This window comes from Lolium rigidum, chromosome 6 (genome assembly GCF_022539505.1).
Source record: "Lolium rigidum isolate FL_2022 chromosome 6, APGP_CSIRO_Lrig_0.1, whole genome shotgun sequence".
Classification (NCBI taxonomy): Eukaryota; Viridiplantae; Streptophyta; class Magnoliopsida; order Poales; family Poaceae; genus Lolium; species Lolium rigidum.
The window spans coordinates 151,170,827-151,229,178 of record NC_061513.1 but is presented as its reverse complement, the minus strand read 5'-3'; the positions used below and the strand labels follow the sequence as shown (position 1 = coordinate 151,229,178).

At 46.4% G+C, this 58,352-nt stretch overlaps 1 protein-coding gene and 1 non-coding gene across 2 annotated transcripts; one reads left to right on the top strand and one right to left on the bottom strand.

Moving 5' to 3' along the window:
• Positions 1 to 28,606: 28,606 nt before the first annotated feature.
• Positions 28,607 to 36,380, bottom strand: LOC124666883 (golgin-84-like). Its single transcript, XM_047204213.1, has 21 exons — positions 36,335 to 36,380; positions 35,944 to 36,024; positions 35,803 to 35,852; positions 35,058 to 35,702; positions 34,909 to 34,971; positions 34,733 to 34,810; positions 34,415 to 34,618; positions 33,401 to 33,457; positions 33,240 to 33,314; positions 33,078 to 33,149; positions 31,689 to 31,751; positions 31,510 to 31,608; positions 30,584 to 30,661; positions 30,319 to 30,387; positions 30,162 to 30,209; positions 29,976 to 30,071; positions 29,795 to 29,871; positions 29,564 to 29,609; positions 29,371 to 29,469; positions 29,235 to 29,279; positions 28,607 to 29,073 (listed from the first exon to the last, which is right to left on the bottom strand). Exons 1-21 carry the CDS (start codon positions 36,360 to 36,362, stop codon positions 29,008 to 29,010), a joined length of 2,139 nt encoding a protein of 712 aa, XP_047060169.1. The 5' UTR covers positions 36,363 to 36,380; the 3' UTR covers positions 28,607 to 29,007.
• Positions 36,381 to 36,595: 215 nt separating this feature from the next.
• TRNAK-CUU lies at positions 36,596 to 36,668 on the top strand. Its single transcript has one exon. It is a non-coding gene; the product is annotated as a tRNA-Lys (tRNA).
• The last annotated feature ends 21,684 nt before the right edge of the window (positions 36,669 to 58,352 follow it).

Sequence of the window (58,352 nt, the reverse complement as noted above, 5' to 3'; positions counted from 1 at the left end):
TATTAAACTAATCCCTGGCAGATGCAGTGGAGCAACTATAACGGATCGGATCTACTAAGCATGATCAAGCAAGATGCCGCCTTACGTCTAGATCGACGTAAGGGCAGCAAGGTGTCTAGGGACGGCATTGCCACGCAGATATGCACGTGAAAGAACCAATGCGAGCTCCTAAACACCTAAGGATAAATAGTACCGCTCGCCATCAACAAGGCTTCAGCACGCAGCAGTACAAGGATGACGAACAAACTTACGCTGATCTAGGCAGCATGGTGTTTACCCGGGAGAAACCCTCAAGAGAAGGTATGCGCGCCGTATTTTGTGTTTGTTTGAACGATGATTGTCCTCCTTTCTCGATAACCCTAGATACATATTTATAGTCCAAGGACTTCTAATTGAGGCGTGCACCCAACCGGTGCACGCCGACTCTACTCTCTTAATCTAAATTACAAAGCGATCTAATATATTACGTATCATGGGCCACTTAGCCCAAACTATCAGCCGCAAGGCCGCTTCAAGATGCTCCACGTGTACGTCCTTCAAGCCCATCTTCACTTACGGCCCACCTCCCGATTTGGCCAAAATCGGGTGGTAACAATAAGGCTCGAACTATGCGTATATTAAACCATCCTCCTGTGGCAAGGGAGCAACTATAACGGATCGGATCTACTAAGTTACTTAACGAGTAAGATGCTGCCCTTACGCCTGGATAGACGAGAGGGCAGCTAGGTGCCTAGGGACGGCATTGCCAGCTGCAGATATGCACGCGAAAGCATCAATGCAGCGCCTTCTAAACACCTAAGGATAAATAGTACTGCTCGCCATCAACAAGGCTTCAGCACGAGAGAGTACAAGGTTGACGATAATGTAGTGCCGCCTAGATCGCTAGATGCGATCTAGGGCATGGTGCTTACCCGGAGAAACCCTCAAGAGAAGGGGTGGCGATGCGCCTGATTTGTGCTGGTTGAACGATGATTGTCCTCCTTTCCGATAACCCTAGATACATACTTATAGTCCAGGGACTTCTAGACTGAGGCGGCACCTAATCCGTGCACGGCTGCGACTCTATCTCTCTAATCTAAATTACAATATGATCTACTACTTTGCAGTATACACGTGGGCAACTTAGCCCAAACCTTCAGCGCAAGGCCGCTTCAAGATGTCACCCACGTGTACGCCCTCCAGTGCCCATCTTTCACTTATTACGGCCCGTATCCCCATTTGGCTTCAATAAAATCGGGTGGTAACACATGCCCCCTGGCCTTGATAATGGCAATTGCAAAACCATCTCGCTTTTCCGGCAAGGGTCAGTGTCGCGGCAGTAACCGTCGCAGCTTTTCTTCTATGATGACGCCTTGCCTCCCGCCTTCTCTTCCTCGCACGACTTGACATGGTTCTGGCACCACGTCCCTGGAACTCGCTAGGGCATTAAACCACATATTCCCTCTTTATTCGCCGCTTCCCTGGATGTTCCTCTCCCTCATCCTCCTTGGGCACTAGCATTTCCAAAACCTCTCCCCGCGCTCACCATGCCCTCTCCTCTTCATCGGATCTTTCGCGCAGCCCTCTCCCCTTCTCCGCGAGTCGACGCCGGAGTGGGAACCGGAGGAAGCCCATGCGGCCAACATCCGTCACGCGCCATCGAGGCCGGGACGAACCAAGCCATGATTTCCTCTATCTCGGGTCGAGACACCAGTCCCTGACCTGGGACGGGGAGAGGGATCTCCGCTTCCTCGCCAATGAGGAAGCGGTGGGAGGAAAGCGACGACGACCACCTTCCCCGGGACGGGCGCCTCCTCCGAGGGGAGGAGGAGAAGGGAGGAGGAGGAAGAAGATGACAGCCCCTCCGACGCAGCCGCCGCCACGCGCCTACTGCCCTTGGCCCGGGAACCGCGGGGCCGACTTTCGGACGATGGATGACGACGACACCGACGGGCGAGGACGAAGACAACGAGGGTCCCGCCGGTGGTCGCTTACAAAGAGCGGCGACGATTTAGCCGGCCGGGAGCAAAGGCTTGGGATTTACGGCGCATGATAATGACGCAGTTACGACGAGGGCAGCAATGGCCCCTAGATAGGACCCAGCCGCAGCAGTAGACGGGGCAAATGTATCCCCTAGGATCTCCTTTGAGAGCAATCAGCTCTTTATGTAAGAAATCTAGTTCATGAAGAATTTCCCAACTCGATTTTGTCGACCTTCTTCATAGTAATTTCAGCCGATTGCCCCTTCAGATACTCGAGCCCGCCGGGATCGTCAATTTGGTCGGTGCTTATTGAGCCGATGGCAGCGCATCGGACTCCCTCTATGACTAATTCGGTGGTATCCATCCGACCTCCACCCTCCCGGACGCAGCCAAGCATCCAGTGCAAATCCCAGGATCCTCGGAAATGGCATATCCAATCGAACGGAATGTTGGACTTGAGCGGCATCCTCGCCTTCCAGACATCTTGCACTGTCAGAGGTCTTAGGACCGCTGCGCAGAACAACTCCGCTATTGAAGCAACACTTTCTTTGCGGAACATGCATTATTCGGGCCCACAACCTGCCCTTGTAATGCTTCACTTTGCAGCCTGAAAGAATCGGTCCAGAGCCCATCAACGATCAGCCGTTCCTCCCATCAACTCCAAAGCAATTCCCTTTCGCAACAACTCACCCTCTCTCGACGAGTTGTGACTGTAGCATAAGCCGATTTCAACCAAATCGGCTCCATAGAACAAGGAACCTTAAGGGGGCGAGCTGCCCCCGAGCCGGGCCAAGGCGGTAGGACAGAAGTGGACCAGACCGGATTGGGCCACCATTGGCTCTCCTAACCGTAGTGGCTGCTGTGTTAGCCGAATTCCACAGTAATCGAGCCTCCTGTGATCATCGATGTTTCAGTAGCAGGGCTGTCCCCCGAGCGCTACTCCAGCTTTTCTTTCATTAAAACAAGGCAAGAACGCTTACGCTCAAGGAGCCAACGACCGAAAGGTTTTGGAAAAGATCAAAGAGTTCCTCCTTGAACTCAGAGAAACTCAATGTAGTGGCCTTTCAAACCCTCCTGTGTCCCATTCCTGCGCCTCTGTCGCTTTGATTGGCTCATCATCTTGTAGCAAATCCGATGCAGCCTTTCCGGTGAGAATGGTCCAGCTCCGTGGAGATCACTTCCGGATGATCACTCATGCCTGCTCTCATGATCCTAACCTCGAATCCGTAGGCTTGCGCAGCACCGCCGATCCGGTGATGACCGCTCCATAAGGCTTCCGCTTGTAACCACCGTATCCCTTGAGTCGATGGCCATGCGTGGCGCTGGCCCCATGAGACACCCTCAAACAGGATCATGACTTTACGCACCAACCCGCTGGTCAAGCAATCCGGTTTTGGGCATGTGTCTACAATAGAGCCCTGGGCTTGTCACTCAATTGACTTGTATGCGGAAACTGATAGTTTCGCCACATCAGCACCATTCCTCGACAAGTCGTGATGCGGGCCAGCCGATTCCGAAAATCGGCTTCCTATAGCGAAGGATCCTTCAGGGCAAACCCCCCGAGCTTCTTCCGTTCAAGTCCCGCGCCTTGCCGATCATATTGGCTCATCATCTTTGGGCGTGCTGATGCAGCTCCCGAGTGAGGACGCATTTCCCGATGCTCTCCCCCACTTTGGCCGCATTGCATGCCGAGCCGATCAGCTTCATCATCGACTCATCCTCCTGGTCTCCGGTATGAGAACATGCCCTTCGTCGGGCTCACCCCTTAACTCCGAATCGCGATGCTTAGTGCTGCTCCCCGCTATTGATCAGGGCCGCGATCCCTCAAACTTACCTACCCCACCCGATCTTGCCAACACATGATCCGCTTGGGGTTTCATAACGGGAGCCACTCAACAACCCTACCGAGGAGAGCCGCCGGCATGCTTGCCCTCGCAGGCTCCCGCGCAAATGCCGCATCCCTTAAGCCGATGGCCGTGCATCGGCTTTTTAATTCTTAAGTCGCTGATCTACGCATCGGTTGTGCTCAAAAAATTTTGGATTTGGATTTTTCCATTTTTTACACTCTTGAGCCAGCCAAGACTCGGCATGCATCCTCAGCTTCAGTATCCTCCCGTCTCATCCATCTATGTAGCCCCCCTGAGCCGATTCTGCCGGGCAATTGATGGTACGGGCTCTTCAGTGCATCTCGTTGGGATCACCACGGCATCACGTACAAGGTATTTTGAGGACAATTTTGGCCGATTGCGGGAATCGGCCTCCTTTTCGCTGCGTGGCCTTGGCGACGATGATTTGCAACTTCTCGGGCTTCCACTATAGCCACGTGGCATGCTGGAGATGAGATCTTCTACTTTTCATTTTTTGAGGGCCGATCTCGGGATCGGCCCCCGCCACCGTATGTCCAACGTCTTAGACCTGCTACCTCGTTAGGCCTGAGTGGATAAAACCAGCCTTGGCCCCATTTTTCGAGGCTTCGATACGCTCACAACCTCTAAACTGATTCCGCAGAGCGGCTCGGTCATCCTGCCTCATTAATGCTTCGCGGCAGCTAATGATATTTCGATTGGAGTCATCCGCCCGAACGACTTCCACCTCATCTCCATCCCACCGTATGATGCATTGGTGCACGTAGATCAGATGCAACAGTTTACATGAATCCACCCCTTCCTAACAGGACTACGTAGCTGCTTTTGGCTGGCCAACGATGAAGAACGCAGAGGTATGGTCTTCCGGCCTACAGTAAGTTCTACATTCGTACGACCTTTCGGCTTCCGACGCCCGGCCGTTGAAGTCGCTTAATGTGATGTTGGTCTTGATCGATTGTCGCTGGAATGTCCCAAACGACGTAGCATGGAAATACGGCATTATGTTGAAAACTGTTACTACTGATAAACTCTTGCGAGCAAGTCTGTTTCTAGGTGCAGCTGAATTGACAACTCCGCTGTTAAGGCTTACAAGTATTCTTTGTCTCCCCTTGTGTCGAATCAATAAATTGGGTAATACTTCCCTCGAAGACTGTTGCGATCCCCTATACTTGTGGGTCATCAGTACCGTCTGTCATCATCTTGGGGCCGGTCGCATGGAACGACCTCTTCTTTATCTTTGCCACGAGAGTGGCTACTCTCTGCTTTGTCCGCGCTGTGGCAGTTCACCAGCCTGGCCATGTTGACATTAAAGGAGAACCCTGGCTCCCTTATGGAGTGGCTGAGATCTACCGTGTTGACGCCATGCGACGGACACGTGTTTCCTTTGAGCTTGATGTTGTGAGAACGGGTTATCTCAAAGGAGCCGATGAGTCCGGCTTCACGGATGGCCTTCAGCTCATCGTATTTCTTCTTGTGCTCCGCAGGGAGATCCTTGTAGGTGATTTGCCCTTCTGCCATCTCGGATGTCGACGTTGACGTGGATGTTGCAGAAGATGGTCCCACCGGGCGTGCCAGAATGTGTTACCCTCCAAAACCCCCCAACGGGCGTTGGTTAAGCAACACGAAGATCCGGGAAGCTCCCAGGGCCGCTTAGTGGATCCCTGGCACCTCGCGTCGTCCCGCAAATCTTCTGGCCAACGTCCTGGCGGTTGCTAGGGCGTGCCACCTGACCTAGACCCGATCAGGAAGGTGTTAGTGCTTCGATTGTTCCTGCATGGTAGACACGTAAACATTAAATACGAGCCCTATCGGCTCTCGGGTTTCCATCGTGGATCGGCTCAAGGAGCCGATCGCCCCATGTTTCACGTTGGATTTACAATGGCATGGGGATCCTGCTTGATCGAGGACAAAGCTAAAACGATCCACGACAGCTTTAGGGTTTTCACCGCATAATCGGAACGTCCTAAGTGCGATCGGGCCTAGCAGCTACGAGAGACGATGCAAACTACCCCTACGAGAGGCCTAAAAACCAACATAACGTTGATCCCGGAACATCCCTCGCAGGGACGGTAAACAGCATCTAACGCACCACCGGATCCTCCGACCCCAACATAAGGCCTAACTATGCAGATATTAAACTAATCCTTGCGGGGCAAGGAGCAACTATAACGGATCGGATCTACTAAGTTACGAACAAGCAAGATGCTGCCCTTACGTCTGGATAGACGTAAGGGCAGCTAGGTGCCTAGGGACGGCACTGCCACGCAGATATGCACGTGAAAGCATCAATGCAAGCCCCTAAACACCTAAGGATAAATAGTACTGCTCGCCATCAACAAGGCTTCGGCACGAGCGGTACAAGGTTGACGAATAAACGTGTGCTTGCCTAGATCGCTAGATGCGATCTAGGCAGCATGGTGCTTACCGGGAGAAACCCTCGAAGAGAAGGGGTGGCGATGCGCCTGATTTGTGTTGGTTGAACGATGATTGTCCTCCTTTTCCGATAACCCTAGATACATATTTATAGTCCAAGGGACTTTCTAATTGAGGCGTGCACCTAACCGTGCACGGGCCAGACTCTATCTCTTTAATCTAAATACAACACGATCTACTAATTTACAGATACATGGGCAACTTAGCCCAAACTCTCAGCGCAAGGCCGCTTCGAAGATGCTCCACGTGTACGTCCTTCAAGCCCATCTTCACTTACGGCCCATCTCCTGATTTGGCCAAAATCGGGTGGTAACACAGTCAAAGGTTCGGCAGTTGATGATGCAGAAGACATAGAAAACAGCAAGACGCTGGCAGTCACTGCTCAAACCCCTGGTGAAATCAACAACGCCGCGGCTACTCCTAACATGGTGAAGAAGCCAGAGGAAGAAAAGAACCCCTCCCTTGCTTAAGCAGTTTATCAGCATATATTTTTGTTTTTCCTTTAGTATAAACAGGGCTTTCCCTTTCGCCCTCCAGCATTGTGCTTACCTTATCAATAAGAACTTAATCTTCAATTTTTTGTTAAGCATTGCAGTGATCACAAACTTCTAAGCCCCATCACTATACAAACATAGTACAGGGCGGAAGATCCAGCTCCAGAAAGCGTCTACGAGCGCTGGAAAGACGTTCACCCTTCCCTCTGCTATAGATGCCTCTACGAGTGTCGTAAATAGCAAGAGTTTGGAAATACACACAAACAACAACCCACGTTCGATATTTCACTTATGGAAATATCAAGGAACAACGGGCTCATCGGCAGAATCACTACACCCGAAATATTTGGGAGTGCCTCGTCGAAATTTAAAACGGTTGAAAGCAAAGTTGCGCATACAACAGGTTTAGCAAGACCTGCAACACGAGCTGATCACTCACATGATTTGCTAAAACAGCCAATATACATACATTTAAAAACGAGCAACCAAGATTCGCTCCAAATTGAAACTTGCCAACGGCAATAACGTGGTAAAAGTACATACGCATGTATCTACCGAATGAAAAGGCGTCATCCACACACTTCGATGAAGTTGTCAAACTATTTACAAACAGTTATTAAAACCCTGAGATCACCCTTGCGAAGTTTCTTTTTCTTCAGGTACCTTTGAATCTTTCTCGAGCCTGTCGACAATTATGTTCGCAGGCAACAACACCTTCGGATACAGCGCTTCCAAGTCTCCAGTAACGTTGGCAATCGAGAGTAAACCTGCTGAAGGATAACGGGCAAGTACAAGAGCAAGCGTAAACATGGCTCCTGCAAAAACTTGCGCGCGCACCAAGTCCCGGATCTTCCTGGCGTTACCAAACTCCGACATTAACGCAAGAAGCGTGGGGAAGCTGCGTTCAAAGGAAACATCGTCTTCCAAACCACCCTCATGGCTCTATAGCACTTGTCGAAGAAATGGTGGACCTGTTGGACTCGATCCTGAAACCGTGCGACAGCCGATGCCTTCGAGTGCTCTCGCCAGAAAATTTCCTCGGCTGAGGATAACTCGACCAAGGCATTCACACGCTCGTGAATCCATTTGCTCTCTTCCGCACAATTCAGAGCTATGACTGATAAAGAAGCAGAAGAGGATCAGAGAAAACGCTATCAACCAAAGGGTAAAGAGATCAAAGGACTCACAGTTCAAACTCTCGGTAGCCTTATGCAGCTCAGTAAGAGCATACCGCTCCACGTCGGCTGCAGTCTCGCTCTTCTTGTTGATAATCGCGGCCAGGGCATAAGTGCTGCGCAGGTCTTTCTCCATCTGGGTGATCCGATCCTTCATCCGTTGGATCCGATCATTTTCGGGAACAACACCAGAGGAGTCATCAACAAACGAGGGCACTGGGAAAACCTGCAGGCAACAGTGTTAAAGAGGATAATATGGTCAAATTAGACATTCAGCAAAACTCCCATCGGGAGAGGTATAAGCAATCCCTATCAGGAGAAGCACAAGTGAAGATATTACGTTAAAAACATGCTGGCAACATTGCCGGCATAATATTCATTACAAACTTAAAGTTCTTGCAGCAGAATAATGTTTCATGCTAGCCCAAGGGTGAAAATGTTACAACAATCAAGGACCTGAGTTTGGGTCGACAGGCTAGGGCCAACCGATGTTTTTCTTGAGACTAAATCAAGGAGCTGGCGAGCACAAGTACGGGCAGACGCCGTAAAAGTGCTCAGATCAATAGATCGCCCATCTTTTCCTTTCGGCAGCTCCTTAGTCATTTCTTCAATGTCAGCCTTAAAGCCGTAACCCATCATAAGTTGGAAGGCAAGTAGGGCGCCATAGGTACGCGAGGTACGCTTGAATACCTCAATGACCTCCTTGGTGTCGACTGCGAAAGCATCAATTAGCTGCCCCAGAGTCTTCTCCTGCGTGGCCTTGGGGAATATCATCGAATGCATCTGCGCCAGAGCACCCTTTCCCTTGTCAAGGAGCCCCCGGGTGAGTTGGTCAGCGGCGAGAACCGTCGACACACCGTTTGCCGGGGAGTTGCTCGGAATTTTATCCAAGGCAGTAGCAGGGATGTCGGCAGCTTCTGCAAGTGGTCAAAAGAAATCGTTGACGAAGAAGCAGATCCATAAAAAAAAGTAATAATCTACGTGGGACGTAGGAACTTACCAAGCAAGGCCAAGGCAGATTGGCGGAGGAGTTCATCTTTTTCTGCCGTCCGAGCTTCCTCCTCCTTCAGCCGCTCCTTTAGCTTGTTTAGCTCTTCTTTCAGGGAGTCGACCTCCTGGCGAGCTATGGCGGCCTTTTTGATGGCACCTTCCAACTTTGAAGAGGAAGACTTAGCCTCCTCCTGCAGCCGAATCTTGTCCGCCTCTAGAGAGGTGAATTGAGAGGCGAAGGCCTCTAAAGAGGATATCACACCTCGCAGATCCTTGAAAAAAGGAAATGTTTGACAAGGATCGTTAAGCAAAGACATGTTTTGAAAGGTTCTTGTTAGATTCAGCAAAGACTTACAGAAGGAGGAGCTGCAGCAGCAGCAGGAGCATCTTTCCCTTTGGAAAGGGAGGAGGCTGTCGATGCTTGCATCACGGGAGCCGCTTTAAGAGCCGAAGCTTCGGAAGCTGCGGCATCTGGTGAAACAGCATCAGATCTGGCCTTCTTGGGCGGAGGCTCAATGAAAGTATCATCACTGCAAGGAAGATTCGATTAATCAAGATTATCAGAAGAATTTGAAAAAGTCAAGAAAGTTGAAAATAGTAAGAAGAAAAGCACTTACAAATCAAGGAGGTCATCTTCGTCGGCAAAACCGCCGATTGATCTCTTCATAGGAGAAGCCCTGGTCTCCTCCGCAGCTGCATCAACAAAGGCATTGTGATCAGCGTCGTCATTGCGCACTGATCCCTCTGTGTCGCAAGTATCACCGGCTGATGGGGGGAGATTGGCATGGGCAGTTTCAGAATTTATCGGGTCATCAGGCTCGTTGAATGGGCTTGTGTGTTCAACAGTACGAAAGTCAACAGGCTCTGAAGAGCCTCTTCCTTCGGAAGTGTCATTTGGCAAGTTATGAAAATCCTCGGAGGCTGCGAAGGTCTGTCGAAAGGAAAAGTAAATGAGGATAACAGTAATATATGTCGGTAACAGCATACCAAGAGTTTAAGGGGGAAATTACCTCTGGTGCTGGATGATCAGCATCGAAAGGAATATATGGAGATATCAGCGGGATCGAATCCTCTTGACTAAAGGAAGTGAGGCGACGGACTTCATCAAGCAGTTCTTTTTCCGATAATTCGGCAGCGTTGATTCTAGTTTCATCTTTGGGACCTGAGTACAACCACATTGGGCGAACCCTAGCCATGATTGGTTGGACTCGACGTTTCAGAAACACTGCCGCTACTTCTGTACCGACCATGGTTTGCCCGTCAGCCTCCTTGATCCGAAGGAATCTGGCAAATAATTCATCGGCTGCTGTTTTTTCGTCGGGAGAGAGAACATTTTTCCAGGAATTCTTAGGCTTGGCCTCAAGGACGTCGACGAAGCAAGGGAGCTGGCATTCGGGTGATGGAGAATCCTTGATGTAGAACCACTTCAATCTCCACCCTTGTACGGACTCTCTCATCGGGAAATTGAAGTAATTAACATCTGACAAAAGATCCATTGCTACTGCTGTATCTGGGTAAATCGCTACTGATGTATCTCTTCACGTAAAAGATCTTCTTCCACAAACCAAAGTGGGGCTCAACGCCCAGATATGCTTCGCAGAGGGTAATGAACACAGCAACATGAAGAATCGAGTTGAGAGTGAGTTGCCACAGTTGGATTTCGTAAGTTCGCAGGAGATAGAGGAGGAATTCGTGAACAGGAAGGGAAAGGCCTCGGTACAAGAACGACATGAACATCACGGTAAAGCCGGCAGGAGGGTTAGGTCGAGAAATCGCACCTGGAAAGATTACGTTCCCCTCATCGGAGGAGATCAGTCCCAGGCTTCGGGACCTTTTTTCGTCACGCTTGGTGACGGTCGAGGCTGTCCAATCACCAGGCTTGGCTGATGAACTTGGTGGCGCCGGCGGCGCCGGAGCTGGAGGAGGAGCATTGGGGGCGACCTCCTTCGCAAGAATCGAAGAAGATCTGGCGGCGGCACCGACGCTCGTGGAGCTGGCGGCGGCACTAGGGATTTTCTTCTTCACCATTGCGAGATCTGAACGAATCGGAAAGAAAGTGGTGGCGGCGCGAGCTCCAGTTGCGAACAAGAAGAGCAAGAACGACGAAGAAGACGAATGGAGGAGAATAAAAGGGATTTTTTTATCTCTTAAGGAACTTAAGGAAGGCTTCGTGTTGTTAAATGGGCCTTTCCCCAGTTAATGATCGCGGAAATCGAGGAGGTGCCTTGTTAACCGTGTAAAGAGGAGCAGGAATCGCTTGAAAACAAGGCTGGCAGGTCGTGTCTTATCAGTCAGAATCAAGGGGACGTAAAAACGTCATCAATGACGTCATGGAGAATGATTGCATACGAAGGGATAAGAAAAGATCGGGTGATCGACTTGAGCCTATGCGCGGATTGCAAGCATCCGCACTTAGGCTCGGGGGCTACTCCCATCGGGAGCGCTGTCGCGCACCCGATAAAATGAGGACTCGAAGGAAATAATTGACTCAAGTCTGCGCCCAGGCGTAATACGCCCGCGCCCAGACTCGGGGGCTACTCCCATCGGGAGCGCTGGATGCGCACCCGACAGAACTTTTTTCGAACTCCAGGATCATGCCCGGGGACTTGATTCTGTGTAGGGTAACGTTGTTTTGCCATCGGCAGTTAACCAACAAAAGTTGGGCACGTTATTCGGTATCCCTTGCATAAAGAAAATGTATCGGATGCACTACAAGAGGCTTGCAGGAAAAGTTTCGGCAGAAGAAGATATTCGAGTGGTACAACTTGAGTCTACGCACGGATTGCGAGCATCCGTACCTAGACTCGGGGGCTACTCCCATCGGGAGCGCTGACGCGCACCCGATAGAAGACAGAAGAAATGCAAGAACGATCAAGGAAAAGGAGTTCGGAAGAAGACATGCTTCAGTCTCTACCCGAACTATGTTCGGCTAGACACTCGGGGGCTACTGACGTGGGCATTACCCTTCGGGTAACCACTATTGCTCTACCCTATACGGCCCAGGTGGAGGCCCATGAAGGTACTCGAAGACAAGATGGGCCACTAGGACGGTGCAGCGAAAGATTACTTGAAGTACAAGACACGGAAAGAGCCGAAGAAGGAAAGATTAGAGATAGATCTATTGTAAACCTACTCGTACTCGATTAAACCTCTCGGGACCTGGCCACCTATATAAAGGCCAGGAGAGGGCTATCGAGGACACAACCAATCTTAGCGATCTTAGCCAACATGAGCTTAGAACTAGGTTACCCTAGCGATTAGCTATCTCGACGAGATCACAGCCGAACTATTCGGCACCCCATTGTAACACTATTTTCTTCATAATCAAGAACAGACAAGCAGGACGTAAGGGTTTTACCTCATCGAGGGCCCCGAACCTGGGTAAATCGCTCCCCCCGTTTGTCTGCATACCGATGCCTCGTATCAGCTTGCAGGATTCCATCAACCCTAAGTCCCAATCGGAGGACATTGTCGAGGAACACCCCCGACACCTGGCATGTCAGCTGGACACCATGCGAAGATTTCCCAGCGCTCACGGAGGAACTCGACGAGCGCGCTTTCCTATGCGATATCCATGTTTGTTGCGATGGATGTCGTCTTCTTGGAATCTGTCGGGTGAATTTGGACTTCCTTAGAATCCTTAGTAGTGTAGAAGGTTGGAAGGTTGAATTTGGACTCTATTTGGCAGTTCCTACATGTGCTAGTGTCATGCCAACATGATTGCCCTGGTGGACATGGATTGTTGACTGCGGAGGATCCTTACTGCTGCTCTCGGATACATGGAAGCACTTGACGAGTCTCGGCTGATGGCTGCAGGTGTATGTTGCTACAAGCGAGGGGTGCGGCAAGGCATGGTGGATCAATGTTCAAGCCGTGGGCAACGCTAGCAGGTCCGAGGCCTATGCAGTCGGTGGAAGTCTCTCGGGCCTGTTGGGGTCTCCTCCTCCCACTGAATGGTCCACACCATCTAGATAGCTCTGTGGGGGTTTGAGGTCGCCCCGGCATGGCCGGGACATCCTTGAAGTGCGAGGCAAATCCACAATGATGTTGCGTCTTGTGCATTTGTCGGATGGCATCTAGGCCGGTGGTAGTTCGGTGGCGTTTGTTGTAATGTGTCTTGCAGCCGTTGGACGTCATCTTGTCTTGAGTGGTCGGGTGTTTGGCCTTGTCTTAGGCTTGTAATGTTGTTCTTTCTATCAATGCAATGAAACGCAAGCTTTGCGTTTTCTCGAAAAAAAAAGGAACCAACCATACCTATTTTGTTCTAGCATTAATTATTGATTCTTCTCTATCGACTCATTGAACTTACTCATAATAGTATCTTGGATGACCCTTTTGATGATCCTCCTCGGCTCATTGAACTTACTCATAAGAATTTTCCTATAGGCAAGGCAAACAATAAGGTAACTTGACTTATGCCAATGCAGTATGATGACATGTTATGCTCATTTTGCTGTTACAAATAACGAAGGTTGCCAAAGAGCACTTACAGTACTAGGGTATGGTAGTGCTCCTGTGTTGGTCTTTATATCTGGAATAACACTGGAATAATGAAAATGGATTAAAACTGAAAAATCAGGGGCTGGTCTTCATGTTCTTGTCTTCATACAACATTCATGTCCTCCCCTAAATGTTTCAGTATAGTTGGTGCCAAAAATGCTTACCTAAATTCTTGATTAAACTGTAAGAAATGTGAGAAACAAAGATGAAGTAGAAATGAGTCAGCTAATTGAATACCAACTAGTCCAATTAAGATAAATTTGTGGATAAAGCAGAAAGTTTGACAAGGGATTTTTCTCCTTTATTGATTATATTGATTATATCGCTTAAAGAGTTATGCAAATTTTGGATTTATAAATAAATGTAAACAATTGTTTATAGTAAAATTCACCATAAAATATGCTGTTTCTTGAACATTGAGAGCTTATGCCAGTACATTTGTCTTTTTATGTATAATTTAGGCTTGAATCTGACACCTATATCGGAGGTTCTTGTGTTGTTTGGACTAACTAGAACAGTGGCCCGCGCACATGCGCGGGCGACCTCTTATTTGTCCGTTAAATTTGTTTACATAATCTGTAAAAGGAAACAAATTGAGACAACACAATAGTTAACGACATAATTTTTTAGGGTGCCATTTTCACATGAGTGATCTATAATTTTTTAGTAGTTTTTGTGCGAATAATCTGATCATTTTAGATTAATAATTTTTTTTGAATTTATCTATCGCAATGTATATATGTCAAATTACTACTCAATGTATCTTGTATTATTGTTTGGTTTTCAACATGTTATATATAAGGTTTTAAATATCCCAGATAATTATTTTTTGGGATTAGATGGTTTTCATTTTGTTCATTCGCACAGTTGTGACCGAAGTAGATGTGTCCTGTATTTACCTGCATTACCTCACACTTATGTCATATTCATCCTGCCATGTACGTAGTGCATAGCCACCTACTATGCATAAATAATTCATTTATTTAAATTGAAAAATATTGCTGCAAACTGAAAAGAAAATAGTGTCTTCACACTTTTTGAAAGGTTAGTAGCATCATCAAGTGGAATAAGTGGCATATAAAAGAAAATTTATTTGTAGATTATCAAATTCTTGACAACATCACAAACCTTCTGTCCCACACCAGTACAAACCATGTATGCCTGGTTGCTGAACCTACCAACCCCGAGTTCAATAAAGCAGATAGCGGAGCTGAGAGCGAGGAGTTGGGGCAGGCCAGAGGACTCACTTTTTGTAGTGTTAGACAAATGTAAAAGACTACTAATATTGTTTACATGGAGACAGATATATTCTACGGGAATGTTTAGTACTTGGAATTAATTAATAATAATAAACCTCACCGTTATGACATTCAATGATCTCGGAACTTCCGACTTGCTTTCCATTCGTCCAATGGGTTGCTCTTTTGCTTATGTCTTGAGGAAGAAGAGATCTGTCCGAAAAACTTATGATCTGCCTGAATTGGTAAATCATATAATCAATTTTCAAGATTAGCTATATGGACAACAACTAAATTATCTGTAATTAAGAATCTCAACTCATTAACTAACTATCAACTGATAAATCCAAGTATTACAATATTTTCACTTCACGATCCGCCATAAAACGAAAAAATAGTTTGGAATATGCAATGCACAAAAGAGTAATATTAATGCATACGTCATGAAAATAATCCGTGAGCAGAAAAAACACTAATTGCCGGAAGTTGAGTATATATACGTAGAGTTCACCCGAGACGTTTCATGCTGGAAAAATATGGCTCATGTAGGCGCCATAGGCAATAAGTTAGGGATATCGAGGGGTCAAAAGGATTTGCTATCTCTGCAGTTACAATATCCACCGGCGAAAATAACTAAATATGGAAACCAACCCCTCACTTGTAAAGTTAAATACACACGCATAACAACGGACAACTCTGTGAATTATCGAATACGGACCAAACATAATACTTTTTGAATTATTGAATTCAGATCAGACAGAATATTTTATTAATTATTAAATTCGACTGTAACAACGGACAACTTCTGTTTACACCACACGTCGGCCGCCCCAGTGCGCTGGCATCGATCACGATTTTTCACTCTATTATATACTCCCTCTTTCCTCGCGGTCCTAGTTCATAGGGCTTGCTCGTATCCCTGGATTGTCAATTTGATAAACATAATATCTATTGTACAACAAAAAATTATATCATTAGAAATTACTACATCTAAAACTTTCTATTGATATATATTTTATCATATATAACTTGCATTATAATTGTCAAATTTGCAACCTAGAGATACATGTAGGCTCTATGAACCGGGACGGAGGAAAGTAACCCTTTAAAAGGACATGCTAGAAAAGAAAAGATGAAAAGATGACATACCTGCTCTAGTGCATTGATTTATGTATCCAAGATAATCAGCGGCACCATACGTGATGGGGTAATTATCTCTGGGAGATCGAGGGCAGCAGCGAACTTTGATCCAAAAATTGCACCGAACTTACTTTTTACATAGGCACATATGCATAGACATGATAGATGCACAAATCTTGTCTTAAATTCTTGATATGAATGCGAACGGTGAAATTATTCTACAGATTGTAGGTTATACTGTAGACATACATTTAGAGCGATCAAAGAATTGATGCATATATGTGACACTGCGTTTCCTAGCTATGGATTTTCTTGATGGCGCAAGTATTTGATCTAAGCTACATCTGGGCTGTTAGCACGTCACTATGAGGCAAATTAATCTTTAATCGATCGGCCGGGCTGCATCTGCATTGGTGGTCTAGTGCGTGCACGGGATAACCAAATTAAAACTTTAAACCGCCCATGTGGATGCATCTGGAGTGGATCGGCCAGCTGGGTCAGCAGCGAGCTTGAGGCCGTAGCTGAAAAGAAAATACATACATATACTTCAGAAAATAACAGCAAAAACCTTTAGGTAGGTGATTTTGTAGACGCATATGTAGTTGTCAGAATCTTAGTACAATCCTCTATACACGTAGGTAGCTGAAACAAACTAAAAAGGCATTATGACAAAACTTGCAGATCTAATCTAGTACCATGAGCGATGTATTTTTTGCCTTTTAATTAACTGCTAGACTTCCCGTAGATGCATGGCAAGTTGCCTGCTTTCCAATCAAGTTGGATGCCATGCACACATAGCCTAGAAATTGGTGAAAAGGGACGGATTTGAGACTGGACTGGTTGTGATGTGCCCGCGAGGGCGAAGAAAGGAACGATCGTGGGTGCATGACGGGATTAATTACCGATTTCACCTCTTCAAATCCTCGATCGCCGTCAAGCCGTCAAGGCTGCATCTGCATTAGAGACAATTAAACTTGAAACCTAAACCGCTGATGTGCATGCTTCTGGAGTCGGATGACGGCCGGCCGAGTGCACCAAGACGGCGGCATGTTGGCAGCTTTTTAGGGTTCTGATCATGTTGGATTGTTAGGTACGTAGATACAATATGAAGGGGTACACAAACTTATGTAGGGCAATGGTGGGTAATTTTCTTGAACTCACATGTCATTAGATTATCTCTAATATCTAGCGGTTGACATGAGCTAGTAAGTTAAATTGATGGCCGGATGTTTCTAATTATTGTGGAATTTTCTAATCTATTTCTCTAATTTCTGGTTAATCCGTAATGCACTTTTAATATATAATAGATTAAGGAAAAATAAACTATAGTTTGGTGATTATACATGCACTTGCCACAGTAACTAAATAGTGCTATTAATTTTGTCCAAGCTCCTGTTTTTCAAACTCCTGTGTACGAAGACAGGCTGCTGGTGCTGCTGTCTGAATGCTGTTGTTGTGTTCTTGTGCATGAAGACCTGTGTATGAAGACAATAACTAAATGTTCTTGTGTTGTTGAATGCTGCTGGTGCTGGTGTATATGTGGTGCTCTCTGTATGTGGTGAATTTTTTGTATGTGAAAATGTTGCAGGGATTTCAAATGAGCTGCCCATTTCTCCCGAAGCGTTGATTCACTTCCGTTTCGGTTGAGAAATGAGGCTCCTAGGTCAAAAAATTAGCAAAGGTCATGTCGAATTTTTTGGCCGATAGTTGTACTAACTTTTAGCCTTTTCTTTATAGAAGTGCAAACATGTCGGCCAATGACAACGGGGCCGGCACTTCTAAGGGCGCCATGAGCATCGAAGAAGAAGCCAGAGCGGCGAACGCCAAATTATGGCAAGTCTCCCAGCAAGAGGAGGTGGAGGCGGAGGCGGAGGAATTCGCAGCTGCTAGGCAGATGAGTGAAGGCGGGGAGAAGGATGAACCCACCACCACCGATGGCGGTAACCACACAGTGGGTGACGACACCACGACCGATGGCGGCGATAGCACAGATGACGGTAGTAGCGACCGCACAGATAACGGTAACAACAACCCGGCCGCTAAGAAGAAGAAGGAAAGGAAGGATCGGAAGCCGACGGTGCTCGCTAACACCACCGACGAGATCATTAAAGTCTCGGAAAGTGGCCTTCCCTTGGAGCCTGCGGATGTTGCCGATGGGTATGGCATGCAACTCGGGTGCATCGTCCGGAAAAGCATGTCGATCAACACGAAGCACCTCAGAAGTGAAGCCAATGAGCGTTTGGTTGATAACTGCCTTACGAAGCTTCACCGATGGTACACGTTCCCGGCCGAATACTGTTGGAGATATGCCCAAGAGGCAATAATAAAAGTGGTTATTATGTTTATGATAAATGTTTATATACCATGCTATAATTGTATTAACCGAAACATTGATACATGTGTGATATGTAAACAACAAAGAGTCCCTAGTAAGCCTCTTAACTAGCTTGTTGATTAATAGATGATTAGTTTCATAATCATGAACATTGGATGTTATTAATAACAAGATTATATCATTATATGAATGATGTAATGGACACACCCAATTAAGTGTAGCATAAGATCACGTCATTAAGTTATTTGCTATAAGCTTTCGTTACATAGTTACCTAGTCCTTATGACCATGAGATCATGTAAATCACTTATACCGGAAAGGTACTTTGATTACATCAAACGCCACTGCGTAAATGGGTGGTTATAAAGGTGGGATTAAGTATCCGGAAAGTATGAGTTGAGACATATGGATCAATAGTGGGATTTGTCCATCCCGATGACGGATAGATATACTATGGGCCCTCTCGGTGGAATGTCGTCTAATGTCTTGCAAGCATATGAATAAGTTAATAAGAGACCACATACCACGGTACGAGTAAAGAGTACTTGTCAAGAGACGAGGTTGAACAAGGTATAGTGTGATACCGATGATCAAACCTCGGACAAGTAAAATATCGCGTGACAAAGGGAATTGGTATCGTATGTGAATGGTTCATTCGATCACTAAAGTCATCGTTGAATATGTGGGAGCCATTATGGATCTCCAGATCCCGCTATTGGTTATTGGTCGGAGTGAGTACTCAACCATGTCCGCATAGTTCGCGAACCGTATGGTGACACACTTAAAGTTGGATGTTGAAATGGTAGAACTTGAATATGGAATGGAGTTCGAATATTTGTTCGGAGTCCCGGATGAGATCCCGGACATCACGAGGAGTTCCGGAATGGTCCGGAGAATAAGATTCATATATAGGATGTCATTTTATGTGTTTGAAAATGATTCGAAGGTTCTATGGAAGGTTCTAGAAGGTTCTAGAAAAGTCCGGAAGAAACCACCAAGGAAGGTGGAGTCCCGGAGGGACTCCACCTCCATGGCCGGCCAACCCTAGAGGGGAGGAGTCCCAAGTGGACTCCCCTATGGGGCCGGCCACCCCCCCCACATGGAAGGGGGGAATCCCACAAGTGGGATTCCCACCTTAGGTAGGTTTCCTATCACATAGAAGGTTTTGGGTTCGGGTCTTATTCGGAGACTTGTAGTCCAACACTTGGGGCTTCCACCTATATAATGAGGGGCCAAGGGGAGGGGGCCGGCCACACCAAGACCACAACCTGGCCGCCCCCCTTGAGTGGCCGGCCACCCCCTCCCAAACCCTAGCCGCCCCCTTCTCCTCCATAGCTCCCGCGTGCTTTAGCGAAGCTCCGCCGGAGTTCTCCACCGCCACCGACACCACACCGTCGTGCTGTCGGATTCAAGAGGAGCTACTACTTCCGCTGCCCGCTGGAACGGGGAGGTGGACGTCGTCTTCATCAACAACCGAACGTGTGACCGAGTACGGAGGTGCTGCCCGTTCGTGGCGCCGTGATCAAGATCTTCTACGCGCTTTTGCAAGCGGCAAGTGATCGTCTACCGCAGCAACAAGAGCCTCATCTTGTAGGCTTTGGAATCTCTTCAAGGGTGAGACTCGATAATCCCCTCGTTGCTACCGTCTTCTAGATTGCATCTTGGCTTGGATTGCGTGTTCGCGGTAGGAAATTTTTTGTTTTCTATGCTACGTTATCCTACGGTGGTATCGCAGCCGTGTCTATGCATAGATGGTTGCACGAGTAGAACACAATAGTTTTGTGGGCGTTGATGCTTATGTTGTCTTTAGCTTGAGTACTTTGCATCTTTGTGGCATAGTGGGATGAAGCGGCTCGGGCTAACTTTACATGACCGCGTTCATGAGATTTGCTCCACGCTTGACATGCAACTTGTATTGCATAAGTGGCTTTGCGGGTGTCTGTCTCTCCTACTATAGTGAAGATTCAATTTACTCTTCTATTGACAACACTAGTATCACCGTTGTGGTTCATGTTCGTAGGTAGATTAGATCTCACTCGAAAACCCTAAACCACGTAAAATATGCAAACCAAATTAGAGAACGTCTAACTTGTTTTTGCAGGGTTTGGTGATGTGATATGGCTATAATGTGATGATGACTATGTATGAGATGATCATTATTGTATTGTGGCAACCGGTAGGAGCCTTATGGTTGTCTTTAAATTTCATGTTGAGTAGTATTTCAAAGAAGTTGTAATAGTTGCTACATGGGAGAACAATCATGAAGACGGCGCCATTGACCTTGACGCTACGCCGACGATGATGGAGATCATGCCCGTTGATGATGGAGATCATGTCCGTGCTTTGGAGATGAAGATCAAAGGCGCAAAGACAAAAGGGCCATATCATATCACATATGAACTGCATGTGATGTTAATCCTTTTATGCATCTTATTTTGCTTAGATCGCGACGGTAGCATTATAAGATGATCCCTCTCACTAAAATTTCAAGATAATAAAGTGTTCATCCTTAGTAGCACCGTTGCCAAGACTTGTCGTTTCGAAGCATCTCGTGATGATCGGGTGTGATAGAATCAACAAGTGCATACAACGGGTGCAAGTCAGCTTTGCACATGCGGATACTAAGGTGGCCTTGACGAAGCCTAGCATGTACAGACATGGTCTCGGAACACATGATACCGAAAGGTAGAGCATGAATCATATGATTGATATGATGAACACTTTGAGTGTTCGCCATTGAAATTACATCTTGTCTCGTGATGATCGGGCGTAGGTGTGATGGATTTGGTTCGTGTGATCACTAAGACAATGCGAGGGATATTGTTTTGAGTGGGAGTTCACCTAGTTTTTAATTTTGTTAAATTAAAATTTGAACTCAATTTGTCATAAACATTAGTCTAAACTATTGCAAATATGTTGTAGATATGGCGTCCCCAATCAATTTTAACCGAGTTCCTAGAGAAAGAAAAGCTTAAGAGCAACGGTAGCAACTTCATCGACCGGTTCCGTCATGTGAGGATCTTCCTCAATGGCGGAAACCTGCAATATGTGCTTGATGCACCTCTAGGTGACCCTCCTGCGAAACTGAAACCGATGAAGTAAAGAATGTTTACGCGACTCGGAAAACTCGGTACTCTCAAGTTCGGTGTGCCATCCCGTGCGATCCGGAAGCCGATCTTCAAAAACGTTTTGAGCACCACGATCCACATGAGTTAGTCAATGAGTTGAAAACTATCTTTGAGACTCATGCGGCCGTGGAATGCTATGAAGCATCGAAACACTTCTTCAGCTGCATGATGGAAGAAGGCAGCTCCATTAGTGAGCACATGCTCGCCATGACCGGGCATGCGAAGAAACTCAGTGACTTGGGAATAGTGATTCCTAACGGATCGGGGATTAATCGTGTCCTTCAATCACTGCCACCTAGTTATAAGAACTTTGTGATGAATTACAATATGCGGAACATGAACAAAGAGTTACCTGAACTCTTCGCCATGCTAAAATCTGCTGAGATTGAAATTAAGAAAGAGCACCAAGTATTGATGGTCAACAAGACCACCAGCTTCAAGAAACAGGGGCAAGTCTAAAGGCAAGAACAAGAAGAGTGGCAAGAAAGCTGCCACGCCTCCTGTGAAACCTAAGGCTGGCCCTAAGCCTGATGCTGAGTGCTATTACTGCAAGGAGAAGGGACACTGGAAGCGTAATTGCTCCAAGTATTTGGCGGATCTGAAGAGCGGCCTTGTCAAGAAGAAGAAAGAAGGTATATCTGATATACATGTTATAGATGTTTATCTCACCGGTTCTCGTACTAGTACCTGGGTATTTGATACTGGTTCGGTTGCTCATATTTGTAACTCGAAACAGGAACTAAAGAATAAACGAAGACTACTGAAGGATAAAGTGACGATGCGTGTTGGAAATGGATCCAAAGTCGATGTGATCGCTGTCGGCACACTTCCTCTACATCTACCTTCGGGATTAGTTTTAAGCCTAAATAATTGCTATTTTGTACCCGCGTTGAGCATGAACATTATATCTGGATCTTGTTTAATGCAAGACGGTTATTCATTTAAGTCTGAGAATAATAGTTGTTCTATTTTTATGAATAATATCTTTTATGGTCGAGCACCTGAAAAGAATGGCTTATTTCTGTTAGATCTCGATAGTAGTGATACACATATACATAACATTGATGCTAAGCGAATTAAATTGAATGATAATTCTACTTATATGTGGCACTGTCGTCTTGGTCATATTGGAGTGAAACACATGAAGAAACTCCATACCGATGGATTACTTGAATCACTTGACTTTGAGTCACTTGATAGATGCGAAGCATGTCTGATGGGAAAAATGACTAAGACTCCATTCTCTGGTATGATGGAGCGAGCTATCGACTTATTGGAAATCATACATACAGATGTGTGCGGACCAATGAGTGTAGCATCGCGCGGTGGTTATCGTTATGTTCTAACCTTCACGAGATGATTTGAGTAGATATGGGTATATCTATTTAATGAAACATAAATCCGAAACTTTCGAGAAGTTTAAGGAATTCCAAAGTGAAGTAGAAAATCAACGTAACAAGAAGATTAAATTTCTACGATCCGATCGCGGAGGTGAATATCCGAGTTATGAGTTTGGCATGCATTTAAAGAAATGCGGAATACTTTCACAATTGACACCGCCGGGAACACCACAACGAAATGGTGTGTCCGAACGTCGTAATCGAACTCTCTTAGATATGGTTCGTTCTATGATGTCTCTTACTGATTTACCGTTATCATTTTGGAGTTATGCATTAGAGACAGCCGCATTCACTTTAAATAGAGCACCATCAAAATCCGTTGAAACGACACCGTATGAATTATGGTTTAATAAGAAACCTAAGTCTGTCGTTCCTTAAAGTTTGGGGTTGCGAAGCCTATGTAAAAAAGTTACAACCGGACAAGCTAGAACCCAAAGCGGAGAAATGCGTCTTCATAGGATACCCTAAGGAAACTATAGGGTACACTTTCTATCACAGATCCGAAGGCAAGATCTTTGTTGCTAAGAACGGAACCTTTCTTGAGAAAGAATTTCTCACTAAAGAAGTGATCTGGAAGAAAAGTAGAACTCGATGAGATTGAAGAATCTTTGCTCGTTGATCGGAGTAGCGCGAAGACGGAAGATGTTCTCGTGCCGCCTACACCGGCAACGAGAGGAAGCTAATGATAATGATCATGAAACTTCAAATGAGATAGCTATCGAACCTCGCAGATCGACAAGGGAACGTGCCACTCCCGATTGGTATGATCCTTGTCTAAATGTCATGATTGTGGACAACAATGATGAAGACCCTGCGACGTATGAAGAAGCGATGATGAGCCCGGATTCCAACAAATGGCAAGAAGCCATGAAATCCGAAATGGGATCCATGTATGATAACAAAGTATGGACTTTGGTAGACTTACCCGATAGCCGCAAGGCTGTCGAGAATAAATGGATCTTCAAGAGAAAAACAGATGCTCGATGGTAATATTACCGTCTATAAAGCTCGACTTGTCGCAAAGGGTTTCCGACAAATTCAAGGTGTTGACTACGATGAGACTTTCTCACCTGTAGCAAAGCTAAAATCCGTGAGGATTTTGTTAGCAATAGCTGCATTTTTCGATTATGAGATTTGGCGAGATGGATGTCAAAACGGCGTTCCTTAATGGAGACATTGAGGAAGAGTTGTATATGGTACAACCCAAAGGTTTTGTCGATCCTAAAAATGCCGACAAAGTATGCAAACTTCAGCGTTCAATCTATGGATCGAAGCAATCATCAAGAAGTTGGAACCGACGCTTTGATAAGGTGATCAAAGACTTCGGGTTTATACGATGTCATGGAGAGGCCCGTATTTACAAGAAAGTGAGTGGGAGCTCAGTAGCGTTCCTGATATTATATGTAGATGACATATTATTGATTGGGAATGATATAGAACTATTAAGCAAAGTGTAAAAGGTTATTTGAATAATAGTTTTTCAATAAAAGACCTTGGTGAAGCATCGTATATATTAGGCATCAAGATTTATAGAGATAGATCAAGACGTCTAATAGGGCTATCACAGAGTACATACCTGGACAAGATTCTAAAGAAGTTTAGAATGGACGAAAGTAAGAAAGGATTTTTACCCATGTTACCAGGCAAGGTCTTGAGTAAGACTCAAGGTCCGGCTACGGCAGAAGAAAGAGAAAGGATGAGTCAGATCCCCTATGCCTCGGCAGTAGGCTCTATCATGTATGCCATGCTATGTACTAGACCGGATATAGCACATGCTGTTAGTTTGACTAGCAGATATCAAAGTGATCCAGGAATGGAACACTGGACAGCGGTCAAGAATATCCTCGAAGTACTTGAAAAGAACTAAGGATATGTTTCTTTGTTATGGAGGTGACCAAGAGCTCGTTGTAACAAGTTACACCGATGCAAGTTGGAACACCGATCCCGATGACTCTAAGTCACGGTCCGGGTACGTGTTTATATTGAATGGTGCTGCAGTAAGCTGGGCAAGCTCGAGCAAGGTGCACGGTGGCGAAGTCTTCAACGTAATCGGAGTACATAGCGGCTTCGTAGGCTTCATCGAAGCGGTATGGATGAAGAGGTTCATTGTAGAGCTCGGTGTGGTTCCTAGTGCATTGGACCCACTAGTCATATATTGTGACAACATGGGTGCCATCGCCAATGCACATGAACCAAGGTCACACAAGAGGCTGAAGCATATCAAGCTGCGTTATCATTCGATTCGCGAGTACATCGAAGATGGAGAAGTAAAGATTTGCAAAGTACACACTGATCTGAATGTAGCAGATCCGTTGACTAAAGCTCTCCCAAGGGCAAAGCATGACCAACACCAGAATGCCATGGGTGTTAGGTACCTTACAATGTAATCTAGATTATTGACTCTAGTGCAAGTGGGAGACTGTTGGAGATATGCCCAAGAGGCAATAATAAAAGTGGTTATTATGTTTATGATAAATGTTTATATACCATGCTATAATTGTATTAACCGAAACATTGATACATGTGTGATATGTAAACAACAAAGAGTCCCTAGTAAGCCTCTTAACTAGCTTGTTGATTAATAGATGATTAGTTTCATAATCATGAACATTGGATGTTATTAATAACAAGATTATATCATTATATGAATGATGTAATGGACACACCCAATTAAGCGTAGCATAAGATCACGTCATTAAGTTATTTGCTATAAGCTTTCGTTACATAGTTACCTAGTCCTTATGACCATGAGATCATGTAAATCACTTATACCGGAAAGGTACTTTGATTACATCAAACGCCACCGCGTAAATGGGTGGTTATAAAGGTGGGATTAAGTATCCGGAAAGTATGAGTTGAGACATATGGATCAACAGTGGGATTTGTCCATCCCGATGACGGATAGATATACTCTGGGCCCTCTTGGTGGAATGTCGTCTAATGTCTTGCAAGCATATGAATAAGTTAATAAGAGACCACATACCACGGTACGAGTAAAGAGTACTTGTCAGGAGACGAGGTTGAACAAGGTATAGTGTGATACCGATGATCAAACCTCGGACAAGTAAAATATCGCGTGACAAAGGGAATTGGTATCGTATGTGAATGGTTCATTCGATCACTAAAGTCATCGTTGAATATGTGGGAGCCATTATGGATCTCCGGATCCCGCTATTGGTTATTGGTCGGAGTGAGTACTCAACCATGTCCGCATAGTTCGCGAACCGTAGGGTGACACACTTAAAGTTGGATGTTGAAATGGTAGAACTTGAATATGGAATGGAGTTCGAATATTTGTTCGGAGTCCCGGATGAGATCCCGGACATCACGAGGAGTTCCGGAATGGTCCGGAGAATAAGATTCATATATAGGATGTCATTTTATGTGTTTGAAAATGATTCGGAAGGTTCTATGGAAGGTTCTAGAAGGTTCTAGAAAAGTCCGGAAGAAACCACCAAGGAAGGTGGAGTCCCGGAGGGACTCCACCTCCATGGCCGGCCAACCCTAGAGGGGGAGGAGTCCCAAGTGGACTCCCCCTATGGGGCCGGCCACCCCCCCACATGGAAGGGGGGAATCCCACCTCAAGTGGGATTCCCACCTTAGGTAGGTTTCCTATCACATGGAAGGTTTTGGGTTCGGGTCTTATTCGGAGACTTGTAGTCCAACACTTGGGGCTTCCACCTATATAATGAGGGGCCAAGGGAAGGGTGCCGGCCACACCAAGACCACAACCTGGCCGCCCCCTTGAGTGGCCGGCCACCCCCTCCCAAACCCTAGCCGCCCCTTCTCCTCCATAGCTCCCGCGTGCTTTAGCGAAGCTCCGCCGGAGTTCTCCACCGCCACCGACACCACGCCGTCGTGCTCGTCGGATTCAAGAGGAGCTACTACTTCCGCTGCCCGCCGGAACGGGGAGGTGGACGTCGTCTTCATCAACAACTCGAACGTGTGACCGAGTACGGAGGTGCTGCCCGTTCGTGGCGCCGTGATCAAGATCTTCTACGCGCTTTTGCAAGCGGCAAGTGATCGTCTACCGCAGCAACAAGAGCCTCATCTTGTAGGCTTTGGAATCTCTTCAAGGGTGAGACTCGATAATCCCCTCGTTGCTACCGTCTTCTAGATTGCATCTTGGCTTGGATTGCGTGTTCGCGGTAGGAAATTTTTTGTTTTCTATGCTACGTTATCCTACAAATACAAGAACATGGAAAAATAGAACAAGGTGAGCAAATAATCCATCACGAAGATGAGCAACGCCTTGAGCTTCTAGAGAAGCCGGGTGAAGAATAAGATTGAGAAAGGTGAAAGCTGGGAGAAGATTAGGAGGGGTGAGCCGATGCTTGACGAATAAGAGTTTGAGATGTTCAAGGCGGAGATGGTTAGTGACGCGGCCAAATCATGGACTAAGTGGGGTCAGCAAATGCGAGACCTGAACATAGGTGTCCACCAGCTTGGAAGCGGCGGTTACAGAGGAAAGCTTCCCATTTGGGAAGCGGAGGATGCCAAACTTGAACGTCTCAGGAAACCAAACCTGTGGTTAAAAATCCAGGACTTGCGTACTGAGGTACTTTGTCCAGGCCCGCTACTATCGTGACAAGGTGACCATGGAATTCGTTACCGACGATGAAGATGTGAGGAAGTTTGAGGAAAAGCTGGTAAGGAATTTACCTGCGGTCCATTGCGTTCATATTACATAATGAAGGCAATTTTCCAAAAGGCCGCATGTGCTGAGGACTCGTCGTCCCAGGGCTCGACGGAGCCGTGAGACACAACTTTCAATAGGGCGACCAATGCCTACAAGAAGAGGCCGAATTAAGTTCGAGCCGCCGACGTCAGCTGGCCGTGTCTCCGGATTTGGTACGAGCTGAAGTTTCGCGAGTACTACAAAGAGGACGCCAAGAAGAGAAAGGAGAGGAAGACTCAGATGTTGGCTAGGCATAAAGCCGAGGTGGAAGAGCTGAGGCAGAAGTTCCAGGCACTGGAGGCAGCACAAATGGACGAGATAACGGTGGACAGGATGTTGCAGCAGAAGCTCCGTGAGTTTTTACCCCCTCGGCCGACAGACATGGTTGGAGAAGAATAAGATGATCCTTGATCGAGATATGTGATTCCCTCGATCACATTACCATCTATGTCTAGTTCTTTTGGACTTTGGGAATCCTGGCAAGGCCGGTTTTGAACTATATTATTGCACTAATTTTGATTATATGCTATTTTTTTAGCTTTTGCTTGAATTATTTAAGGCTTAAAATATGGACATGGAAATTGCCTAAAATCACGAGGCCGTGGACCAAATGTGGAGCTATGTTGCGGCCACCACCAACCGCAAACGGACCCAAGCCTCTTCCCTGTTCATGGGGACCGCCGCAAAGGAACCTAATCAGATAATTTGGTTGTCTGAAATACGATCCAACATCGGAGATGGCTTACCATAGTCTGGCGGTATATCACCTTCCGATCGTCCGTAGGCTGCTTCCTCTCCCTCTCGCTCTTCCTCACCTTGGAATGATCGGGACAAGACAAAACAGGCAAAGAAGCGGAGGAGGCGGGTAAGATCAGTGAAATATATAAACTTCAGGTGATTTTATGTAAAAAATTACATTTGTCAGAATAACGCTGCCATTGCCAGACAGTGCTAGGCAGGTCCCATGCTGCCACGGCGCCCTAGTACATAGTTGGACCATCTCCGGTGATGGTACATGAACCTGCGCGGGATGCGTTTTACGCCACGGAAAATGCCCTGTCAATGACGAATTTCCGATCTGTCTTCACCTAGACAGCCAAACATGACATCTCTCACTTCGCTACACGTGCGCAGAGCAATTCGGGACCAGCGGAGAAGAGTACAGAGCGCAGCCCGCCCCACCTTCTGATTAAAGTCCCGCCAGATGAGTTGATGAGTACAAAATCAAGCATCAATGAATTCGATGATTTTCCTCTTTTCAAACCAGTATGCTTCATCGGTCTCCAACAGTTTGTTCAAGTACAAGAATTGGCTCAAGTGGCCTGTATGACATTATATTTTTGGGTCAAGCTGTCCACGAGTTGCTACATCTGTGATCAATATGAAGTGTGAAAGAATGAATTATATAGCCCACAGCCAAACCAAAAGCATTACTTTACAAAAAGAGAGGGAAGGGGAAGAAGAAAAAAATGTGGCCAGGTTAGCACCACGCCAGACCAAGAAAGCTTAATGGCCTATTTGGAACGCAGGAATCTCACAGGAAACTGTGAAACTCCCGTAGGAACAGAGTGGTGGCAAACCGTTGTTCCAAACTGGGCCATGTATTGAGCTACAATCAGGAAGCAACGCCTAAAAATCTGTGAGAGGCAGGGAGTTGGAATGCCATAAGCCTATGGCAACTTCACGTTGGCCAAATCGTCCAGAGACGATTTCACAGTTTCTTCCGCTGCGAAGTCCTGTAAAATTCGAGCACACCAGTCAGTGAACCTTGCATAAAACGTGTAGCATGTGCGACAATACACAGGTATAACAGAAAGAAACAATATTATGTGCTTGGTTCAGGGATGAAATGGCATGAATGAAAGAAATGTTATAGCAGTATAGCATGGTTCAGTACCTGCAGGCGCTGCATCAAGTACATCAAGAACAAATGCACAAACACCTGGTACATGTATACACAGGTTTGGTTAGAGGTCGAACTTAACAAGATTTAAAATATAAAAAAATAGGATAAAAAGTTATGTAGTTCTTGCCAGATAAAACAGAAGGCTGACTCGGGCAACAGGATGCCGCCACAGAAATCTAGTCGCCCTCACAGCTCCTGAATCTAAAAACTTCGCAGCCTTTTGCAACTAGAACACCGAAAATGCCAAGAAATAAGATAAATATTAGTGTTCTCTCACAATTTATCAGGGCAGGCACGTCATATTTCCATTGGACACATACCTGATGGTTTGCTGTTGCCATGTGTCGATGATGTAGAGGAAGAGGCCTGAAATATACAAAGCTATTTGTCTAAACCTGTACTAGAACTTGCAAATAGAGGAACACAGCCAAAACTTTGGAAATCTCAAGTGCAATTTGCAACACAAGCCTAGCATCCAAAAACTATGACATGCTTATAAACAAAATTTCCTTGCATGTTCAATAAGAAAAAAGAAAAAAAGGTCAACATACTCTAGCACATTGATATCAGTATCTTCTTCCCATGATGACGCTGATCTGCGAGAAACCCTACTCCTTTCTGCTTCTACCTATCAAATGGAACACATTGATAACAGAATGGCAGTAAGATAAGAATATTCCACAGGAGAACGATCATAGCTGAACTAATATAGGAGGAAGAGAAACTAGGAACCTGCACTTCATGAAATTGCTTCAACGATTTCTCTAGTTGGAACTCTAATGCACCTTTTTCACTGGCCATCGATTCTAATTGTGTTTGCTTATGGTACTGGAAGAAAGTATGCATACAAAACAAATTAGCTCTCGTTAACCAATATGCAATGATACAAAAGAAAATTGGTTATGCTTAATCACATACCAGTAAATCCGTAAGCTCACGGTATCTCTTCTCAAGCTCAACATGCTCCTAAGAACAAGAATAAACGTAACCTGTAAGTATGATCTGGTAACAAGGTGGGTGTAGTATATATCACTCAGTTTTAACAAAAAAAAGTGATTTGGTTAGGATTAAGAACCTGTCTAGAATAATGCTCAGCATCTCTTCTCATTCCAGCCATTTCAACTCTCATCTTCTGCAACTCAGCCTACATCATAAAATTAAAGATGTTGAGGAAATAATGGTGTGAAACAAAGCATTTTGATTTCTATAATGAAAATAACTCGATTTGAAATATCGATAATTATGCGATACCTGATCATCATAGTACCATTTTTACTATCTAAAGTCCCTAGTTATTACTTGACAATTAATTCTTTGATATCTTGTGAATTAAATGGTACCTCCAAGGAAGATATCTTGCTTTCTGCCTCTCTTTGGCTTTGCCGTGCTTTCTCAACTTCCTCCTGCCATGCCTGTATCTGCTTTCCAAAAGCATGGCAGCAAGAGAAACAAAACAAAAATTATTACATTTCAGGATAACGCAAAGTACGCTAAGTTTCTATTATTTCCAAGGCGAAAGTAAATACAGATAGGCATTTGTAGAGAAGGTCATATATAGTTTCGCAATACGTGAATTTCAAAGACATGGAGTACACTAAAGTACAACTCAATATTAATCCCAGAAAGAACTGGCATGATTTGGTTTATCCTGAAGAACCCCCACTTATAATTTTGCCACCATTTGGAATCAATTCAGCACCTGTTTTTTATAATGTATTGTGGCCAGTGTTGTCTGTGCATTCTTGGATCCTGTCAAGGGACAGGGACGAGCTCCAGACTCATCTGGCAATTCTTTGTCCAGTTGTGTACTTTTTTGCCCCATGGAGAACAATTTCATCCGGTTAGTTTAGCCTTCTGTGTGTTGGGCTATTTAAATAGTGCAGAAACCATGCTTCCTTTGATTAAAAAAACATTTTTCCCATGTTGAGAGTATTCTCTACATCTAGCATGTTCATAGATTTACTGCAGCCATCACTTCAGGCTGCGATGAAAACTAGCTGAAGCAGAGCAGCTAATGTAGAAGGCTATTTGTGATCATTGCCTTCAACAACCGCCTGTTGGGGCTCCGTTGTGCACTACCTCCCTACACCTGGTGATAGATATGGAGGTCATCATGTTGCAAGATTTTGACATGTAGATTGGGAATCAGATCGTGATCACACTGCGGGTTTCCTGATAGGTGTCAAACCGTTTTCCCTCTCTTTGCTGTCAACTGTTATTAAAGTAATGGAAAATGGTATGGTCCTGTTTAGAAAAAAAAAATAACCTGAAGAACTTGATTAGCTTCTTCAGAAGGCTTTTTCTGAGCACGGCGACTACGGGCTTCCATTTCCTGTAGTTCTTGGTGGAGCGATGCACATTCAACCTGAGACAACCAGGGTATCAATAGTGAATAGCAGAAACTAAGAAATTAAGATATGGCACATAGCGCGGAAAGGGATTTACCTCAAGCACAGCTACTTTGTGCTCAAATTCCATTGCTCTTGATGAGCTTTGGTCAGCAGCTCTCTACATGCCAACAGAAAATTCAAAGTCAAACTAAATTGCTAGTGTTTATTTAGGGACAGAATAAAGGGAAATCTACTTTGGCTCATAGGTGTAGATGCACTCACTATTCAAAATCATATTTCAAAATGTTTAAAAATTCTGAAAAAAAATACCAGGGTGTACATCCAGACATTTTATGTTCGCGCACGAAGTTTCATAGGAAAATATTATTTTTTGTGGCCAGTGTAAAAAACAATTTCTGACTCTCGAAAATAGCTTTTAATGAGGCATTTTTTTTCTTTTTTACATAGTGACACAAAATGTTTTTTCGTGCCAAACTTTTGTGAGCTAACATAGAATGTGAGGATGCACACTCAGGATTTTATTTCAAATTTTTTTAACATTTTGAAATAAATTTAAAATACATTTTTTATAATAGGTGCATCTAGACCTATGAGCCAAAACACCATGTCCCCGAATAAAGACACATGATAGCTTAGTAGTAGCAACGATTGTGTTGGAAAAAGAGATCAATCAGCCAAAACGTGACATCCATATAATCTGAACTAAGTGACACTGTTAAAGGTACAAGGTTTGGATCAAACTGAATTTAAACATGAGAGCTCATTAAATGGATGGAAACATATTATATATCACAATATTGAATTAAGTACAGCCCCTGAGACATAAAGTTACCTAATTTCCTACCGGATTACTGTTTCTTATAGTGCACATGCTGGCCTTGTGTTATGGACGAACCTCTACAATCTAAATAGGTATGTTTCCACCTAGTCACAGTGCTAGAACTCTAAATGTTTAATTAACTAGTGTTGGGAGTTGAGTGTGAAACTTGTTATGAGAATAACATCACATGCTGTCCTTGTGTCATGGACCAACCTCAACAATCTAAATAGGTATGTTTCCACCTAGTCAAAGTGCTAGAACTCTAAATGTTTAATTTGGGAGTTAGTGTGAAACTTGTTATAAGGACAACATCTATTAAAATTTCCAAATGTATCCTCCGAAGAACCAAAATAGGCCGATAAACAGACGACTAACAGGATAGTGTATCTGCGCCGTATGCCAAAACATTTGATCTTACAGGAGTAAACATAACAAGTCATTCGTTCTTCTGACTGTAGTAGACTAATAGTTGTAGTTGCTGGAAAACAGAAGGGCCAGGCTGTGATAAATGGCCCTTGCACTGTGTATGATATTGCAAGAGAGGTCAATGTGAAACATGTACTGAGCACCAACACACAGTTTCCTGGCAGCGTTCAAGAAAATTGGCAGATAACTTTGGCATACTGCAATACGCTCTTCTTTGGCATACTCGCATAATTTTACCTGGATTCTAGCAAGAGCATTTGATGCCTCAACCGCCCGATGTTCCAATTCCACTTCTCTGTCAACGGCTGCCTGCGATGTAATAGAAAATATTAAAATTTCACAACACAAGAAACTATGACAAAGACAAAGCAATAAAAGGTATGTACTTTAACAAATTACCATCTTTGTAGCATTATGTGCAATACGCTCCTCTTCAGCCCTCCGCTCTACAGTAGAAAGTTCCTCCCGTAAAGCCTAAAATGTAAATGGTACATATGGAGGTTAGATAACTACATGAACACATGAGTCCTATTCTACCCCAGAAAGCCTATTTTATTAACCTGGATGATCCTGGTTTCAGTAAGCTCGCGGTTTCTCTTAAGGCCATCCATATCTTCCTAGAATCAGCAGACAAGAAAATCAAGTTATTACCTATCTGATGGCATCAAAGAATCAATTGTGTTACAGAAGCTAAAAAAAACATAATAAAAAGTGCTAACAGTCACCCATACAGTCATATTGTTCAAGATTTATATCCAAAAGAGAACAAATTAAAAACACAGGTACTATTCCCTTAGACCAAGTACTAGACTTCCATTGATATTCAAGTCTGAGAGAGCACATGAAACTCCAGGTTCATAACTGCTCGTTTCCAACAACACACAGCTCGAGCTCATAATTTGAGGAGGTAAAACTTGAAGACCATTAATTACAACTATGGACTCACAATACTAGAGATTGTAAGAGTCTCTCCATATGTCGAAAAACAGTCAGGTGCAGACATGCATATAAACTGAATATGAGCAACTCTCACTCCCGGAACCAGAATAAACTAGGAGCCGGATTTTCAACAACACCACTAAGTTTTTTTTCTAAGATGCACAGCTAGAATTTTTTTAAGAGCTGCAAGAATTGATATTAACAAAGTTAGAGAATCCAAAAATGACATGAACATCTTGAGCTCTTGGAATGCATGCAAAAAATCGACAAGTCTCCTACTCCAACTCCAAAATATGGCTACTTGAGACTATCTGCATACAGCTACAAAGAAACAGCACATGCACCTGTACAATATTTTAAATGGAAGGAAAAGACACATATTACAATGCAATATAATTAGATGATGACAAAAACAAACAAAAACATGTGGGTAGCAAATCCCTGAAAGAATGACCACTGCGTTAGCATATTTCAAACAACTATAATGATTGAGGACAGCACTGACGTGCCTATGGAGTTCATAAAAGCATACTAAAGAAACTATACAGGATACTTGGCTCAATGTATGGCTTCTTTTGGTAATGCTAGTGTTATAGAAAGATATAAACAACTTAAGAGAATATGAAAGATGAAACCTGTAAAGATGCAAGCATTTCTTCTGAAGCTGCTGCTTTTTTCTTCCAAGAGTCCAATGATTTTGCTAGAGACTCAATCTCAGTGTTTTTTGCAGTCAAAGCATCAACCATGTTAGATTCAACTCGCGAACCTTGTACTCTGGACACTGATAGTTCTTGCTGTAGTTGCTTTATATGAGCTTCATGTGAGCTGCATTTCTCCCTCTGTTATGTGTTATATAGCATCAATATCTACTTCAGAAAACCATTCTACAATGTAAAGGTTTAAGGTAAGCGGGAAAAAACGCAATGAAAAGAATTTTGGTAAGATAATCTGACCTCCTGGACAAGAAGTTCCTCTAGCTGTGCATTCTCAGATTTATATTCTTGGAGACGGGATGAAAGTCCAGCGCAGACCTGTTTAATAACTAAAAGGTAAATAAATGGCTGAACATATGGACCTAATCACAACAAAATGTAACGTGGCAGGTTACTAAGCTCGTAGTAATCCTTACCCGAGCTAATCTAGCTTCTTTTGATTGGCCAGATTTTGCGGCGCTCTTTAGTAATCCCTGAGCCTGCCAAAGACCAACAAGACAACACGTAAGCAGGGAACACATTCAGCATATCTTGGTTATTATGAGTGCAATTTTCTACAGCTTACCTCCTCAAGTTGATCTTGATCTTTCATAGGAACCGAATCAGATTTATGTTCCTGTTGATTTTCCGTGGTCTCTGGTGAATCTACCAAATCATCTTTCTTCGTATCTTGGGATTTGCCAGAACCTTGTGTATCAGGTAACTCAGAGATATTTCTCTCCTGGATAATAGCCACAGCCGTGTCTTTATCCTCCAAACTGACTGCTAGACCAATCTCAGTAGACTGGTTACTGCTGCTCGGCTCATTTTTTTCATCTGAAACTGAAGGAACAGAGCTTTCAGAAGCACTCTCCAGACGTCCAGAATCTGTGACACCATCCGTGACAGAACCTGTATCCTCAGGTTTCTTGTCCACTGACTGGACTTCAACAGCCTTATCAACAACATTCACCCCTCTATCATTTTTAAGGTCAACAGAAGCGTTCTCTCCTTTGTCTGATGCACCCTCATCGTCCGCTCCCTTAACATCAGCTGAAGTGACTTCAGGTTCATTGGCAGTAGCAGTAGCATCAACATTTGATGAATCCACACGCGCCGAAGGCTTGATCTTCTCAATCTTGATCCTCTCCCGTGGCGGTTGCCTGTTCTTCCTTTCCTTCTGGGCCCCTGTCTTGTTACCGGCATCCCCAGTAGCGAGCTTCAGTGGACCCTGCAATTCAAATTCACAGCAAACTTTGAACATCGGGTATCAGGCACGCACGCAGTCTACAAAGGCATGAAATGTGGTCAGGGAAGCCAGTAGTTGCAACCTTCTCCCTCGGCTTTCCCCTCTTCCCTTGCCCTTCTTGGCCACTCGATCCTTCACCAAGCAAACATTACAGATTACTAATTAGCCCATTCTCTGCGCAGCAAAATGTGCACCGAGTAAACTCGGAGCCATATTTATTTACCTGAAGGCTGGGAGCCAGGCTGCTCATCGGACAGCTCAGTGGCCACGCTTTTCGCCCTCCGGTCGACGACTTCGAGCAAGTCTGTTACAAAGAGCAGGCAACTCTTAGCAGCATTACATTACCAGCAACATATAGCGTATTCAAGTAGGCAATGGTTCCGATTGGGTGCAACAGGCATCAAGACTAGCTCGCCAGATTTTGCAACTGGCATCAAGACTAGCTCGCCAGATTTTGCAACTGGCATCGTAGTCCAGCAGAGTACCCGGCGCGCATACAGTAGTAGAGTACCAGGGAGAAACCCCAGATCTTAGCCGGGAGGAGGGGTGGATCTTGGCGGCAAATCGGAAGGTGGGGTGGGGAAGGGAGAGGGAGAGGGAGGTCTGGCGGGTACCTTCGGCGACCTTGAGCCAGGAGGCCATGGCGGGAGCCGTGTGATCACCGCCCGGCGGGAGGAGGGTGGCTGGCTGGCTGGCGACGGCGAGCTGGACAGATGAACTGACTGATGAGATTTCCGGCCGCGGCAGTGGGGTTCTCTCGCGGTCGCGGGAGGGTTGGTGCTGGCGGGGATCCGACCGACCGGTTGGTTTGCTTGGTGAGACCAAGGCGTGGAATTTCAACGATGGTAAACCTTGTCTGTTACTCCTTCCAACAAGCCCGTCTAGCTCAGTTGGTAGAGCGCAAGGCTCTTAACCTTGTGGTCGTGGGTTCGAGCCCCACGGTGGGCGAATGCGTTTTTAGTGTTCACTGTCCATCTTTTATAGTACTTATTATTCCGTCCCAAAATATTTTCACATGAACTAGATGCAGGCTAAGAAATAAGTGACAAATAAAAAGGAAGTGATGGCTAAGAAATATTTTCACATGCGTATTGATCTTTTAGAAATCTCAATTTCAGTGTGGGTGAATGGATTTTTCTTTTTTCCATTTGGACATCCTTGGGAGTATGGTGAAACTTGGATGATGTTGTACTTACTCCCTCGGTTCACTATGGATCTTTTATACTCCTTCCGTCGCAAAGTATTTTCACATGGACTAGATATACAGATTAAGAAGTAAGTGAAGAATAAAAAGGTAGTGAGTGCCGACTATTGTTCTTTTAGATATTTCCATGTGAACTGAAATAAGTGAACTGTTACAATCGATACTCAGATGAACTGAAATAAGTGAACTGTTACAATCGATACTCAGATGAACTGAAATGCTACTTTTCTAAAATCTCTGCAGTTTGCACTAACGGCACAAAAAGTAGCATTTCAGTGCAATTCATATGAACATAGTATATATTTCGTGACTGGGCAGCAAATAGAGATGGTATGCGAATTGATTCCAAAACACGATGAATTCAACAACAAAAATGCACATTACAAAATCGCTGTTCCATCCATCACAACAAAATGCACTGGGCCATCAAAGGAACTGATTTAGCACACATGTGTTTATCCAAATTGCCCTGCTGACGCACTGAACAGCAAGGGACTTATGTATCAACGTCAAAGGTTACCACAGTTTTGGCTCTGATGACACATATTCATCATCAAAGTGCACAGAAAACAGACTAGAAACGCTAGTTATATTCGTGGAAATTATTATGCAACTAAGCACAAATGTGTGCAACAAAATTTCCTGGAGTAGTATAGCATCCTATGTATCAAGTTTTTCTATACGCAGCAATGAATGAAAGAATTGGATGAATCGTTCCCCTGTTTGGAGGTCGCCAGAAACGCTAGCACTGCATGATTTATTCTGTCCACTCTACTTCTACCTGCTCTTTGGCATGAATGTACACCTTTGTTGAGGTCGGCTCATTTCCTGCTCTTCTGCTCCTTGTATCTGCTAGTGCTACACCTTGTGGAGGTCGGCTCATTGCCTGCTCTGCTACACCTAGTTGGGGCCTGCAAAAATAAAACAGCAAGTTAGAGACAATCTCAATTCTCACATCTGACAAAAATTAAAAACCAGAGAATGTTGCAATCCCTGGTGCATTGTGAACTCTAGAAACAAAATGTAATGTGGTCGAGTATTGTGGTGTTGGAACGTACAATAAGATCTGAACCGAGGAACACCTGATGATTGTCAAAACACACTGGCCTGTGACTATGATCGAGACATGAGTACCAAGAAAGTGTATTGAGTCCGAAGACCGTGCCTGATTGAGCAGCAGGCGAGCGTGCAAGCGGGTAGCGGAGCCTTTGGCGGTGCGGCCCCGGCCTAGCCCAGCGGCGGCGCGTGCGGCTACGGCCTAACGGGACTACAGACATCGGCGGCCGAGCTGCAGCTACGGAACTTCAGATGGCGGCGGCGGAGCATGCATGAAGCGCCGAGCTCGAGGCGAGCATATGGAGTTTAGGCGACTGCGCCGCAGCCAGCGGTGGCGGACCAGGCCTACAGCGTGGCGCGCGGCCGTTGGAGATTGACCAAGAGTAATCCATCAGCGGCGCACGGCGGCGAGCGAGCAGGAATTTGGCTGCAGCACGGTGCAACAATTGGTCACCGTCTGCCCTCCAATTCTTGGCTCCACGCATCCACCCCCGCCCCTCCCGCTCCAGGACCGAAGCGCGACCATTTCTCCCCGCCGCCTTCCCCAAACGGCTCCTCCCCGCCGCCTTCCCCAATCGCCTCCTCCTCGCCGCCTTCCCCAAATGCCTCCGCCACGCCGAGCCGAGGTGGCCGGAGCCGACGATCTCGAGTCGTTCTTGGAAGAGCAAGAACCAAGAACGGCGTCGCACCGGTGGGTGCTCGCCCAGTGCTGCGCTGCTAACGTTGTTATCCTATTCCACGTAGTTCTTCGATTCTTTCGATCTTTTGGCTACTCCCTTCATCCCGTGATCCCACCCAATGCAACACGGCGAGACTAGACTCTAGAGCGGGACGAGGAAGAAAGGAGGAGGGCGTACCGGCGGCGGGCTAGGAGGTGGAAGACGATGGAGCGACGCTGTGTCGCCAGATGAGGTAGATCGCATACGCTCCGAGAAGAAGTACGGTCACGGCGCAGAGAACCGAGACGAAGGAGAGGCGACGTCCCGACGGTACTGGACGTCCGCGTCGTCTGCGTCGTCGGCGTCGGTTCCGGGGTTGAGCGGCTACTACGTGCTCCTCGACGTCCTCTGCGGCGGCTGCGGCGTGCTCCTCGCCGTCCTCGGCGGCGGCTGCGAAGTGCTCCTCGCCGTCCTCGGCGGCGGCTGCGACGTGCTCCTCGCCGTCGGCGGCGACCTCGCCGTCCTTGCCGGCCAGAGCGTCGAATCTGTTGAAGGTACCAGTGCGCTGGAACTTCAAATTCCTCCGGCCGACCAGGGGCTGGCCCTTAGAGTTGGGCGCAGGGAGTGCTCCGGTGGCAGGAACATAGCCGTCCATGGCGCCGGGTGGGTGAGTGGAGCGCTGGAGGGTGGAGGTGGAACGGGGAGAAGGAAAGGAAGACGAGTCAAATGATTTATATGAGTCCCGTATGCTCATGTGGACCCCACAGAATCAGAAAGGAGATCATAAAACGCAACAAACTTTTTGGTAACTAACTAACCTGACCACTTTCTGGCTTCCTGCCTGCTCACGCGCGATGATGATCGTGTGGTCTGGAATTCACGACCGAACAACTGTGTTTGGACAAACGACCACGCGCCATTTCAAATTTGGAATTTTGGGTGTAGCCGTAATTGGGTGCCGTGCCATTAGAGAGAGAAACTAGAGAGAGAGTGTGTGTGTTAATGTGGTTCCTAGACCACATCTTCCGAACCCATTCTCGCTCCATCGTCGTCGCCGCCAATTCACCGAGAAATAGGCACGAGGGAGGTGAGAGGAGCCGCGCCCGGCCCGTGGCGATTCCTGGATAGCTAGATTTGTGAGTTCCAGTCTTCTACGTCAAGCAGAAGCGGCTCCTCTTTCGGCCTCTCCCATTCTTGCTCCATCGTTGTCGTCGGCGTCAATTCACCGAGAAAACAACAGGAGGATTTCATAGATAGTTGGATTCGTGAGTTCCGGTCTTCTACATCGTGCGGAAGCGGATCTTCCTTGGTCCTCGTCCATTCTCTCTCCATCGTCGTTGCCAACGTCAATTCACCGAGAAAACAACAGGAGGATTTCATAGATGGTTGGATTCGCGAGTTCCGGTCTTCTACATCGTGCGGAAGCGGCTCTTCCTTGGTCCTCGCCCATTCTCTCTCCATCGTCATCGCCAGAATCAACCGAAGGGAGGTGAGTAGAGGTCGTGCTCAACCCGCGATGGTATCTATAGTTTTTGTGGGGAGCTAGATTTGTGAGCTCCACTCGGCATAATTGTGCGCAAGAGAGGGGGTGATTTCATGTGCCTCTGCCTCGCAGTGCCATTATTGCCAGCCTTTTTTGAGAATACACCCTACAGAGTGTATCAATCATGTAGAAGAAATGTCAAGATGGCCGAAACAGTGCCAAGAAGGCTACAACTCCACACACGCACCACGATACAACGTCAAGAAGGCTACCACACCGCACCAACACCATGATACATTGCCGACCGGTAAACAACACACCCTCTACAAACTCAATGATAAACAACCCGCTTTGCCCAATATACATCTACAAGTGGCGAGGAGAAGGAGCACATGGTTTCTGGGCCACGTCACGAACCAAGCAAGACACCACAAAAGCCCGACCTCCACTCCAAGGCCACCAAGACCAACGTACCTCCCCCCATGCGCTTAGAAGAGATGACGAGAAGGCAGGGTCCAAACCGACTCGAGAAATATGCTGAACAAGTTGCACCCACCATGTCGTACATAGCGCCACGGAAGCCCAAGCCTCGGGTAGTGGCCAACGTCGGTAGCACAACACATCGCCCTCAGACTCCAAATGGTCAAGACGATGCCTTCAAGAACATAACGACAATGTGGAGCCGCCGCCTCCTAGTCTGGAGAACCGGACCTAGGGTTCCCCTTGGCATCCGAGGGGAGGGAAGGCACGGTGAAGGTCATGAACACGCCTACAAGAAGGGAACGATGCCTGCAGGCATCGCCGTGTCCATCACCGGATGCCGCCGAGCAGGGTTTTCACCCCGGCCAAACACCTTGACCCTGATTTGTCGTTGCTGGACTGGAGAAGGATAACAAGGTTGAAAGCCATCGGCTTGAGCCACCACTGCCGAGAAGCGAGAAACACCGATGAAGGAGAGGGGCTTCGATCACCACCGACTTCACCACGGCCTCTGTAATATCCCAGGTTTAGAGGCAATAAAAGGAGAGAACACCAAAGTGTGCATTGCATTCATGCATAGAAAATCCGGGGAATTTTCACGCTTCAAATAAAACTTACCACAGAATCGAAGTTTCACTTGACTTGCCGGAATTGAAGTAGATCATCAAGTCAAGCGCTATAAACTTCACTGTGACCTTTTCTAAAACCTTGTTTTGGGTAGAGATGATTTGATCTATGGGCTAGATCAAATAGAATTAGTTTTATAACAAACAACACCTTAAGTAAGGATTAACTACAAGATCTTATAAGGGATCTCAACATGACATTCCTTACAACCAATCATGAATAGTTATTCAACAATAAATCCAAGAACACAAATAAATAAGACACTATTCTTTACTTATCTTATCCATGTCTTCTACTAAATAAATGTTCCTACCATGAGTCACATGGTATATCTTTTCAACTATAATACTTGAACCAACTCAAGAACATGCATATTCATTCTTCATTAACTTTGACCATTTCAACCTTGTTTCCCAACTCATACCATTAAACCTAAAGAAAGTAATGAATCATTCATGTGCATATTCTATCCATTGAATAAAACCTAGCCAATTAAACATAACCAATCTTATGCTCATACCTAATCCTAGTTGTGTATCACCTGGGTGATCACTACTAAAACCCTGAACCCAATTTGAGTTTCAATACAAGTATAAATTTAGATTACAAATAGAACCCTGCCATGCATCATGCCTATTTCCTACTTCAAATAGTGAAGTATTCCCAAAACCATAAACCTTGTCATATAGAACCAATCTACATAAAATAACATGTCCTAACTTGTGTATCATGGATCACAAGTATAAACCTAGTTATAGATACTTAGTATTAAATACCATTTGGTGAGTAGGATGAAACCAAGATCCTATTATACTTTGCAATCCAAATACTTTGCCTAAGTGAACCAAAAGAATGGTATTGGTAAAGTAGCATCACCTTAATAAGCAAATTGACCAATAATAAGCTTGGGAATTAGATTAAGAAGTTCAAGCCATAACTTGCTAAGCAAGATTAGTGAATATAGTGTAGATTCAACCATTTTCTTAAACTCTTAAAAATAAATTCTCCACATAAAATGATGAATCCAATTCCATCCACATTTTCACCACTACTTTAAACTCTAGCCATAATTAAAATAGATATGAACAATCAATATTGTTAAGCACACTAGTTAAACCTAATAATATTTTCACTATGCACATGCTCCAAATTTCAAACCAATTAAAATAGGTTAGTTTCTAAATAAAAATAAATTGAGACAAACCCTTAAGCCATATCTATTTTCAAATGCACCTCACTAAAACACAAAACTAATAAAAGATTAAATATTTGTTTTAAAATAAAACAATGCAGTAACCACTATTATCAAGTGATATGGAAATTCAAATGTTTTAGAACTTGCAAAAACAAAACAGAATTCAAATTTGAATTCAATTAATAAATTCAAAACAGAAAATAAAAACAGAAAATAGAAAAGAGAGAAAAAGAGAGAAAGCTCACCTGGCCGCGCAGCCCAGCAGAAGCCCAGGACCAGCTGTTATCACCAGAATTTGACCAAGTCAGAGGTGGGCCGCGATCAAGATGGTCTGAAGATATATATATTTGGAGGAATACATAGATCGGCCTTTTATACCAAGTTGGGCTCAATTGCCCGTGTATCTGTAACATATTAGATCGTATCTTAGTTTAGAGATAGAATCTTACTCGTGCACGGTTTGGTGCACGCTCGCATTAGAAAGTCCCCTGGACTATAAATATGTACCTAGGGTTTATGGAATAAACAACAACTCACGTTCAACCCCAAAAACAAACCAATCTCGGCGCATCGCCAACTCCTTCGTCTCGAGGGTTTCTATCAGGTAGCGACATGCTGCCTAGATCGCATCTTGCGATCTAGGCAAGCACAAGCCCCACGTTGTTCATGCGTTGCTCGTACCGAAGCGCTTTTGATGGCGAGCAACGTAGTTATCATTAGATGTGTTAGGGTTAGCATTGTTCTTCGTTTAAGCATGCTTACGTAGTGCAACCCTTGCATATCTAGCCGTCCTCACGCCTATCTCAGGTGTGGGGGCGGCACCCCGCTTGATCTTTATTTAGTAGATCTGATCCGTTACGATTGCTCCTTGTTCTACAAGGATTAGTTTAATATCCGCAATAGTTTGGCCTTACAATGGGGGGAGGATCCGGTGGCACGTAGGGTGGCGTTCGCAAGTCCTAAACGGGATGTTCCTAGGATCAACTTCATGTTGGTTTTCTCGGCCTTGTTTAGGATCGGCTTACGAGCACCGTGCGTGGCCGCAAGGCCCAACCCGGAGTAGGATGATCCGGTTATGCGGTGAAAACCCTAAATCGTCGTAGATCTCATTAGCTTCATCTTGATCAAGCAGGACCACCAAGTATTCGTGCACCCCGTACGGATCATGGGTGGATCGGCTCTTTGAGCCGATTCACGAGATAACCCGAGAGCCGATCGAGGCTCGTATTTAACGTTTACATGTATGCCCTGCGAGAAACTAAGCGAGGCATCCTCATCACCTTCCCGACCGGGTATAGGTCAGGTGGCACGCCCTTGCACTTCGCAACGCCGCGTGTGACCAGAAGAGCATTGCGGGCCGTCGCTCGGAGGGGTCTCGGCCAGCCGCAGCTCTAGGCTCCCCCGGCTCTACGAGTGTTGACAAGGCCGCCGCCCGCCGGTGGGTTTTGGCGGTCAACACATTCCGGCACGCCCGGTGGGACAATCGTCTACATCAACCACATCGCCATCTACACCCGAGATGGCGGACGGCACGCCGGTCACCTACGAGGATCTGCCCGACGACCTCAAGAAGCAATACAACGAGATCAAGGCTACCCTCGAAGCCGACCTCATCGGCTCTTTCGCAGAACCCGTTCCGGTGGCATCGGATGGAAGGGGTTCTCACCGAAGGTGCACTCGATGGGATAGACCTCTCTACCTCGTCGGAGGAACGCACCAGGGGTCTGCGGCAGGAGATCAACTACCTGGTGGCTCACTCGCTACACCGCCACTCTGAGAACTTGGTCAACGTGCTGGAGCGTGTCGCTCTGCGCGTGATCCAGGAGATCATAAGCCACCAATACTCGCCGTCAGAACCAGCTCTCGGGACTCATCAAGGAGAGTTGCCATCCCAGTCCCGACTACCAAGCAGAGGAAAGCCGATGGCGAGACTTCGGCTGATGCGAAACGCATTGCTCGTCCTCCCGACGTAGCCTAGGGCTCTAGATTTACACGAGGGGAACTACGATACCTTCATAAGAGGGCGTTGACCCAGCGAGCCGGCGAAGATTATGTTCACCACACGGTTTGCTTGGGTCCAACAACGATCTAACGAACAGCGACCACGTCGGCTACACGAACCCCAACGGAGCTGACGTGCGAGTACACGCAAAGCCGATATCTGTAGTTACCAGACAGATTCGGCTCGAGGGAGGCATATGGTCACCACACCAGACAGATGGTAAATGTTAGCCGGTGGAGAATCGGCCAGTAAAAAAAAAAAGGAGAAGGGGGAGAGAAGCAAAACGTTGCAAACGTAGCGATTAACACACCAAGGCCCTACTGAGAAGCAGAATCATCTGTCTATGAAGGCCCTACTGAAGAAGCACACCAAGGGCGATGATGGCATCAACACGGATGCGTTCCGCCTCGCCGATCTCAGCCTCGTCATCCGCGTCTTTGCCCGTCACCAGCCTGATTGCTCGTGGAACGGATTTCAGCCGGATCGGTCTTCGGATCGGCCGTGAGACCTTTTGCTTCTTCTTCGGAGCGGGCAACAAGGGCCTCCTTGTCTTGGATGAGCCGTTTGGTCACCCTTACCCTCTCTTCAAGGTCCTCCAGCCTCCTTGTGCAAGGTCTCGAGTTCGGTGCGGGTGGCAGAAGTATCCGTCTTGGCGTCCAGAGCAGCCTTCTTCTCATTGAGCCGTCGGCACTTCTCGGCAATGTCGGCTCTCAGCGGAAGTTGGGAGTGGCGAAGAGTAATCCTTTGGCGAGCCGATTGCACCCGTGACTTAAAAACCGACAGGGTGACAGCGGGCCAAAGCTTCACTTGCGGTGGTCATAGGGACATGAGGATGGATATCCTCGAGGATGCCTTTGACTTCCTCGGAATTCTCAATCGGAGCCTCAATAGAGGTAGAGATCAAGTCCTTGAGGCGCTCGGAGCTGGCCACGGACCGTGCCGATATCCGGCTCCCCACTTGCCTTGGAAGGAACGGGATCGATGGATGCTCGGGTCGAACGAAAGCAAGCTCGAGAGATCACAACCCCGATAAGGCAAGCACAGTGAGTTTAACAGGTAACAAGGAACTGGTGGAGCCAAAGATGAAAGACATACCTCCCCCAAGGGAGAAGGAGCAGCCGACGCAGTAACGATCGGCTTTTCTGGGGGCTCGGTTGGATCAACCGCTCGTGCAGCCGCTGGCGTCGGGGCAGCTAGCTCCAGGGTAGCGGACGGCCTCGGTACCTCCTCAACATCCCCGCTAGACGTTTCGGCGGCCTACAAGAAGAAGTGATTAGCCGATCCAAATGATAACGGGACAGCATGGAAGCGTGACCTCGAAGATCATTACATGCGATACCTCCTGGCTTGATGAAGAGGTTGGTGGGTTCTTACGAGCCCTTTTGACACAGCGGTGCTTCGTACGTAACCCTGATCTGGTCGGGGCCTGAGGAACAGGGGTTCCGGTGATCAACCTTTTCTTGGAAGCCGGCGCTGGCGAAGCCGTCCGACTCCGGTAGTGGACCTCTCGGAATCACCCGAGTTCGATTCTCCCCGGCTGGTTTCTTCGGCTCCGCCGGAGGATCCTTCGCAGAGGCCCGTAGGAAAGGATACAAGCGCGTCATGAACAAATTCTTTGAGAGAATCGGACGAACACCTGCAGGGTCTGAACCAACTTACATGCAAGCTTTCCTGGGCCGGAGGTTTACGCTTCAGGGTTTTCCCGGCCGCTACCTTCCTCACCGCCGTCCTCGCCTGAGTCGAGGCTCGGGGGGCAACGGCCCCCGAAGATGCTTTACTCTTAGAAGCCGATTTCGGTGAAATCGGCTGACTCTGCATTATAACTTTCTTCAGGGGAGGCGAACTCGCGCGAAGAGAACCACCGGTGCCGGAGGAAGAAAGACGAAAGGGGAGCCGTCGGCTTGTGTAGGAGCTGGGCCATCTTGTTGCCGCCAAGAGAAGAGAGTCGGCTCACGGACAATCACCATAAGGCAGCTTACAAGAAATACTTAAGTAACGGTACACTGGTCGGCAGGGGGATCATATTCGGCGTCAAGCTCCTTCGACCTGCGGTCCTAGTGCCCTCCTGAATACATGGGTCTTCCACATAGACCACCAAGTTTCAAAACCGTCGGTGGTGAAGGAGAAATGGAGGTCGTGGGGAATTGGTATGACCAAAGCGTCGAAGAAGGTATAGCACCTTTGGGCGGTGAGGATGTCAGGCGGCTCGGCTCTACTTGTCGTCGGTGGTGTAGGAAGAAGTGTGGAGGCACTGTCCGAGACCAAGCTGCCGAGCCGCTACTATCGGTTGATAACACTCATAACCGGGCTTGATGATCCGGTTCGAGGTGCTCATGCCCACAGGGAGAAAGCAAGGACGAATCATGAGGGAGTACAAGTGCCGTGTGCCGGCGTCATCGGCAAAGTCGTCCAATCGGAAAGAGACGGGGTTTTCAAAATTTGCCGATTCGAGTATAAGGGTGGAACAGGGGGTTGTCTAAACCCCGGAAGAAAATCTTAAACCACCCCGTCGCTTCCTTGGGGATCAATCTGCTACCCGGGAGACCATACAGGGCTTGGCCGTAGCCGGTGCATCGAATTTCCTTGCCATTTTCATCCGGAAAGGTGCGGTTGGTCAGCGATGGGAAGTCCGGGATTTGGCTTTGGAAGTATAGTTGGGCCCACAGTTGAATGAACCACCGTGGGCCGCCGGCTTTAACTCGTCTTGCGGGTGAACAGTTTGATGGACATCGGTTGAAGGGATCGATAAATCTCTCCAAGGAATAACTTGCCTAGACCAAGTTGGGTGCCTTTGGCGAGTTCATAGGCCGGGGAGAGGTAATTCTTGGTAGGAGCAAGTGACGGACCACGAGAATATGAAGTGCTCCAACCGAAGTTCAAGAAGGCCGTGTGCTCCCTCTCTCGTCACCGGGCCTTTGGTTTTCATATAACGATTGAGATAGGCACCCCAGTTGGTACACTCTTTTTAGAGGAGAGAGTGAAAGGGACCTTTGGCAGCTTGAATGCGAAGGGCTGGGAGATGCAATGTCTAGCCCCGTGATCATGGCCACATCCAGCGAGGTCGGAGTCATAGGGCCATGACCGAACATGAAACGAGTTCGGGCGTCGGACCGAAGTAGCCGATGGTTTTCAAGATGTTCTCATTCTTCTCAAGAGGAGACAGCGATAAAGACAGGGCATCGGCTATTCCTATGGTTTCCCAAGTGGCATAGTGGGATTTTGATACCCTACTCGTACCATGCCACCCAACCTTCGAGGGGATTGGGCCGAGCTCGCGAGCGGTCGGCCCAGGAAGTCGAATCTAGGTTTTGGCTCACAAAGGGGATTCCGTTAGCTTCGCATGAGATTAACGAGGCGGGGCTCTCGGAAGAACGGGGACCGAGGCACATCGAATTTGCGAGAGAAGGATGTGGCGGAAGAATGTCCGAAACCTAAATTAGTGGCGAACGATGCATTAATTCGGGCGTTTGCATTAATCCCGTGTCAAAGTCAAACGGCGAGAGGAGGTTGAGGATTACCTTCGGTCCGTAAACCGTGGTACCGGTGTTAGCTGATTCCGCCATGAGATGCGTTGAAGAAATTGGAAGCCGCGCGGTCGAGATTTGTGTAGGGGGTGGATTGGAACTGCTCAGGCGGCGATTTGGGGATCTGGCTCTGTCTTTGCAGATGGAGGCCGCGGGTTACCGTTTGGAAGGATGGCTAGCTCAACGTTACCCGGTGTGTTTATGAGAGAGACCGATGCGGCGCCATCGGTTTCCTTTTTTAAAAAAGGATCGTGTGATTTCGACTATCGGCAAAACGGCTGGCTGGAAACGCTTCTTCAGTATTAAAAGAGGGTTTTTAAAGAGCCGATTGTTCAAGGAGAGCCGATTGTTTGCATACCACTGATGCCATGTTACTAATCCTCGCTGCCTTCATTATCGACATCATGACTCCTCACTGCAAAATATGAAGGACAAGAGATACTGCAACGGTGATGCCACGACATGACCCGACGAGAGAAGAGCATGATGATTTTGGAAATGATATTTCCAAAACCGAGGGGGCATGTGTTATCACCGAATTTGACCAAGTCGAGGTGGGCCGCGATCAAGATGGTCTGAAGATATATATATTTGGAGGAATACATAGATCGGCCTTTTATACCAAGTTGGGCTCAATTGCCCGTGTATCTGTAACATATTAGATCGTATCTTAGTTTAGAGATAGAATCTTACTCGTGCACGGTTTGGTGCACGCTCGCATTAGAAAGTCCCCTGGACTATAAATATGTACCTAGGGTTTATGGAATAAACAACAACTCACGTTCAACCCCAAAAACAAACCAATCTCGGCGCATCGCCAACTCCTTCGTCTCGAGGGTTTCTATCAGGTAAGCGACATGCTGCCTAGATCGCATCTTGCGATCTAGGCAGCACAAGCCCCACGTTGTTCATGCGTTGCTCGTACCGAAGCGCTTTTGATGGCGAGCAACGTAGTTATCATTAGATGTGTTAGGGTTAGCATTGTTCTTCGTTTAAGCATGCTTACGTAGTGCAACCCTTGCATATCTAGCCGTCCTCACGCCTATCTCAGGTGTGGGGGCGGCACCCCGCTTGATCTTTATTTAGTAGATCTGATCCGTTACGATTGCTCCTTGTTCTACAAGGATTAGTTTAATATCTCGCAATAGTTTGGCCTTACAATGGGGGGAGGATCCGGTGGCACGTAGGGTGGCGTTCGCAAGTCCTAAACGGGATGTTCCTAGGATCAACTTCATGTTGGTTTTCCGGCCTTGTTTAGGATCGGCTTACGAGCACCGTGCGTGGCCGCAAGGCCCAACCCGGAGTAGGATGATCCGGTTATGCGGTGAAAACCCTAAATCGTCGTAGATCTCATTAGCTTCATCTTGATCAAGCAGGACCACCAAGTATCCGTGCACCCCGTACGGATCATGGGTGGATCGGCTCTTTGAGCCGATTCACGGGATAACCCGAGAGCCGATCGAGGCTCGTATTTAACGTTTACATGTATGCCCTGCAGAAACTAAGCGAGGCATCCTCATCACCTTCCCGACCAGGTATAGGTCGGGTGGCACGCCCTTGCACTTCGCAACGCCGCGTGTGACCAGAAGAGCATTGCGGGCCGTCGCTCGGAGGGGTCTCAGCCAGCCGCAGCTCTAGGCTCCCCCCGGCTCTACAGTGTTGACAAGGCCGCTGCCCGCCGGTGGGTTTTGGCAGTCAACACCAGCACCACCTCTACAACCCAGCAACGGCTCAGCAAAGGACCAGGAGCAGCCCAGCCCAAGCCAAATACCGATTCGGTGGCTTTAAAAATCGTGCGAGAATAAAACACGTCGTCGTCCTCGTCTCCGTGCACGACAGCACTGCAACGCCAGTAGGCCACGACGTCCTCGTCGATAAGCTTGCCCGGACGTCGCCAGACCTCTCAGAACCGCGCCCAACTCGATTCGCGTCCGAGCTTATCCGCGGACGAGAACATCCTTGCCAGCTAGAAGCTTCCAGAGACCGCCACCTCTCCACCATTGTCGTCGTCGTGTCGAGGCCTCAGAGCTTCCCTTGGCCTATAAATAGGTGGAGGGTATCGCCGTGCACGCCTTGTTCACCTCCGCCACTTCAATCCTTCTCAATCGCTCTCTATCTTCCAAAACCATCTGTGCATTGTCGCCGGAGTCGAAGACGAAGCCGACGGAGGAGGTCACCCCAGCCTCCGGCGCATGGTCCAGGAGGAGCGCCTGGACTCAAGGAGCACCCTGGAGGAGCAGAGCATCAAGGGGAGCAAGGAAGCGGCTCAATTTCGGCGTTCCCTTCTGCGGCACATCGCCGGGAAATCGCCAATCGCCGTTGTCTCCGTCGACCATCGCCGGAGCCGTCCACACCTTGAGCTTCAGGGTGAGCATACGCATCTGTAGATCTAGATCTCGCTTCCTAGCATCATCTGTAGCGTCCGATTCGATTCTCGCCGGAGAGCACCGCCGCAGGACATGGTCGCCGGCGTAGCTCCGGTGATCCCCTCGCTAAACCATCACCACCATTCGCTTCGCCTTGTTGTGCTTGTTCAGATGCACCTAGTAGCGCATCCAGGGGAACCCTAAATCGGCGGCGCCACCATGCCCTGGCCGCCGGCGGTTAAACGCCGGTACGGTCAACAGCCCAGTCCACTTTGACCAGTCGTTGCCTGCGTGGCATCCGACGTGGAGACAAGCCCCACTCGTCAGTCACAGTAGTTAGGCAGTGAACCGGTATCTTTAGCATTTACGTTTTATTTCAAATTCCAGAAAATAGCTGAAACTTTAAATAGATTAAATTCATTTCAACTCAGAAAAATATGAATAATATATCAAAATGCTCACAAAAATAAACTCTATTCAAATAAAATATAAAACAAAAATGTGTGTCAAAATAAAATTTCACTTATTTTTAACTTTTTTTAATTATGCCATTTCATTTATTTAAAACACAATTTGAATTCAATAATTAGTGAAGTTTAAAAATTAAATTTTAACTAGAAAGTAACTAAGTAAAATGTTAAGATTAATTTTCTTTATCATATTTGCATTAACTTAAATATTAGTGGTAATTCATAAACCCTAATTTGCATATTACTATTTTCTATTTTCTTTATATAGTAACAACTCAAGAAAATATTATAAGCCAATATTATTTTTGGTAGCCCAACAATTATTTACTTAAACATCTTTAGTTAACAAGTTAATTATTTTAAACCCTAATAACAATTATTAAACCCTAATTCTTAATTAAACCAAAATAGGAGTTACCCTAAATATTAATTCTTGTAAAAATTAATAAAATGTTAAACCATTATTAATTTTGTTTCAAAGTAATTAGTTACCACACCTTTATTGCCAATTATAATTTTAGGAGATGTACCATAATTTAGAAACCCTAGTTTCAATTTGAGTAAGACCTTGATCTCATTAATTCATGTGATCACCCTAAATTAGAAGCAACTCCAAAACCCTAGTTATGTGTTACATGTGATCATGTGAATTTCACCTTACATAGAGAACCTTATTATGTGACCAACAAATACAAGTCAGGATCTACCAACATAGAACCAATTCACATGAGTCATCATTTCATGTCTCTAATTCCAATTTAAAACCTATATGATCCACTAGTGCCACCTAAATATAAACCCTAGCTTGTTACCACATGTTAGCACCATTGATCATCAATCCTATATACCACACCATTCGGATCAACCTCAATCATCAAACCCTAGTAGCACTATAATGATAAACCCTAATACCCAACTTGTGTAGTAATGCACATCACATGCCCCTGTTCCACTACACCCTACTTAAGGATCATAAACCACTTAGCTTGGAAACCATTAGTGAGTTCTTAGTGAAACAAATAAGAAGTTATAGTAAACCTAACCCATAGTAAACCTAATAGCAAACCTATGGAACCATCTTAATAACCATTCTTTGATATAATGTATATGGGAAACCATGGTAATAACCCTACCAATACTTGCTACATATGAACCCATTCCACTTAAAGAACCCAACTAGTTTGTATTAGAAAACTAAATGAAACCATGAGTAAACCCTAAAAGCCATAGCTCCTATTTAAAGTAGTCCTTATTCTTATTAACCTGTTCTTCAAAAGTTATTCTTTTGAAGTACAAGTGTCAATCAAACCTTAGAAGCCCAATACTTCTTTGAAATACTCATTAATTCTTAATTAACATGTTCTTCAAAAGTTATTCTTTTGAAGTATAGTATAAGTAATCATCAATCATGTTCTGCATAATTTAAAATTGACAACTGTTCCTTACATATTATTCCACCACTATTCTTTATGTATATGATTGTTATGATGTCTTATATCACTTGATTATGATGCTAATATAACCAAACCCTAATAAGAACCTTGTTTGAGAACCATTCTAAAAGTGCAACCAACCCTAAAGAAATCTTTACAACTCATACATCCTAAATCTTCGAGGTTAGGTTACGCTCGGGACGATTGCATCTCATACTATGCATTATAGCATCTTTGCCAGTTCTTTAAACATTGTCCTTACCGGACGATGATGGTATTTCAGCATTTGGAGTTCTCACGTATCGAAGCTTTTGCCTGCATAATCTTGCGATCAAGAAAGGCAAGTTCATCGCTTGCTCATGTCATTTGATTATTTTTTATCAAACTATATGCAAAGTACTATACTTATCACTCATGCATTGAAAAGCAAATATTATTTTACAATTATGAATATGACTATGTGGTGGGCAATGGAACCATGGTATGTGTTGATATGGTGGAGGTTCCATTGCATGGGTTATATCACCCTAGGATTAATTACCAATGCCGTCCAGTGATTCTAGCGCCGTACATATCGCGTTGACCATAAGATCTATAATGGCTCTGGGGAAGTCAGCTGTATCTTTTCCCTTTCGCACGCCAACGGATTGGTAGAGACGGTGGGGTGTTGGAGGCACTGCCGCAATAGGTTGGGATATCCTTTTAAATCCCCATCCATTAGTGATGTTAATCTCTACCATCTATGATGGATTGTCCGGAGTACACCATGAGTAAAGCCGTATTATCGGGGAAGTCTACTGGAGGTGTACGGTTGGACAAAAGGGTGGGTTTGCGGTGGTCGCGGAGAAGGCAGTGATTGGCTTGGATCTTACACCTGGCCCCACACCAAGGAAGTGTGGACGAGCATGCATCTCGGAAAGGTATCAAGGATAAGGTCTCTTATGGGAAAAGTAACGCACCTCTGCAGAGGATACTGAATTGTGACTGTCACTCCCTGTTCCGGGAAGGGAACTGCGAACGCGGTAGGAAAGGAACTCCACGAAGTTCCGGTCAACTCCGTGAAGACCGACGGGCATAGTTTTCGAGAATAAAATAAACCTTTTGAAGAAATGTTTATGAAAACTTGCATTGGCCTATGACTTTCTGGTCTATGGCTGTAGCTAGTGCATGATACACTTATTTCCTAATATGAACTTGCTGAGTACGCTCGTACTCATTCTATCTCGTTTGAACCCCCTTCTTAGAGCAAGGCACCGAAGGAGAAACTACCGTGGAACTCGAAGACAAAGGAGTCAACTGCAACAAGATGAAGAATCCAATCAAAGAAGTCAATGGAGTCAACTCCTGCATCAGTTATAATGGAAACCTAGACTAGTAATAGTGAAAGTATAGAGATGGTAAACCTAGAGGGGGGTGAATAGGTTTCTACAAATTTTAATTCTTTCTTTGCAATATTAGGCTTTGCGGAATATAAAGATGAGCCTAATGCAAACTAGGTGAAGCAACCTATATGAGGATACAACTAACTCGAGCACGAAGGCTCTCACAGGCAATTAAATCACAAGTAAGGAGTTTGGTTAGAGATAACCGATAGCACGCGGAGACGAGGATGTATTCCCGTGTTCCCTTGCTTTGCAACAAGGTACGTCACGTTTGGAGGAGTGGAGGTCCCACGAAGGATTCCCCGCGCCACGAAGGCTCACCCTATTCTCCGGAGCCTATCCCACGAAGGAATAGCTCACTCACTTGTGGTAGACTTTGAGGTAGCCTCCAAACCTTCACAATCTTGCCCGGAGCAAATCCACAGCTCGGATGCTTCGGACTCCTCTTGCCCACCTAGGGTTTCCAAGGAACCCTAGGAAGCAAGCTTCTCAATGAATACAAGGGGGAATGAGATTTGGCTTGGTAGAACGGTAGATCGGGTCCTCCTCTAATGATTCCCGGAGGGATTTGAGTTTGGGTGGAGGAGGAGGGAGATCTGAGGCTTTTGGTGTTTCTAGCAATGGAGTAAGAGAGAGAGAGCTCAAGAACAGCTTGTAGTGTAGTGCCTAACTGTCTAGAGGTAGGAGAAGGGCTATTTATAGTGTTCTTCGAAATATGGCCGTTGTCACTTGCCACCTCAGCTTTTCCTCGACAAACCCGGTCTGACCGGGACACAGACCGGACAGCCCGGTGGTGAGGCCGGTCTGACCGGGCCAGTGACCGGACGCCTTTTGCTGGTCCTGGAGCTCCTCCGGTTGGCGGCCGGTTGGCGCCCGGTTGCCGCCCGGTCGACCGGACGGAGCACCGGACCCGCCGGTCGAGAGCCCGGTTGACCGGTCGCAAACCGGATCTGTTGGCTCCTCCTTTGGAGCCCGGTTGCCGCCCGGTTGACCGGCCACCACGCCGGACTGGCCGGTTGCTGACCCGGTTGGACCGGGCAGGTGACCGGATTTCTCCTGTAACCCCCTTTTGATTGTTGTTGAAATGGGGGGTCTCCTTTAGCCTTCTTGTTCCTTTGATACACCATTTACGCCTCATTGCCTAATACCTGAGATTGTACTTATAAACATATTAGGCCAAATACTTTAGCACGGTGTCATCGTTACCAAAATAATGGATAAGGGTGAAATACCCTTACAATCTCCCCCTTTTTGGTATACGATGACAAACCGAGCTAGAGTCACAAATAGATATTATGATAAGTTCTAAACCTTGATTCCATATAAGATATTACGAAAGCTCCCCCATAATGTGTGCACTTGGAGAATTTGCGTTTGAATGCAAAGTGCACCATTTTGTGAAACATGAGAAGCTCCCCCAATATCTTTAGGAAACAAGCATGGTATGGAGATGTGCATATCAAGATATATAAGCATAGCATAATCATCCTAACATAGAGTAGCACACATAATAGTCGTCCATACACATCCATACACGAATAATTGGAAATAGCAAATGGTTCTTGAAAAAACTCAAAGTAAACAAGCACAAGCCATATAAAATCCAAATAAAGCAACTCCCATGGCTTGTGGCAATCAAAGAACCCTGTGGTCTAGACTCTACTCTCTTCTCCCCCTTTGGCATCGGAACACCAAAAAGGCGAAGAAAAAAGGAGAGATGCTATCGCACCCATCAGTAGTGCCCAAACCCAAGCGAGGAGGAGCTCTCGCGTGCATCATCATCACCCGCATCATCATCACCCGCATCATCATCATCATCATCAGCATCATCATCATCAGCATCACCAGCAGTAGGAGTGGAAGCACGAGCAAGCCTAGTAGGAAGAGCACCATGAGCGTACACGGAGAAGTCGAAGTTTTGGAGCATCTCATCGGTAAGAAGAGGCATCTCCCACTGAGGTGCTATCACAGGCTCCATCTCAGGTCCAGGAGGAGGAACATGGTGGTTCCTTGAGGCCATGAATTCATTCTGGCGCCTCCGTGTCTCCTGGGTCATAGTAAGGGTCTGATGGGCAACATCATTGCTGTTCTTGCACATTTGGAACATGCATGTGAAGAATCGAGCGGCCCCATGCTGGGAGCGCCGAGAGTGACTGGAGCTAGCATCATGATCATGGTGTGCCTTGGAGCGGCGCTCAGTGGTGGGCATCATGGAGGGAACGTCTGAACGAGTGGCCTACTGAATGGGGAACCTGAATGGATCCATGATGACTTTCTCACCAATAGCGTTCCGAGGAGCGGGAACAATGTAGTTGATGAGCCGCTGAACGTACTGGGCGTAGTTTGGAGTCATGCGGTCCATAATTGCTCTCTTCAGTTCACAGTAGATAAGATCACAGCCATCAATCTTCCTCACCCTGTCAGGATGACAATAGTACATCAAGTTGAGGTGATAGTTCCGGACTTCACTGTGGTCTCCAGACTTGCTGATGAGGTTCTCACAGAACAGCTTGGCAAGTACCAAGTAAGAGTAGTACATCCCAGAGATAGTGGGAGGTCCAGGCGTAGGGTTCGCAGGATAGCAGAAAGAGATGTCACCCCTAGTAAGCCTGGACCGTGAATGAATCTTGTACCCTGGATTACTGTCATCACCACAACCCATGGCTGCACGGAACTGAGAGTAGGAGCATGAATACTTTGTCTTGCCGGTCATCCAGGTGAGGGTGCGGTCTTCATCATCATGGAAGAAGACAGTGCAGTGAAACTGACGGACAAGGAGGGGACAAAAGGTAGGATCATCTTGGGTATCATCGGGCTTGAGGCACACAAGGTCATACAATCCCAGATTCCTCAAGGTTTGAACCACAAAATGATACTTTGTGGCTTCATGCAAGGCAAGTTCGTCAGGATTGATGGCCTTGGGTGATACAATATTGCCATGCTTCATAAACTCATGAGAATCATAGAAACCCTCCCAGAGGGCTGCTTGTGTGTTGGTCCAGAATGCCTTGTCCGCACGAGTGTAAGTTGGCTTCTCAAAGCGATACGGATTCACTGTCCTCCATTCCTGCCACTCAAGACGGTTTGCAGCCCCAACATTGATGGTTGGTACTACCTCATCATCCTCTTGGATAACATTCTTATCTTTGTGCTTGGTAGCTACAGACTTGGTTCTACCTCGAGCTGAGCTGCCAGTGTCAGTACCTTGATGAGCTTGAGGGGGTGCACGACTACTAGAACGGCGGGGAGGATCAGCCGTCCTACCTCGCTTGGCAACATTGGCACGTGGTGGCTCACCACTCCAACTTCCTGTGAATGAGAAAATAGAGCAAGGATAGCAGTGGGGTAAGTGTACATGTCATCAATAAGAGGGAATCCAAAAAGCATAGCATATATCCAAGTGTAGTGATGAGATTGTGCGAAAACTGGGCAACCCGGCGCACAGGCCGGTCCAACCGGGCAGCAGACCGGACGATCCGGTTGGCGACCGGTTGACCGGGCCGCACGCCGGGCCGGCCGGTTGAGCGGCCGGTCGACCGGGCTGGTGACCGGGTCTGTCGATTTGTGATGTTTGCCCAGATTTTCTACCACAAATTCATGCAAAAACTCGAAATACTTGAGTACATGCTATAGAAATAGAGTGGAGTATGTGCTTTGTGTTGAGAGACACTCTAAAGGCATGAGGACTTGCAAACCCTAACCCTAACCCTAAGATTTCCTCAAATTTTGGCAAGAACTTGCAATGTGTGAGGAGGACTAGAGAATAGGGAGGAAGGGAGAGTACATTACCCGAAGACATTGTACTTCTTGATCAAGGGAGCAAGAAGAACACGAGGGAGGGCTTGAAAACCAAGAACTCCAAAAATTCCCAAACTGGTTGGAGAGGGACCAAATCCTTCGGTGGAGATGTTCCTAGGGCCCCGATCTATGGTGTGGTGAAGTTTGGGGAAGTTCTTGTGGTGGGAAGTGCCTAGATCTTGGTGGAGGTGTTGAGGGCGCCGGCCATGGAGGTTGGGGATTGGGGAACAATGGGGAAGATGACCCCAAGGGGTATCCCTTCCCAATATATAGTAGGCTGCGCGACCGGTCAGGTATCCGGTCAGACCGGGCTGATGACCGGCTGACCCGGCCCAGACCCCGGTTGCCGCCCGGTCCACCGGACCATCCGGTCAGGGACCCGGTCCGACCGGACCAGGGACCGGCCAGCCCAGAATTGTCTAATTTTGCCTCGTTTTTGCCCCTATGCTGTGTGTAAATGTGTGTGAGTGCTCAAATGATGACATGTACATATAGATAGATAGATGATGATGAGATGAGCATAGACATGGGGTTGGAAACACAAAGTTCTCTAGGCATACCCATTGGAGAGAAAATCCAAACAAGATGCGAATAGCAACAATGGGCATGATTCGAAGTGTATATCAAGAATCATAAGTCATTTTGGAAATGATGCTCGCACTAAGATCATTGGGCCTTATATAGTCAAATCAATTTGTAATGAAGGCTCAATGAGGGGCGGGGGATTACTCCCCCTATGTGAAAGCGCAAATGTCATGTGCCGCGAAGAGACATGCTTGGGTCCATGATGACCCACAAGTATAGGGGGTGTATCGTAGTATCTTCGATAAGTAAGAATGTCGATCCCAACGAGGAGCAGAAGGTGTTGACAAGCGGTTTCGATGAAGGATTCACTGTAAATGCTCACAGACAAGTATTCAGGGGTTTTGATGTAACGGTTGAATAAAGTACGA

Coding starts and splice junctions, on each gene's coding strand:
- LOC124666883 (XM_047204213.1), bottom strand. CDS start 36,362: ATGGCCTCCTGGCTCAAGGTCGCCGAAG. Junction 35,703..35,802: donor GGGGAAAGCCGAGGGAGAAG/GTTGCAACTACT, acceptor TTTGAATTGCAG/GGTCCACTGAAGCTCGCTAC. Junction 33,315..33,400: donor CTGAAACCAGGATCATCCAG/GTTAATAAAATA, acceptor TTTACATTTTAG/GCTTTACGGGAGGAACTTTC.